Genomic DNA, 72,089 nt, shown 5'->3' with positions numbered 1-72,089 from the left:
ACGTCTGGGTTAAGAGTCCCTTCCACTGGCCATGGTTGTTCAATGTCAGGCCAACGTTTATTCAATTTTCCAGATAATCTTGCAAAACCATTAACTAGAGGATTACTATTTTGTACTACATCAACAGGAGTAATTACTTTTGTAGTTTTGATGTCCTTTTTCCCCATTGTAACGACTCTTTTATATGTTTCCCTCTTTTTTTTGTGTGTGATTCAAAATAAATAAATAATTAATTAATTGATTAACCAATCAATTAATCAATTAATTAATTAATTAATCAATCAATATCCATTTATTTTATTTATTTTATTTTACCAAATTATTGATTAGTGGCAATCTTACCACCTCCGATCAGGAAAAGTAAAGGAATGTAGTCAACTTCAGAGCAATCCAAAAAAGAAAGACATGTAATCCAGCAACACTACAGCACTCACAAACCAATTGCTTAATAATCACCCAATTACCTTAATTTTACAGAATAATGTCAGTGCTGGATTTCCAACACAACTCTAATCAAAACAACTCATTCACAAAAAAAAAATAATGTGGAATTATCAATTACATCAATTCATCAGTCTGCTGCCAAGTTCCTGTGAAATGGTCACAACATGAAATATTCTATGCATACACAATTTATCAATTATATCCTGTAAGGGAGAGTGGGTTTTGTGGATAGAACAGTACTGGCCTTAATTGGACTTGATCCGTTGCAGCACACCCTGTCGCGTGACGCACTTGTCAGCACCTCCTCTCTCTCTCTCTCCTCCTTCTCGTCTCTCACATGACAGAAGAACAAAGAAACAGACAAGAATTTAGTATTTTATGCATACCTATGTTCACATTCGCGCTAAGAAATAAGCAAACAGCTTAACTCAGGAATATTATAAATAGCTCAATAACATTTAATTTAATTTATTTCTTTAATTATTTTTAATCCGTCAACATATCTCTCATTTATCAATTCAATCAAATAGTTTCATAGTTAAACAACAGCCACTTATCAAACAGAATACTTTAATCGTATGTAAGTATCCATCTCCCTCTCTACTCTGTCTGCATGTCACAGCAGCTCAGTGCAGGCAGGGGAGTGGAATATTTGCTCTACGTAAATCTGAACACATAAAATCCCACGCGTGCGTAGTTCATTCACTAGTGCGATTTCAGAGTGGATGGAGCTCTCAGGCAGCTCTCTCCAAGTCTAAACAACAGAGTAGACAGACCCGCTGTCGCTCCGTTCTCTCCACCTCCAACACAGACAAACAGTAACACTTAACAAAACTCACAAACCAACACAGAACACAAATCCTACTTTGAAGTTTCTTATGTTTAATTATTCTAATCTGCAGATTTATAGTTATTTTCTAATCCATTACAAATAATCGTCCTCCCAGGGGCTCATCGTTTTTTAACAAGTATTAAAAGTTCTCTCTAATGGAGACTCATAAGGTTTTAACCATAACTAACATATTTCCTTACAAAAAACTAAAACCCCTGTTGTCATAGCCTTAGTCGACACACAGCTGGAACACAGCAGAGACCTCTCCATGTACACACACACGCATAGGCTCTCACACACACAATTCAAACAAGAATGCATCCGTTCATACAATACATTAAGCATGCTACCGTCGCTCCTTGTTTCCTTTATATTCCTTCCTAAATTTCTGCTACCTCCAGTTGCAGATTATTCAATGAGAGGTTACTTCGGACATATATTTCGTCAACTATATTCCGAGAGGTAACGTGCAATTGAATGTATCTTCCACAACTTACAGTTCCTAAATTCACCTAATGCGCTTTTAGGATTTTCGGCCCATCCTAATGATCGCCTCGTTTGAGGGCTTCCTTAATCAGCGACGTCCTAAAAGTATACTTTTTCCTTATTTCCTGGCCTTATTCCTTCATGCTTTTCCTGGACACTCCTTTAAATATACATATATATATTTTATTTTTTTCAAGCCAAAGTATGTGTGCCCAGTGTTAATAATTCCTATATACATTCCCCCCTGTTTGCGTTGTTCCCAACGAAAACAAATGTAGAATTTTAGAACGGATATCCATCACACAGCAAATAACAGCAAAGCGCACACACAAGTCCTTTGACGGTACATCTGAACGCACACACAGACACAAGCACACGAACCAACCAGCGCCCCAAAACTGTGAGAAATCTCACCTTATCTGCCGGCGTCTTGAGCGGGAGTCACTTCGCAGCCCATGAATGGAATGCAGAGAAAAGACGTAACAGGACCCAAAACCTCGTCGCCATTTATGTGGTGTCAGAGACAACGATGCTGATCTATGCTGTGATGATAAGAAGTCCGCTTACACTGTACTTTGATTATAAAGGTTTATTATTTCAAAGTATTCCAGCGTCAATTTACAGACATCTGCAGATATCTGGAGAACAACGGCCCAATCTGTCAATATGTTGTCTCTCTCCGTCCTTTGTTCAAAACATGGTATTTATATCCTATGTAACATAAGATGGGTGGTTTTTGACAGACCAATCCCCGGCCTCCCCACATATCTCCAAATGTCCTCTATTCCAAGAAACCTATGTAGTAATGCTTTCCAGATGTTTCAGCAAAGCAGAGTAGAGTTAAATAATAATAATTCATCCATTACACCATTTGCAAATGTCAGCAAAATCATAGACCCTCAGACACTACAGTATCCAGCCCAGTCATATGCAAGGTTAGAACTACCTTTCTAGGGGTTCTGATGCTTCTAGATTTTATTTACATTTTGATAGCATCTCTACAGTATTTCACTTTTTAATGTGTATAGTATTGCTTACTAGATGTTGTCCAATGAATTCTGTAACCACTCCCTCTTCAAACCAGGGTTGATTGGAAAAAGCTTTTAAAAAGAGGACATTGTATTATCATGTCTTTGTACTCCCTGACAAAGGCCATGCAGCCGAAACACATCAGAGTTTTTCATCTTTGTTTCCATTGAACATGCCATACAAATAAAGGTATTTTCATTAATTATAAGAAGAGTGCCTTGGTCCTCCTTTCTTTTTGATTACCAATTTACCCCTTTTACCAAAGAGCACCTTCTTTCTACCAAAACCTACTATTGTGTACCTTGGCAGCGCTTCCCTTCCTTCTTTTTTTCTACAAGTTAATCACAGCACTTGGGTAGTGCTTAGAGGAAGCATCTCCACAATAATATTTTCTGTGTTTTTGGGACATTTTAAAACTCATTCTATGGATTTTACCCGAGAGGCTACAAGATTTTCCTATTCCCATGAAGAGGGTCAAAGGATTATTACCACTACCTCATTGCTAGATGAGATGACAGCCACAGAGACTACTGGAACGGACTTGAACAAGACTTGATCAATATTTCAAAACCCATTTGCAAGCATCTTGTGTCCCCCCGCGACCAGTTTTGTAACATGATTCCCTATGAAACACTGCCAGATAGATACACACTCTTGTAATAGATAGTGAGAAGTTGTAAAAAAAACTAAAACGGCACCGAAGCACACACGTCCCCACTCGCTAGTGACTTGATAAGCTGATTGTGGTCTGGCTGCTCAATGTGCCTTCTAGCTACTACTTGCTATCTTTATTGACAAACACAGAGTTGGAACTTAGCTAGCCAGCAAGTGACTTTGGGCACTGTTATACAGTGTGTAGCTTGTGCTTTATTTAAGATAGTTTGACAGCTTGCAGATGATGAAGTTATGGACATGTTATTGTTCTCAGAAATCAGTCCTGAGTGCGCAGCCACACTTTCCCGACTTGATAGACTGTATGCAGGGCACTGACTAGTTTTTCATGCACATTGTTTTACTTGAGAAATACTGCACTAAACACCTTAGCTAGATGTAAAATTGTGCAACTAAGACCTCTGCAAAAATGTCTAAATTAATTACAGATTTCTTGATTTATCTTAGATTAATTCAGACTATTCTAAGGAAGTGAATATTTTGAGGAAGTGGTTATGTTGTTGTTACGGTGACTCAGGAGGGACAAAGAACAGTACCTACCACACCCCCAAGACAACTCTTGTTTGGCTTCAGTCATGGCCGCTAGCATTTCTTAGTGAGCAATCTTTCAAACGAGGCCAAATTAGGAAGTACAGTTGCCCTTTAATACCTATAAGTACACCATCATGGATTTGAGGTGTCATTGGATTTTTTCATTGATTTTGGAGGTCTTGCTATTCTGCTATTTAATGTGAAAAAAAAATTCAGCCTCAGTTAAACACAACCTTTCTTCAATTTGATCGCACGTAAAATTGCAGTCGTGTTCCCCAATGTCCCCATCAAAACTGGCATTACATTAACTATTAGACCATAAACATCAAACTAGTTCCCTATTACGACATCTATCAAACCCGATCACGACCACACCAGGGAAGAGAAATCAACTTTATATCCAGAAACAGTTTCTCGCTGGCGTAATAACTGTCTGTTTGATTTTAAACAACAACGGTGGTGATAGTGATCAAGGTCTTCGCTTGAGGGAATCTTCATGGTACAGGAGACTCGGTGCTTAGCAGTATGTCTGCTAATTCAGGGGGATTGTAGGATTGATAAGCCACTGCAGAGCGGATGAGAAAGGTAAGCTGCTTTGTCTACCCCTCAGTAGGCACAGATCACATTCAGAATCTCACAGCGATAATGTCCTTTCCTTTTCATGGTATTGTCCTTTCAAAAGCATGTCTCTGTGAGGCTTATCGAAGCTTATTGAAGTTTTTGTGTGTTGAGAATTTACTTACTTTGAGAAACTCATACAAATAAGAACAATTCAAAGTGCTGTGGTTATCTTTTCAGGCACGCTTGGAAGGTATGACAATGTATTTTCTCTCTCATATTTCATGTGTTAATGTGTTTTGTGGAGAGGATTTGTGCCAAAAGCCTAGAAGATGAATGAATGTATCTTCTAGATATTATCAGGCTATGCCCTTTTGTCAACACTGTGTGGCACACTGCTAAAGGACAGAGCCAGGTGGGAATGGAACATTGTATGGTTTTGTACCTTTTTCTGCACGGGAGGTGGGCCATCATTGATGCTAGCGGAGCAGATAGACAGGAGAATTGTAAGCAGTGATATAGTGCTGTGAGTGAGAGAGGCCCAGCTCCTCCATTACAAATCCATCATTAGTGATATACAGGAGATAATGTAGCAGGCAGCAAGAAGCTGTAACAGCACTAGGAGGCTGAGGCTGACAGACCACACTGATGAAAGTGAAGACTGCCTCCGGACCACTCATATAGTACAGTTGGAGCTTGTGTCTTAGCGGCGTCGCACACAAAGTCAATTGTTGGAATTGTGAGAGTTTCCACAACCTAACAAATATATGTTGTTGTAGTCTATTCCCACAAGGTAGACTAATGTTATTGTGAAGTGCAACAAAGGAAAATGCTTCACACTTCAATAAGATAGCTTTAACGCTCTTTGGACACTCTTTGTATCTGAAGGACATGTTCCATACAAACAGAAAGCACTTGTGACTGATCAGGGTTCAATTCTGGGTCGTCTGCACACCTAAAGACTGTGTTAGCTCAAGGCTAGCTGGGAGGTAAAAGTTCAACTGAGAGCTAGTCTTCAGGTCTCAGTAAGGTTACATCATATGAGTATATTACACTGATCCACCTCCCCTACACGTTGGTTTGAAGAAGCAGACAAGAAGGGGACAAGCTTTGAGTCATGGAGGGACCATATCTTTGACGGACACATAATTCACCAACAGTAAGCTCTGTCTTGAAGAAGTAAGAGAAGGGGACATGTGAAGGCATGTGAAGTGATCTGGCCCACATTATCCCTGTCACTTAGTTTTTTTCACAGTCAGGCCTGTGACAGTTCCATGTGCCGCCAGCTGACAGGGATAATTCAGGCAGGCGAGAAAGAATGCTCTGTGACAGGGTTGGAAGGAGCATACTGGAGATAAAACAGCATGACTCAGCAAAAGACATTGCCCCCTTAATTTCAGACACATCTTTAGCTCAGTAAGCTGTGACTGTTGGATTCAGTGATTGGTCATATAGAGGACATAACAAATGTACACAGCTTCTCTGCACCGTCAATCAATTTATTAGACCTACCACTACTTAAGCTGTCTCAGCAATGGTGGGTTTGGTGCTGGGTCTTCCACAACTAATTTTTCTAAGGACAAAGAAGTTGAAGTTGGATGAAGAAGTGTAGGCTACGTAACAGTCTGCCTTGGTTGACAAAGTGACTACAATCTTTAATATATAGACTAGCTATCTTGGGGTGTTAACTTTCCACTTGAGTGCAATGCCTTCTACTGCCTTCCCTATCAACTATTGTAATGGAAAGATAGTAGTTTAAAGATTTTGCATTGAAATGGAAATGATTAAAAACAAGATGGTTCTGATAAACTGCTAAAAAGCATGTGGCTGGGTTATCTGAAAATTATGACCCTTGAAGGTCTTAGTAGTTAGGCTAAAAAGGGAGAACAGAAACGGGTACCACTGTCCTATACACTAATGCACACTTACAGTGGGGAAAAAAAAGTATTTAGTCAGCCACCAATTGTGCAAGTTCTCCCACTTAAAAAGATGAGAGAGGCCTGTAATTTTCATCATAGGTACACGTCAACTATGACAGACAAAATGAGATTTTTTTTCTCCAGAGAATCACATTGTAGGATTTTTAATGAATTTCTTTGCAAATTATGGTGGAAAATAAGTATTTGGTCAATAACAAAAGTTTCTCAATACTTTGTTATATACCCTTTGTTGGCAATGACACAGGTCAAACGTTTTCTGTAAGTCTTCACAAGGTTTTCACACACTGTTGCTGGTATTGTGGCCCATTCCTCCATGCAGATCTCCTCTAGAGCAGTGATGTTTTGGGGCTGTCGCTGGGCAACACGGACTTTCAACTCCCTCCAAAGATTTTCTATGGGGTTGAGATCTGGAGACTGGCTAGGCCACTCCAGGACCTTGAAATGCTTCTTACGAAGCCACTCCTTCGTTGCCCGGGCGGTGTGTTTGGGATCACTGTCATGCTGAAAGACCCAGCCACGTTTCATCTTCAATGCCCTTGCTGATGGAAGGATGTTTTCACTCAAAATCTCACGATACATGGCCCCATTCATTCTTTCCTTTACACGGATCAGTCGTCCTGGTCCCTTTGCAGAAAAACCCAAAATGCTTCACAGTAGGTATGGTGTTCTTTGGATGCAACTCAGCATTATTTGTCCTCCAAACATTTTTTTTTTTATTATTTTTTTATTTCACCTTTATTTAACCAGGTAAGCCAGTTGAGAACAGGTTCTCATTTACAACTGCGACCTGGCCAAGATAAAGCAAAGTAGTGCAATAAAAACAACACAGAGTTACATATGGGGTAAAAAACATAAAGTCAGAAATACAACAGAAAATATATATACAGTGTGTGCAAATGTAGCAAGTTATGGAGGTAAGGCAATAAATAGGCTATAGTGCAGAATAATTACAATAGTATTAACACTGGAATGCTAGATGTGCAAGAGATTATGTGCAAATAGAGATACTGGGGTGCAAAAGAGCAAAATAAATAACAATATAGGGATGAGGTAGTTGGGTGGGCTAATTTCAGATGGGCTGTGTACAGGTGCAGTGATCGGTAAGGTGCTCTGACAACTGATGCTTAAAGTTATTGAGGGAGATAAGAGTCTCCAGCTTCAGAGATTTTTGCAATTCGTTCCAGTCATTGGCAGCAGAGAACTGGAAGGAATGGCGGCCAAAGGACGAGTTTTTACCAAAAAGTTCTATTTTGGTTTCATCTGACCATATGACATTCTCCCAATCCTCTTCTGGATCATCCAAATGCACTCTAGCAAACTTCAGACGGGCCTGGACATGTACTGGCTTAAGCAGGGGGACACGTCTGGCACTGCAGGATTTGAGTCCCTGGCGGCGTAGTGTGTTACTGATGGTAGGCTTTGTTACTTTGGTCCCAGCTCTCTGCAGGTCATTCACTAGGTCCCCCCGTGTGGTTCTGGGATTTTTGCTCACCGTTCTTGTGATAATTTTGACCCCACGGGGTGAGATCTTGCGTGGAGCCCCAGATCGAGGGAGATTATCAGTGGGCTTGTATGTCTTCCATTTCCTAATAATTGCTCCCACAGTTGATTTCTTCAAACCAAGCTGCTTACCTATTGCAGATTCAGTCTTCCCAGCCTGGTGCATGTCTACAATTTTGTTTCTGGTGTCCTTTGACAGCTCTTTGATCTTGGCCATAGTGGAGTTTGGAGTGTGACTGTTTGAGGTTGTGGACAGGTGTCTTTTATACTGATAACAAGTTCAAACAGGTGCCATTAATACAGGTAACGAGTGGAGGACAGAGGAGCCTCTTAAAGAAGAAGTTACAGGTCTGTGAGAGCCAGAAATCTTGCTTGTTTGTAGGTGACCAAATACTCATTTTCCACCATAATTTGCAAATAAATTCATTACAAATCCTACAATGTGATTTTCTGGATTTTTTTTCCTCAATTTGTCTGTCATAGCTGATGTGTACCTATGATGAAAATTACAGGCCTCTCTCATCTTTTTAAGTGGGAGAACTTGCACAATTGGTGGCTGACTAAATACCTTTCCCCACTGTATGTCTGATTACTGGAATTGTTTTGTCCTCTGTTACATTGGCCAACAATTTCTCCTTTGTTGTTTCACTACTGTGCTTTCAATCCGTGAATAACAGACATGCCCCATTCAGAGATTTGAATAAAAATCAGTTATCAGTGTGAATAGGACATAAATAATTAAACTCTAATTGCAATCACACTCCTTGGTATTTTCATCCTCTATTGCCTCTTGAGTTAAACTAACAACTTGCAATTTGGCTGTGCAAGCTTATTCAAAGGAAGGCATGCTTATTTTGTCAATGCTTATTTTGTGAATATGAAAAGTACTTGTATTACTGGTAGCCTGAAATGCTAATCTTTGAATAACATGCTGCCCACCTCTCCCAGTTTTATCACCAAATCATCAGAACTTGGAGCTTGTATGAGTTGGACACCTGTTTTCTTAAAGCTTGAGAGATTAGGCGAAAGCACTGCACCAGAGGTACTCTCGACCCCTGGCATTGTTGTTTTCTCCCTGTTAGAGGCGAGGTATTCAGGAGGCCTTTTGAAACTCTGATTGACAGCCATACTAAATTACAGAGAAGTTCCAGAAGAGGCTGGTTCTCCTGAGATTCCACAGGCTCTAAATCTTCCTGAATCAGACACGAGCGTTCCCATGTTCCTCAGCCCTGATTTAACAGTTCTAAAACACCCCTGTGAGCTCAGCGCTGAACAAAACCCAAACGCTGCTAATGCCAAGTTAATTAACACAGACCCAGATGCTCAGCCCTCAGAAAGCCATGGAGCGCCAGAGAGGGAATATTGCCCTCTAGTTCTGTTTATTTTCATGCTAATGCCTTGGTGTCAGTGGGGTGGACATTTGCTAGGCCCTCTCAGCTCAGCTGCTTGGTTAATTTTGTTTACGCAGCCTTCTCTTTCCAAAAACTGTGTGATTAATTTGGGCATCATGGCTTTTGACACTGCCACCGTTTGCTGTTGGCTCTCTATGAAAGTCTGTGGCGGCTAGCAGGTGGGTGGTTTTCAGAAGCATAACGAGCAAATAAGACCTTTGTCTGGCAAAATCGAATTAGTTAGCTTTAAGTATAAGCAAAGCTGTACTTTTGCTCATAAAATGTCCAACCAAATGTTGACTTAGTTAATTTATTAAATGTATTATGATGGGTTCCTCCATTGTTGGTATGAAAAAAATCTAGTCATTTTTCAAAACCTTTTGTGAGACATTGAAAACCAGCTACATTTTACTTTGGAGACTCTCCAATTGATTGCTCTGAAAACATCAAATGTTATCCGTTCTTGGACAAAATTATTCATTGGACTGTGATATTGAAAGGTAAAAGGACTGCTATCATTAAAGTAACCTCAGGCTAGCTCTCTCCGGATATTATGAGTTTCCCCCTTGAGCCTATTCTACTATCCATTCTACCCTTTCTTTCTCATCACATGGAAATGTACAGACTACAGAACCACTGTGATATTCAGTCCCTGGGTTAGAAATTGGTAAAATAACCACAATGGCAAATGGCAGGGAGCTGGAAGGGTAAGATCCGACAAATTATTTATTTCAGGAGGCATTAATCACCATCAGTTAGCATGATGAGAACCTGCATCATGCAGCTTTTTGTCAACGGAATCCCTTTAATCAAACACATATCCTTGAACCAAACAGTGAGTTGCCAACCTTTTCTTTCTCCAGAGAAACCAAAGCCTTCCCTTTCCTTCATCAAATGATGTGGATAATTGAAAGGAAAGATAGCAGAGTGTTATATATTTTTTTATCTCTGCAACTTTTGAAGTAAATATAATTAAAAGGTCAAATGAGTGACCAAGGTAGTGGGCCGGTTGTGAAGTTTTTGGCTGGCAGATAACCCACCCTGTTACCCAATCATTTAATTGACTTTGCTTTGCATGCCATATCTCACCAATTACAGAGGAAAGAGAGATCTACTCTGGCAGGGACCAGGGTGGGCAGGCAAGGACATCAATCATTCAACCAGACCTGTAAACACTAATTGTCTGCAAATGATTCAAACGATAGTGAAAATCTTACAGCCAGCCACAGATAACAAATCTCCTTCAACCTCTATTAAAACAGAGGGACATGCAGTGGCTCCCTTATCCCATATCTATCTGATGGATTCTGTGTGGCAGGCAATTTGTACCACCTTTCCATAACTCTTCAATACTTTATATTCGTCCAAGTACTGTATTTTGAGCACTTTGACTGCTTGATTTTTCATATGACTCTCTTAATCTGAAGAGGCAGTGCAGATTGAGAAGCATCACCCTGTATGTCTTGTTGGACGTCAGAGACTGTGGGCAGTTCACCTCCACCATACCAACACCCTTGATCCACTACAATTTGCATACCACCCCAACAAATCCCTGTGGTCCTCTGTAGCTCAGCTGGTAGAGCACGGCGCTTGTAACGCCAAGGTAGTGGGTTCGATCCCTGGGACCACCCATACACAAAAAAAATGTATGCACGCATAAGTCGCTTTGGATAAAAGCGTCTGCTAAATGGCATATTATTATTATTATAAATCCACGGACGACGCAATTGCCATTGCACTTCACACCGCCCTATCCCACCTGGACAAGATGAACACCTATGTGAGAATGCTGTTCATCGACTACAGTTTAGCTTTTAACACCATAGTGCCCTCCAAACTCATCAATAAGCTCAGTGCCTTGCTTTACCAAATCATATTTTGAATGTGGAAGCAAAATACTTTAAGCATATTTTCCCTTTTCAGTCTCCTACATTTCCACTAACTGAAGTTAATTGTAAGAATTGTTTTCCTAATAATAGTGAACAATTAACAGCTGTACAGAAATACTTGTGTGAGGGCCAAATTGCAGAGGAGGAACTTATTAAAGCAATTAGGCCAGGGGAAACTCCAGGGCTGGATGGCATAGCAGTTGAGGTATATCATTTTTTTTTTATGTACTCAAAGATCCCCTATTAGCAGGTTTCAAACACTCATGTAAAAAAATAATAAAAAAACTTTTAAACTATCAGGTACTCAGCAAGAAGGTCTGATTTCACTATTACTGAAACAGGACCCAGGTGGTAAGTATAAAGATCCAGTCCACCTAAAAAAACGGAGGCCCCTTAAACTTCAGTGTTGTGATCAAAAATCTTAGCAAAATGCATTGTGCATAGAATTAAAAAGGTGTTGTCGGATATTATTCATCCTGATCATGGAAGATACATTGGATATAATATAAGACAAGTACTTGAAACAATAGAACACTATGAAAAATCTAGGAAACCAGATATGGTATTCATAGCAGATTTTGAAAAGGCTTTTGATCAAGTATGACTAGAATTTATATTGAAATGCCTGCAGTATTTGAATTTAGGAGAATCTCTTATAAAATCGGTTAAAGTTATGTATGGTAATCTCAGGTCTAAAATAATAAATAATGGCTACTTCGCAGAACATATTAAACTATCAAGAGGAGTAAAACAAGGTTGTCCATTGTCGGCGTATCTATTCATTATGGCCATCGAAATGTTAGCTATTAAAATCAGATCCAACAATAATATAGAAGGGCTAGAAATCCAGGGCTACGCATCACCAGGGCCACGCTGCCTGCCCTCCAGGACATCTACAACACCCGATGTCAAAGGACGACCAAGAAGATCATCAAGGACATCAGTCACCCAAGCCACGGACTGTTCACTCGGCTACCGTCCAACAGACAGAGACAGTACAGGTGCATCATAAACACACACTCACACACTCACAGCCAACGCTGCTGTCCCATGTTATAGAGACATTGAACCACTGGTCACTGTGTATTTAAATACTGTATCCCCGACATAGCTTATTCTATATTATATCTACTGCTGTACAATCTTAGTTTATATTTTGTAAATTCCCCCAGTGTACATATGTATAGATTGCATTTTGATACTGCTACAGTGCTATTTGGGTTGCTAATTAGATTCTTCACACCATTCTTGATTTCTTGTCTTTTCTTTTGTATTTTTCTTACCATTTTACAGTGGGGAAAAAAAGTATTTAGTCAGCCACCAATTGTGCAAGTTCTCCCACTTAAAAAGATGAGAGAGGCCTGTAATTTTCATCATAGGTACACGTCAACTATGACAGACAAATTGAGATTTTTTTTCTCCAGAAAATCACATTGTAGGATTTTTAATGAATTTATTTGCAAATTATGGTGGAAAATAAGTATTTGGTCACCTAGAAACAAGCAAGATTTCTGGCTCTCACAGACCTGTAACTTCTTCTTTAAGAGGCTCCTCTGTCCTCCACTCGTTACCTTTATTAATGGCACCTGTTTGAACTTGTTATCAGTATAAAAGACACCTGTCCACAACCTCAAACAGTCACACTCCAAACTCCACTATGGCCAAGACCAAAGAGCTGTCAAAGGACACCAGAAACAAAATTGTAGACCTGCACCAGGCTGGGAAGACTGAATCTGCAATAGGTAAGCAGCTTGGTTTTAAGAAATCAAATGTGGGAGCAATTATTAGGAAATGGAAGACATACAAGACCACTGATAATCTCCCTCGATCTGGGGCTCCACGCAAGATCTCACCCCGTGGGGTTAAAATGATCACAAGAACGGTGAGCAAAAATCCCAGAACCACACGGGGGGACCTAGTGAATGACCTGCAGAGAGCTGGGACCAAAGTAACAAAGCCTACCATCAGTAACACACTACACCGCCAGGAACTCAAATCCTGCAGTGCCAGACGTGTCCCCCTGCTTAAGCCAGTACATGTCCAGGCCCGTCTGAAGTTTGCTAGAGTGCATTTGGATGATCCAGAAGAGGATTGGGAGAATGTCATATGGTCAGATGAAACCAAAATATAACTTTTTGGTAAAAACTCAACTCGTCGTGTTTGGAGGACAAAGAATGCTGAGTTGCATCCAAAGAACACCATACCTACTGTTAAGCATGGGGGTGGAAACATCATGCTTTGGGGCTGTTTTTCTGCAAAGGGACCAGGACGACTGATCCGTGTAAAGGAAAGAATGAATGGGGCCATGTATCGTGAGATTTTGAGTGAAATCCTCCTTCCATCAGCAAGGGCATTGAAGATTAAACGTGGCTGGGTCTTTCAGCATGACAATGATCCCAAACACACCGCCCGGGCAACGAAGGAGTGGCTTCGTAAGAAGCATTTCAAGGTCCTAGAGTGGCCTAGCCAGTCTCCAGATCTCAACCCAATAGAACATCTTTGGAGGGAGTTGAAAGTCCGTGTTGCCCAGCGACAGCCCCAAAACATCACTGCTCTAGAGGAGCAGGGGTGAGAGGGGAAGAGCAGAGGAGGAAGGGACAGAAATCTATGGTCTTTTCTCTCTCCCTTTCTATCTTTCATCTTCTCGCTCGTCCCCCCTACCCCAATTTCAATTCAATTTTAAATGTTTTATTGATATGATATATTTGTCTGTTTCTCTCTCTTTGTTGCTCTCTCTCTGTTTCCTTCTCTCTCTGTTTCTCTCTCTCTCCTCTCCTCTCTCCAGTCTCTGGTTAGTGTGAGGTGTGAGTCTGCAGGCACCAGGCACGTCCAGGCTGGCAGTGGTATATAATGTTGTTAACCCCCTAGAGTCAATGTCCGCGCCCCGTGGAAATCTAATTAGCGTTTAAAAAACATCCCCATCAAAATCAGTCTGTTTAAGATAGAGATCTCTGTTTTTTTTAATGAGCTCCGTCACAATCCAAGCTACAGCGTTGTTTTTTAAATTTATTTGTAATTGTTTTATCCTCTTCGGAGGACACATCTTGTTTTGTTTTTTGCAGCTTTTCTGCTACATATACAGTTGAAGTTGGAAGTTTACATACACCTTAGCCAAATATATTTAAACTCAGTGTAAAAATTCCCTGTCTTAGGTCAGTTAGGATCACCACTTTATTTTAAAAATGTGAAATGTCAGAATAATAGTAGAGAGAATGATTTATTTCAGCTTTTATTTCTTTCATCACATTCACAGTGGGTCAGAAGTTTACATACACTCAATTAGTATTTGGTAGCATTGCATTTAAATTGTTTAACTTGGGTCAAACATTTCGGGTAGACTTCCACAAGCTTCCCACAATAAGTTGGGTGAATTTTGGCCACCCCTGTGCTTCACAGTTGGGATGGTGTTCTTTGGCTTGCAAGCAACCTCCTTTTTCCTCCAAACATAACAATGGTCATTATGGCCAAACAGTTTGTTTCATCAGACCAGAAGACATTTCTCCAAAAAGTACGAACTTTGTCCCCCTGTGCATTTGCAAACCGTAGTCTCGCTTTTCTATGGCGGTTTTGGAGCAGTGGCTTCTTCCTTGCTGAGCAGCCTTTCAGGTTATGTCGATATAGGACTTATTTTACTGTGGATATAGATACATTTGTACCTGTTTCCTCCAGCATCTTCACAAGGTCCTGCTGTTGTTCTGGGATTGATTTGCAATTTCCACACCAAACTACGTTAATCTCTAGGAGACAGAACGCGTCTCCTTCCTGAGCGGTATGACGGCTGCGTGGTCCCATGGTATTTATACTTGCGTGCTATTGTTTGTACAGATGAATGTGGTAGCTTCAGGCATTTAGAAATTGCTCCCAAGGATGAACCAGACTTGTGGTCTACAATTATCTTTCTGAGGTCTTGGCTGATTTCTTTCTGATTTTCCCATGATGTCAAGCAAAGAGGCACTGAGTTTGAAGGTAGGCCTTGAAATACATCCACAGGTACACCTCCAATTGACTCAAATTATGTCAATTAACCTATCGGAAGCTTCTAAAGCCATGACGTCATTTTCTGGAACTTTCAAAGCTGTTTAAAGGCACAGTCAACTTAGTGTATGTAAACTTCTGACCCACTGGAATTGTGAATTATAAGTGAAATAATCTGTCTGTAAACAATTGTTGGAAAAATTACTTGTGTCATGTACAAAGTAGATGTCCTAACCGACTTGCCAAAACTATAGTTTGTTAACAAGAAATTTGTGGAGTGGTTGAAAAACAAGTTTTCATGACTCCAACTTAAGTGTATGTAAACCTTCGACTTCAACTGTACATACTGTCATGACTTCCTCCGAAGCTGCCTCCTCTCCTTGTTCGGGCAGGCTTCACGCTTGTCGTCACCGGCCTTCTAGCCACTGCCGCTCCTCATCTCATCATTCCATTTGTTTTGTCTTGTTTTTACACACACCTGGTTCATATCCTCTCATCTGTACCTGTATAAGTATTCCCTCTGCCCCCCATGTCTTTGTGTGTGATTGTTTTCATGTAGAGGTGACGATAGCTCGGTGGAGCTTTATTGTATTGTATCACCGAGATATTCACCCGTGTGTGTTGTTTTCTCCAGTGCGCCGTTATACCACACTGTAGTGTTTTACACAATGCTGCGTACCGCTGTATCTGCTGAATAAACCATTTATTCTCTGATTTACCATCCTGCGCCTGACTCCGTCCAAATCACCCGCTACAGAAACAGACACCCAACAGCATGGAGTCAGCAGGAGCGGACTATATGCCTGGAGTTGTTGATCGGGTCCGGGAGAATGCCAACATATTAGCCAGCTTGAGCGAAGCGATGGATCAGGTTCTCCAGGTCGTCCAACTCCTGGAGAGGAGAGGACCCGACCCTGCGGAACCAGCTGAGCTGCCGGATCCAGCCACCCACACCCCAGCGCCCAGAGGAATTCACCTGTCTCGACCGAGGGAATACGACAGGACAGCGGCCCGCTGCCAGGGTGTCCTCCTGCAGCTGGATCTCTATTTTTTCCACCATCAGCCCGGCTCCATTGGATCGGGAGAAGGTGTCCGCCCTCGTCTCCTGCCTCTCGGGGGAAAGCCCAGGAGTGGGCCAATTTGGAGAGAAGGAGGAGACGCATTGGACAACTATGGGGAGTTTGTTCGCCTCTTCCAGGCAGTCTTCATTCATACCCCCGAAGGAAGAGAGGCGGGCGAGTGTCTGGTCCATCTGAGGCAGGGGACGAGGAATGCGCAAGACTTTGCTCTGGAGTTTAGAACTCTAGTGGCAGGGTCCAGGTGGAACGAGCGGGCCCTCATCGACCACTTCCGATGCAGCCTGCGTGAGGACGTCCAAAGGTAGCTAGCCTGCCGGGATGCCACGTTGACCTTCAACCAACTGGTGGACATGGTCATCCGGTTGAACAACCTGCTGACTTCGAGAGGACGTCCTGGAAGGGGCCTGCCCATTTCATCCCACTTCAACCTGGATCACGTTCCGTTGGAGCTGGGTGGTGCAGCGATCCGGGAGAATGGAGGACAACAGATCCAGTGTCACTCTTGTGGCAAGAGAGGACATTCTGCTGCACACTGTCGTCAGCGTTTTTCCTGGGTCTGGAGGCGGCAGGCAGGGCAATTTCACCCCAAGTAACGCAAACCCACACTCGTTCAGAGGCCTTTGCTGCACACTTTACCATCCACGTCCACTTCCCTGAGCACATGGTAGTTCCCCAGTGTAAGGCGCTGGTCGATTCAGGCGCAGCTGGGAACATTATGGACAGGTCTTTAGCTAATAGTCTAGGTTTTACTTTGGTTCCCCTACCCATTACATTGCCCATCAAAGCATTTGACAGTCGACAATTAGGGTCAGGTTTTGTTAGGGAGGTTACAGCACCAGTCACGAGGATTACGCAAGAGACCCATAGGGAGCAAATCACCTTTTATATTATTGAGTCCCCTGATTTCCCTGTTGTTTTGGGCCTTCCCTGGCTCGCACTACACGATCCCACCTTGTCATGGCCGCAGAGGGTTCTCACATGGTGGTCGCGAGTGTGTCAGGGTAGGTGTCTAGCTGTTTCCGTTGGTGCAACCACGGTGGAAAGTCCAGACACTACCTCTACCGTGCGCATACTTCTCAGAGTCCCTGCGCCAGGGGTTTATACGTCCCTCCACTTCGCCTGCCTCCTCAAGTTTCTTTTTCGTGAAGAAGAAAGACGGAGGTCTGCGCCCTTGCATTGATTACCGGGCACTTAATCAAATTACCTTTCGCTATAGTTACTCTCTACCCCTCATCTCCTCTGTTATCGAATCAATGCATGGGGCGCCCTTCTTCACGAAATTAGATCTCCGGAGTGCATACAACCTGGTGCGTGTCCGGGAAGGGGATGAGTGGAAGACAGCATTCAGCACAACCACGGGACATTACGAATACCTGGTGATGCTATACGGGTTGATGAATGCTCCATCAGTCTTCCAGTCCTTTGTGAACGAGGTGTTTCGGGACATGCTTGGTCGCGGTGTGGTGGTCTACATCGATGACATTCTGGTGTATTCCACTACGCGCGCCGAGTATGTGTCCCTGGTTTGCAGAGTGCTGGGCCGACTTTTGGAGCATGACCTATATACCAAGGCAGAAAAGTGTCTGTTCTTCCAACAGTCCGTCTCCTTCCTCAGATACCACATCACCACCTCAGTTGTGGAGATGGAGGGAGACTGTGCGTAATTGGCCGACTCCAACCACAGTAAAGGAGGTGCAGCGCTTCATTGGCTTTGCCAATTCCTATCAGAGGTTTATCTGGGGCTTTGGCAAGGTCGCAGCTCCCATCACCTCTCTGTTGAAGGGTGGGCCATATCCGGATCCGCTGGTCTGCTGAGGCTGACAGGGCTTTCAGTAACCTGAGGGCTATGTTCACCTCAGCCATGGTACTGGTCCATCCTTATCCATCATTGCCGTTCGTAGTGCAGGTGGACGCTTCCGAGGTAGGGGTAGGCGCTGTCCTATCCCAACGCTCGGGCACGCCACCCAAGCTCCGCCCCTGTGCCTTCTTCTCTAAGAAGCTCAGCCTAGCGCTGTTGGCTGTTGTCAGAACCCTGACCGCGTGGAGGCACTGGCTTGAGGAGGCAAACCACCCTTTCCTCGTCTGGACTGACCACCGTAACCTGAGTACATCCGGGCAGCGAGGAGGCTGAATCCTCGCCAGGCCAGGTGGGCCTTGTTCTACACCCGGTTTGATTTCACGCTGTCCTACATCCCAGGCACAAAGAACGTGAAGGCAGATGCACTGTCACAGCTGTACGACACAGAGGAGAGGCCCATTGACAACACCCCCAGTAGTGTGGGCGTTGGACGCGGATATATAGCGGGCGTTACGCACAGAGCCATCTCCACCTCAGTGCCCAGCTGGGCTGTGGTACGTGCCGTCTATTGTCCGTGATCGTCTTATCTATTGGGCACACACTTCCTCCTCCTCTGGTCACCCAAGCATCGGCCGTACAGTGCGCTGCCTGACTGGGAAGTACTGTTGGCCTACCTTGGCTAAGGACATGAGCGTGTATGTCTCCTCCTGCTCGGTGTGCGCCCAGAGTAAGGCACCTAGGCACCTTCCAGTGGGTAAGTTACATCCCTTGCCAGTTCCACAACGTCCATGGTCCCACTTATCAATGTACTTCCTAACTGATCTTCCCCTCTCTCAGGGTAACACCACCGTCCTGGTCGTTGGGGACCACTTTTCTAAAGCCTGCTGATTCCTTCCTCTGCCCGGTCTCCCCATGGCCCTTCAAACTGCGGAACCCTGTTTACTCACGTCTTCCGGCACTACGGGGTGTCAGAGGACATAGTGTCTGACCAGGGTCTGGAAGGCGTTCATGGAACGTCTGGGGATCTCGGTAAGCCTGACTTCTGGATTTCACCCCGAATCTAATGGGCAGGTGGAAAGGGTGAATCAGGATGTGGGTAGGTTCCTGCGGTCCTACTGCCAGGACCGGCCGGGGGAGTGGTCAGTGTTCTTGCCGTGGGCCAAATATGCCCAGAACTCTCTCCGCCACTCCTCCACTAACCTATATCCATTTCAATGTGTTTTAGGTTATCAGCCGGTCCTGGCACCGTGGCATCAGAGCCAGACCGAAGGTCTGGAGGTGGAACGTTGCCCACCTCCAGCGTGCCGTGCGTCGCCAGAAGGCCAACGCTGACCACCACCGCAGTGAGGCCCCGGTCTTTGTAACGGGTGATCTGGTCTGGCTCTCGACCCGGAACCTGCCCCTCCGCCTGCCCTGCCGGAAGCTGAGCCCGTGGTTTGTGGGGCCGTTCAAAGTCCTGAGGACAGTAAACGAGGTTACATATAGGTTACTACTCCCTCCTGATTACCATATTAACCCCTCGTTTCACATGTCTCTCCTCAGGCTGGTGGTGGCTGGTCCGCTCCAGGAGTCTGAGGTGCAGGAGGTCCCTCCACCTCCTCTGGACATCGAGGGGGGCCCGGCGTACTCCGTCCGTTCCATCATAGATTCGAGGCGTCGGGTGGGGTCCTTCAGTTCCTCGTGGAGTGGGAGGGGTACGGTCCGGAGGAACGCTGCTGGGTCCAAGTGAGGGATGTCCTCAATCCCTCCCTGTTGCAGGATTTCCACTGTCGCCATCGGGCTCACCCTGATCCGCGTCCTATCACCATAGACCACCCTCGTTTGGTTTCCATGTGCATATATTTTTCCATTGTGCTGTGATGTTTTACATACATTTTGAACCTTTCTAATCGTATAGTATCCACAGATTGTGAGCTAAAGTTGAAAACCTTTCCTACGAGTAATATTATATTATTTATTGACTGACTATGGCTTTCCGAATCGCCCAACACTGCTATTTGTAAGGTTATTTTTAAATGAATGTTGTGATTTGTTTTACCTTTTCGGAACCTGTGACCAGAAACAAGCTACATAATAATATAATATAATATGCCATTTAGCAGACGCTTTTATCCAAAGCGACTTACAGCCATGTGTGCCTACATTTTTACGCATGGGTGGTCCCGGGGATCGAACCCACTACTCTGGCATTACAAGCGCCATGCTCTACCAATTGAGCTACAGAGGACCACATAGGGGCAATACCAGAAAAAATGATCTAGTGATTCTGTCTCTTCGCAGCAAATTCTACAGAGCTGAGATTGTTGTATGCCCCATATATACAGTGGGGGGAACAAGTATTTGATACACTGCCAATTTTGCAGGTTTTCCTACTTACAAAGCATGTAGAGGTCTGTAATTTTTATCATAGGTACACTTCAACTGTGAGAGACGGAATCTAAAACAAAAATCCGGAAAATCAGATTGTATGATTTTATTGCATGACATAAGTATTTGATACATCAGAAAAGCAGAACATAATATTTGGTACAGAAACCTTTGTTTGCAATTACAGAGATCATACGTTTCCTGCAGGTCTTGACCAGGTTTGCACACACTGCAGCAGGGATTTTGGCCCACTCCTCCATACAGACCTTCTCCAGATCCTTCAGGTTTCGGGGCTGTCGCTGGGCAATACGGACATTCAGCTTCCTCCAAAGATTTTCTATTGGGTTCAGGTCTAGAGACTGGCTAGGCCACTCCAGGACCTTGAGATGCTTCTTACGGAGCCACTCCTTAGTTGCCCTGGCTGTGTGTTTCGGGTCGTTGTCATGCTGGAAGACCCAGCCACGACCCATCTTCAATGCTCTTACTGAGGGAAGGAGGTTGTTGGCCAAGATCTCGCGATACATGGCCCCATCCATCCTCCCCTCAATATGGTGCAGTCGTCCTGTCCCCTTTGCAGAAAAGCATCCCCAAAGAATGATGTTCCCACCTCCATGCTTCACGGTTGGGATGGTGTTCTTGGGGTTGTACTAATTCTTCTTCTTCCTCCAAACACGGCGAGTGGAGTTTAGACCAAAAAGCTCTATTTTTGTCTCATCAGACCACATGACCTTCTCCCATTCCTCCTCTGGGTCATCCAGATGGTCATTGGAAAACTTCAGATGGGCCTGGACATGCACTGGCTTGAGCAGGGGGACCTTGCGTGCGCTGCAGGATTTTAATCCATAACGGCGTAGTGTGTTACTAATGGTTTTCTTTGAGACTGTGGCCCAGCTCTCTTCAGGTCATTGACCAGGTCCTGCCGTATAGTTCTGGGCTGATCCCTCACCTTCCTCATGATCATTGATGCCCCACGAGGTGAGATCTTGCATGGAGCCCCAGACCGAGTGTGATTGACCGTCATCTTGAACTTCTTCCATTTTCAAATAATTGCGCCAACAGTTGTTGCCTTCTCACCAAGCAGCTTGCCTATTGTCCTGTAGCCCATCACAGCATTGTGCAGGTCTACAATTTTATCCCTGATGTCCTTACACAGCTCTCTGGTATTGGCCATTGTGGAGAGGTTGGAGTCTGTTTGATTGAGTGTGTGGACAGGTGTCTTTTATACAGGTACCGAGTTCAAACAGGTGCAGTTAATACAGGTAATGAGTGGAGAACAGGAGGGCTTCTTGAAGAAAAACTAACAGGTCTGTGAGAGCCGGAATTCTTACTGGTTGGTAGGTGATCAAATACTTATGTCTTGCAATAAAATAAAAATTAATTACTTAAAAATCATACAATGTGAATTTCTAGATTTTTGTTTTAGATTCCGTCTCTCACAGTTGAAGTGTACCTATGATAAAAATTACAGACCTCTACATGCTTTGTAAGTAGGAAAACCTGCAAAATCGGCAGTGTATCAAATACTTGTTCTCCCCGCTGTATATAGCATTCTGTTGGTGGCAAGAATTTTGTATAATATACATTGAAAAACTTGAAGTGTTGAATAAAGTGTTGTTGTCAGTTCATAAACCATGTGCCATGGAATCGGCTGTCAACATTTTTGTCCTCAAATGAAACTGGTATATTTTTCTATTTATGCCAATTATTTTCAGCCAATTTGTATCTTTAATATATGGCAGACAAACAAGTTCCCTACCTTTTCCCTCTTCCAGTTGCCTCCTCCATTTTTGTGGTAATGCTGCCATCAGTTGGTTATAAGTTTGGATTGAGCAGACATTCCCATATATTTCCGATAGCTGCATATGTGACATGACTCCACAATTCTATTCATCCTATCATTAATAAATATAATACAATTTTTTAACATTTCTTCAGTATGTTTGAGTTTAACCATAATATTTGTTGTAATATTTGTTCTATCTTTTCTGGAGGATAAAACTGAAATTGTAACCAGCTTTGTATGGCTTGTTTAAGAAAGGGCGATACTTAAAACAAAATTTCATTTTCAATTATTTGGAAATGAGATGTTGTAATCTGTATGAAGGCAAAAAGGCAGTTTCTGAATAAAGGATGAGCCTTTCTTAATAATCTACTGGAGAACCATTTTGGGTTTAAGTATAACTTATGTATGAGTGAATCTTTTAGTGAGAGGTTTAAAGCTTTAATATTTAATAATTTTAGCCCCCAAACTCGTATTCATTATATAAATCGGCATGTTTAATTGTTTTATCTTGCTTAGCATTCCAAATAAAATGATTTATTTTTTGCTCAAATTATTTAAACAACGAGTTGTCTGGAGTAGGCAGCGCCATTAGTAAGTAAGTAAACTGTGAAGGACCAAAGAGTTAATCAATGTGATTTTTCCATAAATAGACAAGTATTTAAACTCTCCATGGTTGCAGAAACATACAGTGAGCGAAAAAAGTATTTGATCCCCTGCTGATTTTGTACGTTTGCCCACTGACAAAGAAATTATCAGTCTATATTTTTAATGGTAGGTTTATTTGAACAGTGAGAGACAGAATAACAACAAAGAAAATCCAGATAAACGCATATAAAAAAATGTTTTAATTGATTTGCATTTTAATGAGGGAAATAAGTATTTGACCCCCTCTCAATCAGAAATATTTCTGGCTCCCAGGTGTCTTTTATACAGGTAACGAGATGAGATTAGGAGCACACTCTTAAAGGGAGTGCTCCTAATCTCAGTTTGTTACCTGTATAAAAGACACCTGTCCACAGAAGCAATCAATCAATCAGATTCCAAACTCTCCACCATGGCCAAGACCAAAGAGATCTCCAAGGATGTCAGGGACAAGATTGTAAACCTACACAAGGCTGGAATGGGCTACAAGACCATCGCCAAGCAGCTTGGTGAGAAGGTGACAACAGTTGGTGCGATTATTCGCAAATGGAAGAAACACAAAATAACTGTCAATCTCCCTTGGCCTGGGGCTCCATGCAAGATCTCACCTCGTGTAGTTGCAATGATCATGAGAATGGTGAGGAATCAGCACAGAACTATATGGGAGGATCTTGTCAATGATCTCAAGGCAGCTGGGACCATAGTCACCAAGAAAACAATTGGTAACACACTACGCCGTGAAGGACTGAAATCCTGCAGCGCCCGCAAGGTCCCCCTGCTCAAGAAAGCACATATACAGGCCCGTCTGAAGTTTGCCATTGAACATCTGAATGATTCAGAGGAGAACTGGGTGAAAGTGTTGTGGTCAGATGAGACCAAAATCGTGCTCTTTGGCATCAACTCAACTCGCCGTGTTTGGAGGAGGAGGAATGCTGCATATGACCCCAAGAACACCATCCCCACCGTCAAACATGGAGGTGGAAACATTGTGCTTTCGGGGTGTTTTTCTGCTAAGGGGACAGGACAACTTCACCGCATCAAAGGGACGATGGACGGGGCCATGTACCGTCAAATCTTGGGTGAGAACCTCCTTCCCTCAGCCAGGGCATTGAAAATGGGTCGTGGATGGGCATTCCAGCATGACAATGACAAAAAGCACACGGCCGAGGCAACAAAGGAATGGCTCAAGAAGAAGCACATTAAGGTCCTGGAGTGGCCTAGCCAGTCTCCAGACATTAATCCCATAGAAAATCTGTGGAGGGAGCTGAAGGTTCGAATTGCCAAACATCAGCCTCGATACCTTAATGACTTGGAGAAGATCTGCAAAGAGGAGTGAGACAAAATCCCTCCTGAGATGTGTGCAAACCTGGTGGCCAACTACAAGAAACGTCTGACCTCTGTGATTGCCAACAAGGGTTTTGCCACCAAGTACTAAGTCATGTTTTGCAGAGGGGTCAAATACTTATTTCCCTTACTAAAATGCAAATCAATTTATAATATTTTGAACATGAGTTTTTCTGGATTTTGTTGTTGTTATTCTGTCTCTCACTGTTCAAATAAACCTACCATTAAAATTATAGACTGATCATTTCTTTGTCAGTGGGCAAACTTACAAAATCAGCAGGGGATCAAATACTTTTTTTCCCTCACTGTATCTATTTTTGCAACTTTTGCAAGCGTTGTTTGTCAACTTCTGTCTGTAGCGTCCAAACATTTTGGGCTACACACAAATCTGTTTTTCCATATATGACTCTGTTATTCGATGCGTTTCTGTGGGCTAATAGCAGTAAGGCCAAATTCAATGTTTCATCAAATAATTAAAAATAATGATACCTAAAGGGCTCCTAAAATTCAAAACCAAATAGCTAAATAATCCTTGGTATGACCATCTTAAAACAATTCCATATGTTAGCTGAGTATAAATAACATCTGCTAAATACAGTGAGCTCCAAAAGTATAGGGACAGTGACACATTTTTTGTATCATTGATTACGAAACGACCATGATTATGAATAATCCTGAATGAATCGTGAATAATAATGAGTGAGAAAGTTACAGAGGCATAAATATCATACCCCACCCACAAAAATATGCTAACTTCCCCTGTTATTGTAATGGTGAGATGTTAGCATGTCTTGGGATATGATATTTGTGCGTCTGTAACTTTCTCACTCATCATTATTCACGATTCATTCAGGATTATCCGTAATCATGGTAGCATTCACGTTAATGTAGCAGTGTTTAGAAACATATTCTATTCTTATTTACAATAAAAGTGACTCCAAAATGACACAACACATTATTTACCATTCATTTCTATTGGGCACAAAATTATCTGGAACACAACCAAAGCAAACAGTAAATGCATCCAACAAGGTTGTATAGTCACAAGCTTAATGTAGGCAACTTTTTAAAACTTTAACACACATATAAGTGAATTTGTCCCAATACTTTTGGTGCCCTAAAATGGGAGGACTATGTACAAAAACGGTTAACCCGATATGGATGAAAATACCCTCAAATTAAAGCTGATGGTCTGCACTTTAACCTCATAGTCATTGTATCATTTCAAATCTGCTGGAGTACAGAACCAAAACAACAAAAAATGTGTCACTGTCCCAATACTTTTGGAGCTCACTGTATGTGCACATGACCAGTAAAAATAGATTTAGTCACTAGCAAACACCAGTTAGCTAATCAGGCAAACACACTGTGTCCTCGAACACATGCTAATGAAATTTTATGTGCTATAAATACTACCCTGTAAATGTAGGGGTCACCATGGTTGTGAGTGACTCGTTGTAGTTTTCCATATAAACATTTATGGCATCCTTGAAAATATTGTATATAGTTGGCTATCATTGCTTTGAACAACTGTTCATGAAAGGCTACAGAATCATCTGTTTGCACTCAATCCACTTGGCAGGTGTCATAACAGAGCTGTGTACAAAATCCAACAGGGGTTACTTTATGCCAAACCTACAAGCACTTAGTGTGTTGTGAGTGCGTACTGTACATCATTGCAATAGGGATGGCCTATGTCCACTAGTTGAAACAATGTACATGAATCCACAGAAGCAAGATCCTTTCAAGCGCAGGAAATTCTAACTCTGAAAGGCAAGAGGATACCCAATGGGCATAAACTGGTTGCATCAATGTTGTTTCCAAGTAATTTATCAATGTATGGTGACATTGAATATACATGGAACATGCATTGGATTTGAAAAAAGTCATCAACATAAACTGTTGTTTTGAGGGTGAAATTTCAACCACAGGATTATGTCCCCATGGTAACCAAAGACAAACCTTGTATAAAATATGTTGAATTTGTACCTTTAAAACAACGTCAGATCTTCAACATTATATCCACTATCAGAAGGAAAAAAACAATAGGCTGGGCAGTACTTCCTACTGGAGAATTGATCTATCTACAGCTGCACTTTGGTACCACATTAAGGGTTTTAACCAAGCCCAGCCCTGCACAGCTATGATATTTGTCACTGACTATTACCAATGTGCTATTGTGAGAATGCTTGTTGAGAGATCTCCACTTAAAAACGAAATAGATTCACTGTTGCTATCAGTTCATTCCAAAGGGTAGGTTTAACAGAGCAAATTAAATGTGACCATACTTTATCACTTATATATAATCAATTATGCTATTTAGGCCTATATACACTTAACAAAAATATAAACGCAACATGTAAAGTGTTGTTCCCATGGTTCATGAGCTGGAAAAAAAAATCCCAGAAATGTTCCATAAGCACAAAAACGTATTTCTCTCAAATGTTGTGCGCAAATTTGTTTACATCCCTATTAGTGAGCATTTATCCTTTGCCAATATGATCCATCCACCTGACAGGTGTGGCATATAAATAAGCTGATTAAACAGCATGATCATTACACAGGTGCACCTTGTGCTGGGGACAATAAAAGGCCACTATAAAATGTGCAGTTTTGCCACACAACACAATGCCACAGATGTCTCAAGTTTTGAGGGAGTGTGCAATTGGCATGCTGACTGCAGGAATGTCCACCAGAGCTGTTTCCAGAGAATTTAATGTTCATTTCTCTACCATAAGCTGCCTCCAACGTCATTTAGAGAAGTTGTCAGTATATCCAACTGGCCTCACATCCGCAGATCACGTGCAACCACGCCAGCCCAGGACCTCCACATCAGGCTTCTTCACCTGCGAAATCGTCTGAGGGGGGGTGCTGAGGAGCATTTCTGTCTGTAATAAAGCCCTTTTGTGCATAAAAACTAATTCTGATTGGCTGGGCCTGGCTCCCGAGTGGGTGGGCCTTGCTCCCAAGTGGTTGGGCCTATGCCCTCCCAGGCCCACCTATGGTTCCACCCCTGCCAAGTCATGTGAAATCCATAGATTAGGGCATAATGAAATTATTTCAATTTACTGATTTCCTTATATGAACTGTAACTCAGTAAAGTTTTTAAAATTGTTGCATTTTGCATTTACAATTTTGTTCAGTATAGCATTTGCAAAATCATCAACAGCTATCGTTTCAATTCAACCTCTGGTTGATTTCAAATGTAATGATATTTAGTGATATTGAATTGAGTTTGGTTGTCATCTCAAACAAATATCAACACTTGAAGGAGATGTATCTTCTGCTTGGATAGTTCCATCTGTGCCACTGACTTAATTCCAGGTTGTCTACAAGTTAATAATTGATATATTGGATTCACGTCTCCATCTCAACCAAAAATCTAAGTTAAAGAATAGGACTAAATCAAATCAAAATTTATTTAAAGTGCATTCAAAGTTTGATTTGATTTGATCTATTCTTTAACTTTGATTTTTGGTTGAGATGAAGGTGTGAATCCAACATATCAATTATTAATTTGTAGACCAACTGGAATTAAAGCCAAACTAAGTCAGTGGCATTGATGTGTTGACAACCAAACACAATTCAATATTACTTTTGTAATACAATAAATAGTTAACAAGTTAACAAATTATATGTTGGATTCAAATCTCCAACTCAACCAAAAATCTAAGTTAAAGAATTAGATTAAGCCAGTGGCTCAGTTGGAACTATCCAAGCAGTAGATACAGTGCCTTCAGAAAGTAGTCACACCCCTTGACCTTTTCCATATTTTGTGTTAGAGCTTGAATTTAAAATTGATTCAATTGAGATTTTGTGTCACTGATCTACACATAATTATGTTTTTTAAAATGTCAGTAAGTATTCACCAAGGCCAAATAGATTAGATTAGATATGATTAGATTAGATTAGTTTATTATAACTTCAGGAGTAAAAATGTGCTTAACAAGTCAGATAATAAATTGGATAGACTAACTGTGTGCAATAATGGTGTTTTAACCCCTAGAGTCGATTTCCACAGCCCCGCTTATACCTAATTAGCATTTTAAGAAAATCCCCATACAAAATCCCATAAGTTTTATTTTATTGCATGGGTCTCAATCCACCACATCCACTGGTGTCGCACTTCCGTATATGCGGTTAAAGGTGACAGAGCTAGAGTAGTGTTTGTCAGACCATGAGACATCCGAAAATCGATCTTCTCACAAAATTGTCTGTTGTGTCCGAACGGTTTGGCCTAGAAACTGTACCCATCTATGGAAATATGAAACTCTCACGAACACGATGGTGTTCTCCATTTTCTTATACGACCCCAACAGGCGTCTTGGGACTCGCCTGAATTCAGTACAGCTGATCTGCCAACTTCTGTCTGTAGTTTGGGCTACTGTCACGCCCTGACCTGGAGAGACTGTTATTCGCTAGGTAGTTTGGTCAGGGTGTGAAACTCTGTTTTGTATTTCTATGTTTGGCCGGGTGTGGTTCCCAATCAGAGGCAGCTGTCGCTCGTTGTCTCTGATTGGGGATCATACTTAGGCAGTCAGTTTTCCTGCCTGGGTTGTGGGATCTTGTTTGTGTTTCGGTGTGTTTGGCTTGTTAGTATATAGCCTTCCGACGTCACGTTTTCGATGCCTTTTGTTGTTTTGTCAGTGTTTATCCAGTTTAATAAACATGTTTGCATACCACGCTGCACCTTGGTCTGACCCGTCTCTCAACGATTGTGACAGCTACACACTAATATGACTCTCACGAACACGTACAGTACCAGTCAAAAGTTTGGACACCCCTACTAATTTCAGGGTATTTCTTTATTTGTACTATTTTCTACATTGTAGAATAATAGTGAAGACATCAAAACTATTAAATAACACACATGGAATCATGTAGTAACCAAAAAATGTGTTAAACAAATCAAAAAATATTTTAGATTTTAGATTCTTCAAAGTACCCACCCTTTGCCTTGATGACAGCTTTGCACACTCTTGGCATTCTCTCAACTAGCTTCATGAGGTAGTCACCTGGAATGCATTTCAATTAAAAGGTGTGCCTTGTTAAAAGTTAATTTGTGTTTGAGCCAATCAGTTGTGTTGTGACAAGGTAGGGGTGGTATACAGAAGATAAACCTATTTGGGAAAAGACCAAGTCCATATTATATTATGGCAAGAACAGCTCAAATAAACAAAGAGAAACGACAGTACATCATTACTCTGAGACAGGAAGGTCAGTCAATCCAGAACATTTCAAGATCTTTGAAAGTTTCTTCAAGTGCATTTGCAAAAACCATCAAGCACTATGATGAAACTGGTTCACATGAGGACCGCCACAGGAAAGGAAGACCCAGAGTTACCTCTGCTGCAGAGAAATCTGTCCTTTGGTCTGATGAGTCCAAATTAGAGATTTTTGGTCCAACCGCCGTGTCTTTGTGAGACGCAGAGTAGGTGAACGGATGATCTCCGCATGTGTAGTTCCCACCGTGAAGCATGGAGGAGGAGGCGTGATGGTGTGGGTGTGCTTTGCTAGTGACACTGTCAGTGATTTATTTAGAATTCAAGGCACACTTAACCAGCATGGCTACCACAGCGTTCTGCAGCAATACGCCATCCCATCTGGTTTGCGCTTAGTGGGACTATCATTTGTTTTTCAACAGGACAATGACCCAACACACCTCCAGGCTGTGTAAGGGCTATTTGACCAAGAAGGAGAGTGATGGAGTGCCGCATCAGATGGCCTGGCCTCCACAATCACTCGACCTCAACCCAATTGAGATGGTTTGGGATGTGTTGGACAGCATAGTGAAGGAAAAGCAGCCAACAAGTGCTCAGCATATGTGGGAACTCCTTCAAGACTGTTGGAAAAGCATTCCAGGTGAAGCCGGTTGAGAGAATGCCAAGAGTGTGCAAAGCTGTCATCAAGGTAAAGGGTGGCTACTTTGAAGAATCTAAAATCTAAAATATGTTCTGATTTGTTTAACACTTTTTTGTTTACTACATGATTACATATGTGTTATTTTATAGTTTTGATGTCTTCACTATTATTTTACAATGTAGAAAATAGTAAAAAATAAAGAAAAACCCTTGAATGAGTAGGTTTGTCCAAACTTTTGACTGGTACTGTACATGTTGGTTGTTTTGCTCTAGGACGCCCACAGGCCTCACAAGGCTAGTCTGAAGGTCCCCCAGTGTGTAAAAAACCATTATGAACATTATGCTCTTTCCATGACATAGGCTGACCCGGTGAATCCAGGTAAAAGCTATAATCCCTTATTGATGTCACTTGTTAAATTCACTTCAATCAGTGTAGATGAAGGGAAAGAGACAGGTTAAAGAAGGATTTCTAAGCCTTGAGACAATTGAGAAATGGATTGTGTGTGTGCCATTCAGAGGGTGAATGGGCAAGACAAAATAATTAAGTTCCTTTGAACAGGGTATGGTAGTAGGTGCCAGGCGCACTGGTTTGTGTCAAGAACTGCAACGTTGCTGGGTTTTTCACGCTCAACAGTTTCCCGTGTGTATCAAGAATGGTCCACCACCCAAAGGACATCCAGCCAACTTGACACAACTGTGGGAAGCATTGGAGTCAACATGGGCCAGCATCCCTGTGGAATGCTTTCAACACCTTGTAGTGTCCATAACCTGACGAATTGAGGATGTTCAGAGGGTGGGGTGTGTACAACTCAATATTAGGAAGATGTCCTTTATGTTTTGTACAATCAGTGTATATGGAGATTGTTTAGTGCCAAAAATAAAGGGTTAAATAAAGGTTCAACACATCCATGGCCACATTGAGGTCACTGTAACTATGAATGTTTTCTTATGTAATCATATAGGGGGGAATTCCGACCTTAGTTAAGCACACGTAAATTCCGACCTGAGTGAAGCACACGTAAATGAAACGTAATTCCCTTTTTATGCCCTTTTCTCTCTGTGCGTATTCTGACCTTGAACTTAAGCATGAGAATACCATGCTATTCACCCACTATTTGTTTGGTGTGGAAATCAAAGAAATAAAGGAAGGTATGGCGGAGTTGTATCTACAGATATGACGTATTCTGACTTAACGCCTTCATAATTCCACCACCTTGACACGCGAGGAAACCATGAATAAGGTAAAGTGAACCTGCGTGTTCCAAGTGGAAAAAGCATCTACTTTATTTTTTCCAATAGAATCTCCATGCACTGTAATTAATAAATTGATAAGAGCTACAGTGGGGGAAAAAAAGTATTTAGTCAGCCACCAATTGTGCAAGTTCTCCCACTTAAAAAGATGAGAGAGGCCTGTAATTTTCATCATAGGTACATGTCAACTATGACAGACAAATTGAGAATTTTTTTCCAGAAAATCACATTGTAGGATTTTTACTGAATTTATTTGCAAATTACGGTGGAAAATAAGTATTTGGTCACCTACAAACAAGCAAGATTTCAGGCTCTCACAGACCTGTAACTTCTTCTTTAAGAGGCTCCTCTGTCCTCCACTTGTTACCTGTATTAATGGCACCTGTTTGAACTTGTTATCAGTATAAAAGACACCTGTCCACAACCTCAAACAGTCACACTCCAAACTCCACTATGGCCAAGACCAAAGAGCTGTCAAAGGACACCAGAAACAAAATTGTAGACCTGCACCAGGCTGGGAAGACTGAATCTGCAATAGGTAAGCAGCTTGGTTTGAAGAAATCAACTGTGGGAGCAATTATTAGGAAATGGAAGACATACAAGACCACTGATAATCTCCCTCGATCTGGGGCTCCACGCAAGATCTCACCCCGTGGGGTCAAAATGATCACAAGAACGGTGAGCAAAAATCCCAGAACCACACGGGGGGACCTAGTGAATGACCTGCAAAGAGCTGGGACCAAAATAACAAAGCCTACCATCAGTAACACACTACGCCGCCAGGGACTCAAATCCTGCAGTGCAAGACGTGTCCCCCTGCTTAAGCCAGTACATGTCCAGGCCCGTCTGAAGTTTGCTAGAGTGCATTTGGATGATCCAGAAGAGGATTGGGAGAATGTCATATGGTCAGATGAAACCAAAATAGAACTTTTTGGTAAAAACTCAACTCGTCGTGTTTGGAGGACAAAGAATGCTGAGTTGCATCCAAAGAACACCATACCTACTGTTAAGCATGGGGGTGGAAACATCATGCTTTGGGGCTGTTTTTCTGCAAAGGGACCAGGACGACTGATCCGTGTAAAGGAAATTATGAATGGGGCCATGTATCGTGAGATTTTGATTGAAAACATCCTTCCATCAGCAAGGGCATTGAAGATGAAACGTGGCTGGGTCTTTCAGCATGACAATGATCCCAAACACACCGCCCGGGCAACGAAGGAGTGGCTTCGTAAGAAGCATTTCAAGGTCCTGGAGTGGCCTAGCCAGTCTCCAGATCTCAACCCCATAGAACATCTTTGGAGGGAGTTGAAAGTCCGTGTTGCCCAGCGACAGCCTCAAAACATCACTGCTCTAGAGGAGATCTGCATGGAGGAATGAGCCAAAATACCAGCAACAGTGTGTGAAAACCTTGTGAAGACTTACAGAAAACGTTTGACCAGGGGCGGTGTGTTCAATAGGGCGATATGGGCGACGCACTGCCAAACGGGAAAAGGAAGGGATTTTTTTTCTAATCAATTATATCACGGCAACAGTAGTTATCAGTGTTGTAATGTCCAATCAGGCTAAAGTCGTGCTTCAAATGGCTCCCCCCCCTTTTGGGGCGATTTCAGTCAGGTTGAAAATCGCCCAGAAGTCTGTCATAGACTCCCATGTAAAATCTATTTTTTTCAAATTTCAGAGCTTTCAATACAATCTCTATGGGTGTCTGAGGGCTTGCACTTACGCGCTTTCGTCATACGTAACGTAACCATGAACGTAACTAAGAAAAGAGCGGATTGTGTCTTTGAAAGAAGTTCCTTTTTGTCGGCGAACAAATGAAGATAAATTGGCAACGAAACAATTAGGACCTCCCAGACCAAATTTAATAATTCAACAGGTTTCTACTAAAGGCGGAAAGTCCTACACCCGAGGATTTTCCAAAAATTGGTACGAAACGAAAAAATAACATTGCCACTCAACTGGATGAGGGATACAGGCTAGCTGTCCGCCGCCACAACGATGAGGTTAGTGTTGATAATCACAAGTTTACTGGAGAACTGAGACCAAGTAGAGACTTTGGACAGGGGTGGATATGGTATAATAAAGGCAGTTTATTCAGAGGTAAAGATATCTGGAATCGCGTGCACGGACCCGTTCGTCAAACTCTTAGGGAGCTATACATTAAGCCCCATTACTTACCATATCAGATAAGAGAAATTGCTGCAGCTACATATATTTTACATCCTGGCCCTACATAGTTCACTATTTGCATCACTTACCAAAATATTACATGTGGTCATATATGCTTGGAAAGTGGAGATGCCATAGAACGTCAAAAAAGTAAACATTGCTGGAGACACATTGCCGTTTTGGAGAAGACATCGCGTTTGCTAGCGAAGAGATTTGTTGTGGCAAATGAACTTGGGCTGGGAATTGCCAGGAACCTCACGATAAGATATATGCATTGCGAGTCTCATGATTCTATACGTATTGCGATTCGATACTGTGATTTTATTGCGCACCATATGTCTGTTGCAGAGGGATCCGAAAGCCATGAGATCGAGTTTTGATCAGTCATGGAAATAAAAGTGCTGAAAACAAATTGGCTCCCAATGTGAAAAGATTGAGAACAAGCTATGAAGGAACAATAATGGTGTTTTGGTGCAGGTACAGCCAACTAGCGCTAAAATATTGCGATATTGTCAATACAGTATATCGTAAAGTATCACTATGTAACTCGATTTCTTTCACCCCAATCCCTCAAATTAACGGTAAATAACTGAATTGTTTGCCCCACATTTAGCTAAGATGATTAGCTAGCCAGCTAAAATGTTTTATTTAGTTAGCAGTCGCATCTACAATAGTTTACTGTCAATAACATGTCTCCAAAAATGACGTGGTGTCTCCAATTGTGTTGACATTTTACAATTGCGATGCGCATCCATGAGTATCCACTTTCTGTAGCTCAGCTGGTAGAGCACGGCGCTTGTAACGCCAAGGTAGTGGGTTCGATCCCGGGACCACCCATACACAAAAATTTATGCACGCATGACTGTAAGTCGCTTTGGATAAAAGCGTCTGCTAAATGGCATATTATTATTATTATTATTATTATCTGAAGAGAGCCCCGAAACATTGTGTGCAGACATTTTATGCAATAAATGAAGTAGGTTGAATCTAGTAGTTCTGATCTTCTGATTGGTCCTGATGAGTTGGGCGAGGTCCCCTCCAGGCTACTGTCACTGTTGCATTGGCTCTGAGTCGGGTTCTCTGTCTTCAAATGTTCAGCCTAAGAGAGGGGATTTGTGTGTGTGTGTGTGTGTGTGTGTGTGTTTAACAGTGATGATGTGTGTGTGTGTGTGTGTGTGTGTGTGTGTGTGTGTTTAACAGTAATGATGTGTGTGTGTGTGTGTGTTTGTGTGTGTGTGTGTGTGTGTCCTCAGAGCAAGAACTCGTGAGTTGGAAGAACTGAGAGGCCTATGGCGTGGGTGTTGTCCTTGGCCACCTGCTGACAAGGCTGACAAGATAGGACCCTTTTGTCCGTTGTTATTGGATAGGAACAGAACTTATAACCAGCTCCTGACCTAAATAGATCTTAGCACAACATTTTACTCAACATATCATATTCCATATTCACTATAACAAATATATTTACTACGACATTAGCAAGAACCGCCACATCCTCAGCCGGCTAATCCAGTGTGTGAAGTTTTGCGGAGTGTTTGAGTTAGCTTTGCGAGGCAAAGATGAAACTGAGGGCTCCACCAACCCTGGTAAGCCAACACTTTTGAGATCAGTCAATAAATGCTTCTGGTATTGACTTATATGCTGCCCCTGTCTTCATGTTGTTGCTGGACATATCTTTTTTAAAATGTGTGTAGGTCACCTAAATCATCAGAAAAATTGCCCCCCCTGAGAATTTTTTCAGGAGCCGCCACTGCGTTTGACCTGTGTCATTGCCAAAAAAGGGTATATAACAAAGTATTGAGAAACTTTTGTTATTGACCAAATACTTATTTTTCACCATAATTTGCAAATAAATTCATAAAAAATCCTACAATGTGATTTTCTGGAATTTTTTTCTCATTTTGTCTGTCATAGTTGACGTGTACATGTTATGAAAATTACAGGCCTCTCTCATCTTTTTAAGTGGGAGAACTTGCACAATTGGTGGCTGACTAAATACTTTTTTCCCCCACTGTATTGATAAGAACTTTGTAAATATCTAATCTGTTTGGAGAAGGGGATTGTAAATACACATAGCAGTTGTTTTAGTTTATTTTTCCTTATGATCCCCTTGTGAAATGTGAAACCAGTCATATGGAAGCAAACTGAAAATCATATCAACAAGACATGTATAGCAGCACCTTTATAAATAGCTGTGCCGTTATTCAGAATTGTAATTGTATGCCCTCATAATTTGCAAGGATGTAATTTGTAGACCCTTTTCTCAGTTTATTTTAAAGATTGTATCATGATAAATATTAACCACCTTCAGTAATACCCACATACATTTATAACTCTAACTTTAGTGTTAGTTTCCTTCAATTTGTAGCCTACATTTTGCATCATTTAATTCCATTAAATTACGTTTAACTTTCTTTCCTCTGACACCATGTGTCCATGTAGTTGTTCCTGAGGGTTGATAGTAATAGTGGATCATATTAGGCTAATGTTGTGCAATAATTTGGGACATGTAGCCTATTTGAATCATTATGGAACTCAGATCACATGTAGCGGTTCACATTGGCATACAGTTCCATGATTAGTGAGGATTAGGATAGATTCATAGGACTATTGTTCAACCCTTATTGTACACTTATTTCCACATTCCAATATTTAATGCATTGAACTTTCAGGATGAGTCAAACCACTGTATTTTTTATTCATCAATATATTTCATGCGTAAAGGCCCCCCAACCCTGTTTTTTATGATTCATACATACTTTCCTAACCCTAAAATGTTCCTAAATAATCTACAAGATCAGAGTATTTTTAAATCTACCAGTTGGTGCTGAAACGGAGACAAATATGCATATATTTAGATGGCATTCTTTTATTGATCCCTATATTTTGAACCCGTTCTCTCTATGAATTCTAGTCAGCCTGTTGAGAATGTTTTTATTAAAGGTACACCGTATTTAAAGGGATGGCTTAAGATAAATGTCCTGAAAATCCTATTGAATGCAAACTCCACAAGAAATATTTTGGCCAGCAAGTGGGAAACTTTTCAGAGGTTAAATTAAAATTATTTTGCGTGCGCAAGGGAACCACACCTACAAAGCCCGTTACTCACCTGCATAAGGTAAATCTGAATACCAACTACTGAGAAGTGCGTAGGAAAGGCATACATTTCCTACGTCTGAATCGGGCCCATAAAGCGCGCATGTTCAAGATAGCATTCATAAAATCAAATCACATTTTATTTGTCACATGCGCCGAATACAACAGGTGCTTACTTGCAAGCCCTTAACAACAATGCAGTTTTAAGAAAAATAAGGGTTAAGTAAAAAATAGACAAGTAAAAAATAAATAATTAAAGAGCAGCAGTAAAATAACAGTAGCGAGGCTATATACAGGGGGTACCGGTACAGAGTCAATTGGTACAGGTTAGTCGAGGTAATTGAGGTAATATGTTGTGACGTCACGAGAGGCTACACAGCTTTCAGCGGGATTGCTCAAGTAGTGCAAGGAGACAAGGTTCAAACAACACAAGGATTTTATTATAGGTCTTGGGAAATTAACGAAAATATAACAAAATTCTGTTCTCTTGTGGCTCTTTAAGGGTTAACAGTTCAGGGATGTCTCTTCCACATCCAAAATCATAATTCTCACTCGCTCAGATAACTTTTCCCCGGCCTTACTGTAGTCCACGTTGCAGCTAGTGGCCAACCCAGCAAAAAGTCCTTCCAAATGTCTCTCACGTATTTCCACAGGTGCATATATCCAAAGGGGAGTATTTCCCAAAGGTAAGTATCTCCAAATCCTTATATTCCTCATGGAAGTGGACGTGCAGCACTCTTGTCCTCCAGAGAGCCCAGGTTGGAGATTGTGTCTCTTCACCCCCCACACACACTCTCCGTGTGTCTCTTCCCTTCCCAAACCTTCAGCTCATCAGCTCCTCATTTGTTTCAGCTGCGTGGGAAGATTGGCCATAGAGGGGTGGAGTTCCCGACCATACCAGCAGATGGAGCCATAGCTGTCTGGGTTTGCAGCCACCTCAGGGGGATGTAACGTCCCTCCAGGACACAGCCTCTCGTGACATCACACATCCCCCTCCTCGGGACCGACGTCCTCGTCGGGGTAAAGGCAGCGAAGAAGGCATCACGCCGGGAGAGGGCGTCCGCATTGCCGTGGTGCTTGCCAGACTGCTCTCTCTTCAACTCCTCCAACTCTAGGACCAGGGACTCAGCCTCCTGTTGTCTCTCCTTGAGTTTCTTACTGAACGCATCAGCCTTGGTTTTAGCAGAGTTTAGCTTCTGTTGAGCAGCTTTCAGTTCCTTCTCTCTCTCTGCCTCCGCATTCTTCATCTTGTTCTCCAACACCTTGTACTTCTCCTCTGCCTTCTTCTGGACCTCCTTACTACTGCGCAGGGTCTCCTCACACTCCTCGATGGTCCTGCGCAGCCTCTCCAGCTCCCCCCTGTTGCTTATGGAAGGAGCTCTGTTGGAGTTTAGCCTGGAGGATATCTAACTCTTCTGTCTTCATGTCTAACTGTTGCTTTAACAAACGATACCTCTCAGCGGTCCCCTTCAGACCAGACAGTTCTTTGTCCAGATTCTGTAGCTCCGTCTCTGTGTCGGTCTGGGCACCTGCCATCCCTATCAGAGCCCGGGCGGGAGTGAGTAACTCGGAGGATTGCACCGGAGCCTTCCCAGGATGAGTCTTGCCTCTCCGTTTCCGAGGTACTCGGGTTATCCTCTCCCTAGACTCTCTCCAGAGTGGGTAAAAGGCTGGGCAGTCTCGTCCAATTAGGACAGGGACGGGGAGGGAATCAACCACCCCCGCCGTCGTGTGTATGGTTCCCCGTGTGCTGGTCATTGTAAGTTCAGTAATGGGGTATTCTCTGGTGTCCCCATGGACACAGGAAACTGGGAGGACTTTCCCCGGGGTCAGACACGTTGGGCCCACCAAATCCTTACGCACCAGGGTGGCCCGGCTACCAGAATCCAGTAAGGCCTCCACATCATGGTGATTCACAGTTACCGGGCAGGTGGGGGGTCGATCTGGGCCGCCATCTACGACTCCCAAGAGCGAGGCAAAACGGTGTGTGGGTGCTGAGCTGGAGGACTCCGCAGTGGGCATAGGTTCATCGGCTGGTTTCCCACACTGCCAGGAGATATGTCCCATCTCCCCACACCGGTAACACTGTCGAGTTTCCCCCCTCCTGGTGTACTCTTCTTGGACCCGCCTGGTTTCTGGCTCCCCCTGGAGCCGGGATAAGTCCTGACGTGGCTGGGTTCGAGACCTTGGGGTCCTTTGGACGGGTTCTTCCCATTTGTGGTGGGGCCGCACTCCTGGGGTCTTTTCGGGAAGCATTCAGCATCTCCGCTGTGGCCTGGTACTTTTCCACAGCTTCCACGGTCAGATCAGCCGTGGTCAAGGCCTGTTGACTGATGAACCGTTTTTGCCTCATAAGGCAGGGCGCGTGGTAACGATCCACCACAACGGCCTCCACCACCGCCGCTGCTGTATTCCTCTGCGGATCCAGCCATTTCCTTGCGATTCGGACAAGTTCATGCATCTGCGCCCGAGGAGGTTGGTCTGGTTGGAAGGTCCAGCTGTGAAAGCGCTGGGCCATACCAAACTTTGTGAGTCCATATCTGCTGAGGATCTCAGACTTCAGGGCATCATAGTCAGTAACCTGGTCAGGGCCCAGGTCCCGGACAGCATTCAGCGATTCCCCGGTTAGAAAGGGGGGCTAACAGACCAACCCACTGTTGCTTGGGCCAGGCTTCCCTAGTGGCCGTGGCCTCAAATGCATGCAGGTATGCCTCAATGTCATCGGTAGCTCCCATCTTAGATATAAAGTCACTTGCCTTTATTGGGCGGGTATTTTGGACCACCCTCTGTCTCTGCAACTGCAATTCCTCTGCCTTCAGAAGGTTGGCTTTCTTTTGCTCCTCCAAGAGAGCCACGTTTGCTTGCATCTGGGCTTGCTGGCCAGCAACAAGGGCTTTCAATATGTCCTCCATTTCAGTCGGCGGGGAGCCTACGGCCAACTTGGAAAACTGGGTGATCAAACCTTCGGTATCCTCCTCTGACATGCACTATTAACGCTTGAGCGTGCCCGCATTCTCCACCATCTGTGACGTCACGAGAGGCTACACAGCTTTCAGCGGGATTGCTCAAGTAGTGCAAGGAGACAAGGTTCAAACAACACAAGGATTTTATTATAGGTCTTGGGAAATTAACGAAAATATAACAAAATTCTGTTCTCTTGTGGCTCTTTAAGGGTTAACAGTTCAGGGATGTCTCTTCCACATCCAAAATCATAATTCTCACTCGCTCAGATAACTTTTCCCCGGCCTTACTGTAGTCCACGTTGCAGCTAGTGGCCAACCCAGCAAAAAAGTCCTTCCAAATGTCTCTCACGTATTTCCACAGGTGCATATATCCAAAGGGGAGTATTTCCCAAAGGTAAGTATCTCCAAATCCTTATATTCCTCATGGAAGTGGACGTGCAGCACTCTTGTCCTCCAGAGAGCCCAGGTTGGAGATTGTGTCTCTTCACCCCCCACACACACTCTCCGTGTGTCTCTTCCCTTCCCAAACCTTCAGCTCATCAGCTCCTCATTTGTTTCAGCTGCGTGGGAAGATTGGCCATAGAGGGGTGGAGTTCCCGACCATACCAGCAGATGGAGCCATAGCTGTCTGGGTTTGCAGCCACCTCAGGGGGATGTAACGTCCCTCCAGGACACAGCCTCTCGTGACATCACAATGTATATGTAGGTAGAGTTAAAGTGACTATGCATAGATAATAAACAGAGAGTATAGAGGTCTGTGGAGATCTTCACAATTGCTGTAATAATCTTGAACAGCATTCATCACTTGTACTTTTAATGTAATCTTAACTGAAATCCAGGTCATTTGGTTCTGCTATTAGATGAAGCACAGTGATAACACAATAATCTGACATTGTATTCCCATTCTTTGCTGGTCTTTTAAATTGTTGAAAGCTCAGTAATACACATTTGGGTGACAACTAAACCAAAACTCTGACCATGTTTTTCCATTGGAATTTGGTTGTGCTTTTAGATGGTTGAAAGTATAGTGATAACTCATTGGAAATTCAACTAACTACTGGCTGTCTTTTGAGTGGGTGAATATAGGTTGTAATCTCATTGATCAAAATCTCAACCAAATATTACACAATTATCCACGTTGAAATGACGTGGTGAAATGACGTGGTGTGCCCATTTGGTAGATACCAAGACACACATCTAAAATCATTTTAAAGGTAACCCAAAGGGGCTGCGATTCTTATTCTTACGGAAAGTCTTAAGTAAATCAATCAATCAATCATATGTATTTATAAAGCCCTTTTCACATAAGCAGATGTCACAAAGTGCTGTACAGAAACCCAGCCTAAAACCTCAAACAGCAAGCAATGCAGATGTAGAAGCACGGTGGCCAGGAAAAACTCCCTAGAAAGGCAGAAACCTAGGAAGAAACCTAGAGAGGAACCAGGCTCTGAGGAGTGGCCAGTCCTCTTCTGGCTGTGCTGGGTGGAGATTATAACAGTACATGGCCATTAAGGCCAGATTTTTCTCCAAGATGTTCAAACGTTCATAGATGTTGTAGCTCAGTTGGTAGAGCATGGCGTTTGCAACGCCAGGGTTGTGGGTTCGTTTCCCACGGGGGGCCAGTATGAAAATGTATGCACTCACTAACTGTAAGTTGCTCTGGATAAGAGCGTCTGCTAAATGACTAAAATATAAAATGTAGATGACCAGCAGGGTCAAATAATAATCACAGTGGTTGTGAGGTTGCAACAGGTCAGTACATCAGGAGTAAATGTCACTTGGCTTTTCATAGCCGGGCATTTAGAGGTTGAAATAGCAGGTGCGGTAGAGAGAGAGAGTTGAAAACAGCAGGTCTGGGACAAAGTAGCACGTATGGTGAACAGGTCAGGGTTCCATAGCCGCAGGCAGAAGAGTTGAAACTGGAGCAGCAACACGACCAGGAGGACTGGGGACAGCAAGGAGTCATCAGGCCAGGTAGTCTTGAGGCATGGTCCTAGGGCTCAGGCTCTGGGAGAAGAGGGAGAGAGGGAGAGAACCTCGCTGCCTGTAATAATATCAGTGCTGCATCCCCCCCTAGATTTGAGATATTCATAAGGGATGTTTTGAACTGCATCTGAAGTCAGACAATGGTAAGTGAGTCAGAGAGGAGAGGGGATGGACAGTGTCAGTGTTTGCTGTGCCTCGTAATCGGGTTTAATAAATAATAACAACAGTAGGGTCCCGACCCCACTCTCGTCATGCTCCAGTTGAAATGAAAGGGAAACATTTTGTACATCGGCCATTAAACACAGGACCGTTGGCATCATCTACCCAGACACTTCTCAGGTCAAATTGTCACCCCATAGAGCCTTCACAGGCTTTTAAAAAGTGAATTGTTTGGTCCCATCTCCCTGTGTCAGAAACAAGACGTAACCTTTCAGTACCAAGTGTGAATTTTTTAATTGGTGACCGTTTTTCAGTCCAGTTGTTTCTCTAATGGGTGTCATTACAGTGTAACAGTGTTTAGTGACATGTAAATGTGACATTTGTATGACTCAGTGGACATTTTATGTCATTTATTTCAACTAAATTGTTTCCTTGAAAATTACAAATGTTTTCTTTTCACTCGAGTTTTAACATACCAACGAAATTGTCTATAATTGAAAATAATGGAAATGTTCTATTTGCTGATATTTTTGGTGTGGTTGGTTGATTAATTTTTCAACTTTGTTATTTATATTTAGTAGGGCCTTTTGTTCAAACAAAACAGCATTTGTTATTCTGGACTTAAAGAGCGACTGCCTTTAAAAAGCAACTAATCCCTTTGAATACGGCCTATGTGGCATCGATTTGAGTCAGAAACAGTTATTCTAGTGTCAAAATTGTCTACAAAGTGTAAATAGGATAATTTTGGTCATTAAGACAGTCTTGTCTAAAACAGAATTTGGAACATCCAGTAGTCATAACAGGTAAATTAAGGTTGGGTTTTCAATTGCCCACTAACATGGGGTGAACAGCTGAGGTGATTGCTCTCTTTCCAATAGCATTGACAGTGTGACAGACATAATAATAATAATAATATGCCATTTAGCAGACGCTTTTATCCAAAGCGACTTACAGTCATGCGTGCATACATTTTTTTTTTGTGTATGGGTGGTCCCGGGGATCGAACCCACTACCTTGGCGTTACAAGCGCCGTGCTCTACCAGCTGAGCTACAGAGGACCTGCTCAGCAGCTCCGTTGTGCATTTTTTTACATTAGAAATACTGCACTAAACACCTTAGTTAGATGTAAAATTGCACAATTAAAACATCCTCGGCAAAAACGTAAAAATTAATTACAGATTAATTTAGGTATCTTAGATTAATAATGTGGATTCTGAGGAAGTGAAATAGGCTTCCGCATCTACAGTGTCTCATGGAGGACAAACATAATTAACCAAATGCGGAATCGGTCAGGAAACACACCTCCAAGACTGAAATCTTGTTTTTCGAATGAGCAACAGAAAAACACACGTGCCAATCGGTGTGTTGTGGCTCTTTAATGGTGTAACTGGCTAGGGAGTGCCAGATAAAAGGGTAGTAATCAGGGTAGTGCCTCATGATGGGGTGCAGGTGTGCGTAATGAGGGTTACCAGGTGTGCCTAATGATGGGGCCTACAAAAGGAAATTTGCATCACTGAATTTGGGTTTTAAAAAGTACATGTCCTATTTTGGCTTCCTTGTTGTGTTTTATTTCCCCTTAAGAAAATATTTCACTCAAAGGTATAGCATATTTTGTGCTACCCTGATGGCTCTCACTGGATGACCAGTTAGAATTCTGTACTTATACAACATTGACAAGGTGACGGTCTCACTCTGACCTCAAATTCCTTTCTTCCTATTTTTCCCTCTACAGGGGGAGACATCACTCCATCCAATCATATGACAGGTGACTCTCCCTTAGTGCAGATGAAAGCTTGTCTTACAACAGCCTAGCAGGGGGTGGTGTGAAGTCACAACCTGATGGAGTGCACCACAGAATCACAATCACTTCAGTAGTTCCTCAGTCAAAGCACCACAGATTTATGGGTGCAATGCCATATACGGTTGAACCAATGGAAATCACCATTATTGATGTACAAAACACAGAAAAAAGCATTGTAGAACTCTAACTCTAGTTTGATAAGAGCCAAGTTTGATAAGTGTGATCTTGACTCAGAAAAGGTTGGTGACCACTGCCGTAGAGTGTGTCGACCCCTTTAAGCTGCAGATCACATACTATCTCACTGGATCGGACAAGAACTCAGTAACTATTCACTTTTAATGAGGACAATAAAGAACATTAAACGTTCCAAATGGTACTCCAACTATGGCCGCCGGTGCACCCACCACGATATACTGCTTTCAAAAGGAATGTAATTTGAAGTTCTACTATTTCTAATTGTAAGTTGTACAATACAAGAGGGGTGTTGGATTTTCTGGGGGTTTTCTCAGTGTCTTTGGGGAGTATCATAACCATCGTACCCTGCACCACACCTGCAGCCTTCACTGTCCACAACCTGCCAATGAAGTCAGAGGAAATAAGCCAACGTCAATCAGTGTCTTCCATTGGTGACAGCAGGAGGTAGAGAGGAGGGGTTTTTCCTCCTTCGATGTCAGATTCTGAATTTAAATTTGTCCTTTCACTTTCATCCTCCGCAGAGGATTGAGTCTTCGCCCAGGGCACCTCTCCCACCAGGGATCCTTCTCTCTCTCCCTCACGCTCTGTCTCCCTCTCACCACTTCCTTTCCAAAAAATAGGCAGGTATTCTAAATCATTGGGTTGTGTCAATTAGTTGGCAACATGGTATGACAATCAGTGGTGCCTTGGCCTGCAATATTTCAACCAAAATCAATCCACCCTTCAACCCCCTCTGGAACAGAATTTGAAACACAGACAGCGAAGAGGTCAGGATGATCTGAAAAACACCCTTGCAGGATGCTTGAGAATATAAACAAGTTAAGGAGATGTTGCTATGGGAATGGCCCCATCGAGAAACAGTATATCAGAACCTGGTATTGTTTTAAAAAGGCCTCCAGCAATCCATTTGATAGCTGAATACCGGCCAAAACAATTGATGAGAGGTGGCTTCGCCAGGCTAATGGTCTAATCTTAAACAATGACAGTCAGGGTTTGATTAAGCTTCTGCCTATGAGGGCCTGTGATTTGATAGCACGGAAGTGGAGTGATAAGTTACATTGATTATGTCACAGTCCTGTTACACAGACCAAATCCCAGGGAATTAACTTCAGTTCCGGAACCCTCATCTTTTTTAACCATCCTGCAGAAATGAAGGCGAGAGTGGTCGATATGCCTTCGACTTATTTTACGTTGTGGCCACTGCACTCCTTATCACACTCCCCAAAGGCATTGACAGAGGAATTTATCTGCCCAGCCACTATCTGCCCAGCCAAGAATAGGATCATTTGAGTTTCCCTTGCCTCACTTGGCTCTGGCAGTATTGATGAATTTATCATACTGTGTTCAGTCAAAAGAACCAATCCCTCCTTCTTCACATCTTTTTAATCACAGATTGGATCGTGCATCGATCAAACTCCTTTGCTGCACATACACCCCTGATGTGGTGAGTGAAGGAATGTCTATTCATAGGCTGATATTTTTTCTCTCCGTTTAAACAAATGAATGTGTCCTCATTAAAAGTGAATAGTTACTGAGTTCTTGTCTGATCCACTCTACGGCAGTGGTCACCAACCTTTTCTGAGACAAGATCACTTTCGCAATCAAAAAATGCAAGCCGAGAAGAGTAGCCCACAGCTAAAGCTTGATTAATAAAAATAAAATAAAAATGTCAGTAGGCCTACTCTGTCTGGGATGGAAAGGTAGGCCTAACTTTTGAAAGTAGCCTACCATGCTTAGATTCATAATGACGTCTCAGATAGAATTTCGTTGCAAACAAGACACACTGATTTGGCATTGGAAAACATAAGATGAAAGCATAGGCTTATCTCTGTCCATTCTTAGCCTGTAATTTCGGTAATTTGTCTGGAACTAAAAAAGATTCTGCTAAGGTCTCCGGTCATGTAAAATGACATGGAATTGCACCACATCTGCCGCATAGCTATATCAGCTATGTTTTTTTAAAAGGCAGTAAATGAGGCTGAATGAACTCTTTCACTGCCAGACAAGGCTCCGCTGATAGCCAGGTGTAGCAGTGGTAAGGATTCAGAGCCTCAGAGCAGTCCTCGGCTGGAGCCGCGGGTCGGGGGGGGGGGGCTGTACTGTCATGTCTACTCCTGCTCGACGTCGCCAGTCTACTAACCACCGGTCCTGGCAACCCATCATTAGGCACACCTGGTAACCCTCATTACGCACACCTGCACCCCATCATGAGGCACTACCCTGATTACTACCCTTTTATCTGGCACTCCCTAGCATCACTCTTCAGGCAGTATTGGTTATGTTCCTTGTCAGACTTTTCTCTTGTTTTGTATCGTGCATTATTATTAAACTCACTAACTGCACCTGCTTCCTGACTCCCTGTGTCAATGTTACATTTAGTGTTGTGTTGTATAGTGGCTTTGCTGGCATGCATCAAAACATTTTTTTGAGTTTGCCCCACCAAGATCTACATGCAAAAATCGCCACTGCATACACATGATAAGACAAACACGTACACATGGATTTTGTATTGTACATATGTGATAGTAGAGTACTGGCCTGAGGGAACACAATGTGTTCTGAAATGTCATGTAATATTTTTAATTGTATATAACTGCCTTAATGTTGCTGGACCCAAGGAAGAGTAGATGCTTCCTTGGCAGCAGCTAATGGGGATCCTTAGTAAATACAAATGTTACAGTCCTTGATGTCTCTCTGGAAAGAGCTCCTCGCCCTGAGCTCGTCTACTTTATTGTCCAGGGACTGAACGTTAGCGAGTAATATACTTGGAAGCGGTGGATGGTATGCAGCCCGCCTGAGTCTGACTAGGGGCCCCACTCCTGTACCCCTTCTCCAGCATCTCCATTTTGGTGCAGCCCCCGGTATAAATAGAGCTGACTCAAAGTTCAAACAAATCCAGGTCAGGGAAGTCAAATTTCTGCTTGAATTTCTGGTGAGTGACCGCAGAACTAATATCCAAAAGTTATTTCCATCTGTACGTAATAATACAAGAAACGTTCTGATCAAAAATGTAACAAATAACACAATACGGAGCTAGAAACAGAGTGACCGTGTCTGTGCTGTGTGTAGTAGGCCTACAGTTGAAGTCGGAAGTTTACATACACCTTAGGAAAATACATTTAAACACAGTTTTTCACAATTCCTGACATTTAATCCTAGTAAATATTCCCCTGTTTTAGGTCAGTTAGGATAACCACTTTATTTTAATAATGTGAAATGTCAGAATAATAGTAGAGAGAATGATTTATTTCAGCTTTTATTTCTTTCATCACATTCCCAGTGGGTCAGAAGTTTACATACAATCAATTACTATTTGGTAGCATTGCCTTTCAATGTTTTAACTTGGGTCAAACGTTTCAGGTAGCCTTCCACAAGCTTCCAACAATAAGTTGGGGGAATTTTGGCCTATTCCTCCTGACAGAGCTGGTGTAACTGAATCAGGTTTGTAGGCCTCCTTGCTCGCCCACACTTTTTCAGTTCTGCCCACACATTTTCTATAGGATTGAGGTCAGGGCTTTGTGATGGCCACTCCAATTCCTTGACTATGTTGTCCTTAAGCCATTTTGCCACAACTTTGGAAGTATGCTTGGGGTCATTGTCCATTTGGAAGACCCATTTGTGACCAAGCTTTAACTTCCTGACTAATGTCTTGAAATGTTGCTTCAATAAATCCACAATTTTTTTCCTCATGATGCCATCTATTTTGTGAAGTGCACCAGTCCCTCCTGCAATAAAGCACCCCCATGGCATGATGCTGCCACCCCCGTGCTTCACGGTTGGGATGGTTTTCTTCAGCTTGCAAGATATCCCCTTTTTCCTCCAAACACAATGATGGTCATTATGGCCAAACAGTTCAATTTCTGTTTCATTAGACCAGAGGACATTTCTCCAAAAAGTATGAACTTTGTCCCCATGTGTAGTTGCAAACCGTAGTCTGGCTTTTTTTATGGTGGTTTTGGAGCAGTTGCTTCTTCCTTGCTGAGAGGCCTTTCAGATTATGTCGATATAGGACTCATTTTACTGTGGATATAGATACTTTTGTACCTGTTTCCTCTAGCATCTTCACAAGGTCCTTTGCTGTTGTTCTGGGATTGATTTGCACTTTTCACACCAAAGTATGTTCATCTCTAGGAGACAGAACGCGTCTCCTTCCTGAGCGGTATGACGGCTGCGTGGTCCCACGGTGTTTATACTTGCGTACTATTGTTTGTACAGATGAACGTGGTACCTTCAGGCATTTGGAAATTGCTCCCAAGGATGAGCCAGACTTGTGGAGGTCTACCATTTTTTTCTGAGGTCTTGGCTGATTTCTTTTCATTTTCCCATGATGTCAAGCAAAGAGGCACTGAGTTTGAAGGTAGGCCTTGAAATACATCCACAGGTACACCTCCAATTGACTCAAATTGTCAATAGACTATCAGAAGCTTCTAAAGCCATGACATTTTCTGGAATTTTCCAAGCTGTTTAAAGGCACAGTCAATTTAGTTTATGTAAACTTCTGACCCACTGGAATTGTGATACAGTGAATTCTAAGCTAAATAATCTGTCTGTAAACAATTGTTGGAAACATTACTTGTGTCATGCACAAAGATGTCCTAACTGACTTGCCAAAACTATAGTTTGTTAACAAGACATTTGTGGAGTGGTTGAAAAACAAGTTTTAATGACTCCAACCTAAGTGTATGTAAACTTCCGACTTCAACTGTTTACCATAACAATTAATATTTTAATATTGAATTGAATAATGTTATCACAGATAATATACGGAAAACCAAATTACATTTGTTATTGTAAGGGTTGGTGTGAGGTGTGACCCAGGTGCGGTGCAGGATAGACAGTAGGCAGTCGGCAAAGATGGTGAAACAAGGATCTTTACTGGTGGTCCCAAAGCTAGGATACAAAATAACGGACTTATCACGAAAAATAAAGGAGGAGCAAATTGGTCTCCATAAAACAGGCTGACAGCAAAAATACGAAATACTAACAATGACTGAAAACTACAATGAAACAGGGAGAACACTTCTCAAGTACCTGTACTTCCGTCTCGTGATCAGACACTGATTCGTACTGCTTGACATCAAGAAATTAGCAGAGAATACTGAGCAAGGGAACACAGGGAAGTGAGGGCATAAATACACAGGTGAACAGATAGACACAGGTAACACCAATAGGATGATGGTTAGTCCCGACTGTGCGTGAGGAGGTGCCTAAGGTTGTCGGAGGATGACACCTAGTGGGTTGCTCCGGAACTGCGACCCCCTCATGTAACACATTCGTAGCCCATAGAAAAATCCAGTCATAAAAATGAAGAGAATAAATAAAAGGCAAGAAACACTAACACTCTCACAATAACAAAGGCTTCATGTGTGCTATTTCCCAGAGCGGCTGTCACCTCACAGTGAAGAGTGAAAGTGACAGGGAAAACAGTTAGTTCAACAGAAATAGGCAAGGAGTGTGATTGATGGTTTAGCTTCTGTTTGCTCTTGATAGGACACGAACGTCCAAGTCATCTTGTTAGTAGGCCTACTACACAGGGCTGTCTCTGCTGCACAGTTTATTCATGGCTTTCATGACGATAAAAAGGGTTTCCTTTGAATTCATTACCCTAAAGCACATCTTCAAACAGCTGAGCCTAACACAGACTCCTTTTAAGGGAGCTGTTGGCAGACGAAACACTATGTATTGCTTTCTGATCTGGCCTTCAAATCAGTCGTAAGACTTTCCAAACTGGTTACTCTATATTCATCTCATAGCCCCTACCTCCTCACGCTTTGTTGTCTGCATGTATGCTGATTGATTTTCTGTTTCGTGTGCGTTAAATCTTTATTTTATTTATATATTTTTTTGCATCTTGACCTCTGTGATGGCACTTACCGAGGTGGTGACACTTTTCTCCTGACAACATTTGTTTTGCTGCAGGATTGATTGAGGGGGGTGCCTGGGTTAACTAGATTCCGCTGATGGAATAATGAAGGATGCATATTAATATCTCAGCATGTGCAGGCCCAGGGAAAAGGGTGCTCTTTGTTTTTCACAAGCGGGCTGCCATCCAGAGAGTCAGCTCAGAGAGGGGGGAGCAGAGCTACCACTTTGAAGCTGCATTCACCATTTCTCATCCCTCTGGCACGGCTGCATGGTGTTTCATTATTTATTTAAACCCCTTTCCCTCTGTCTCCAGCTCCAGAGCCAGCGATACGGCACTATTAGACGGCACTATTAGAGTAGCCAAGCCTCTTGACAGGAAACACTGTTTGTGATTGGATCGTGTGGCTCAGAACAGAGGAGGTGACATTAACATAGTGAGTGTTAGTGCAGCTTTGACGTTTTATAAAGGATTTTGCTCAGTATATTTGTTATTCCACTGGTGTGTGGGTGGTGGTGGAGCTGTAGTGGTGTCAGCTGGATTCTAGTGAATAAAATCACTATTCTCTGATCTGAGAGATGCCAGACAGGCTTGATTTATTTCAGGAAGTGAGGACCATCATTCCTAAATCATCAAAGGAAAACAAAATTCCTCCATTCTCAGAGTTCAGACCCAAGCCACTACTGTATGGAAGTATGCAGCAGCCATATTCCAACACCTCTGTGTTGGTTCAGCAATAGTAATAATTAGGCTATACGCTATTTCTAGTCTTCAGGCAGTGTCTCAATTTCCCTAAGACTACTTTCCCAATGTTACTCACACTTCTAACAATGATTTGTTTTTGACAATTTAATTAGTGACGCTGTCATAGGTTTCTCCACTGTAGATTAGGTTGCAATTTTGTTAATTGGCCATCTAAATGACATTTTACGTAATTATATTCTATATCCTGGGAGATGTAATTAAAATAACGAGGAATGCGGCCAGTGGACAATAACGGACTGAACAACCAAGCAGGAATGGAATACAATGCAATGCTCAGCTCTTGATATTGATGGCTGAATTATAAATGTTGAACTGGCAAGCGAGTAAGAGACTAAGAGAATTAAGGAGCGAAAGAGAGAGCGTGAGAGAGGGGGGAATTGGAAGAGAGAGAAAGAGAGCAGGAGAGAGAGGAAGTGAGAGAGAGGGGAAAAGGAAGCGAGTGAGAGAAATAATCATTTGGAGAGGAATGTGTTAGTTATCCATGGGGTCTACTGCTAATTGCCTTGCTTATGAGTTTGTGAGATGTGAGCCTGCTCCTGGATCTGTTTCCAGCTCTGCTGCCGCTGCTGCTGCATCCAGGGTGTTAGCTTTACATCTCGGCTCAGTACACGACAGCTAGCTCTGTCCCACCGACCGTCGTGGACGTTTTTCCTTTTCCCAGCCAGCCACTGCAGCCCCAGCCTGTACCGTATGCCTCCCCAGAGGTTTCCCGCATAGCGAGTGGCCCGGTGGTGATGGATTGGCATCCTGTATGTGTCAAACTGCTTTATGGCTCTTTAATGAGCAGCCCAAGCAGAGAGAGGGAGAGAGAGAAGGAGAAGGCAGAGACAGAGAGAGAGAGATAAGAGAGGGATAGAGAGCTTCTACCGCCACGGCCGCCACTACTGTCGTTGGTGTTTTAAACAGGAAATCAGATCGGGTGAAGTTTTCATTAAAGGGAGAGTTCACTAATGCTGTGATTTCTGTCTTCACTTGCCAAACGTCAGTTTAATTACTTTGTAGTGTACTAGAGTATTCTGGAGACATCAGAGTGACATTAAGCACATTGAGTCAAGGTTACTGTATCCTAGATTACTGATTTGGGTAAATAATTCACAAAAACATGTAACTGTTCCATTTTATGGGGAGATTTCTTAACAAATATGCATTTTTCATTATAAATTGTTCTTATACTGTTGTATGATTTGAATAGAAGAACACACATCAAGTATGCAGCTGTAGTGTCAGAATACATATTAATTGTATTTCTATCTTAGTGAACTCAATGGCCTGAAGTCAAGTGTGTCTTTAACCCATACATTTTGTATTAACATTTAAGGGGACAAGTCTACTCAGCATGCAGTGTCTCCAGTAATAGTGACACAGTCACTGGATCCTCTGGGTCACTCCAACATGCTAGAGTAATACATTAATGCCTTGATTTTCTTATTGGCTAATATAAATACATTATAGCACAGTATATCTGTACAGTAAAGAGAATAGAAAACAACATTTAATTAATCCCAGGGTCACTTTTACACATCAAACTCAGACTGCGTGTTGCATTTATAAAGCAAATGAGATCAAAGACATCAACATTTTGCCATATAAGGTTTATCAGTCTAGCTTTCAGTGGAAATCCTAATTGGACTCAATGTATTTAAATAATATATCATGGAGTCTGGGGAAGATAATGGGAAAGCAGAAATTCTCAGAATTATTTCCAATTTAGCTTCATCATGCTGTCTTGTTAAAGTATATCTTGACTTACATCACTGTTAACATATCACTGTGACACACACACACACAAACACACACAAATAACCCACATGAGAGCAAAGTAAACCCTGTTGTCAAATATATACCCATTAGCCATAGAAAGTAGCGAGCAATTATTCCATCCCTGCCATCTGTCATATCAGTAATCAGCCTGTGCATACTGTATGTGCTGCTATTTAATAAGTCATGGAGGAAATGCCACACTGCTGAAAGGTACTCTGGTAGAGAGAGTGATGAAAACAAACACTAATCCGCTATATCCATCAAACTGTTGCTATAAGCCAACGTTAATTTTTAATGGGTTCTTCCAACTAACATTTTTGCAGAAAATAGTTCATATATCAGTGCTTTTGTTTAGATAAGGCTGAAATGAAATTACTTTTTGTACATATAATGGACACACGTCATACACATTAACTATCTCTGTATTTCTGCATTATAGATAGCCCAGTTGAAATGTCTTCTTCATATGGATGATTCTTCTGCTGCAAATCCAATTTCACCCTATGGGGACAGTCAAGTTTTCTATAACATAAAAGGCTCCCTCTTTACATTACCTTATTTCTAAAGAAGCTGTGGGTAAGAGGTGATTTCTCGTTGTCATGGCAGTAGCGGTGAAGTGAACTCTATAAATCCCCCCCGGTTTTATAGTCTCCATAACCTTCTGGATTATCTAACTGAAAAGATTCCATGCTCTCCCATTCTGTGGAATCATATGGGCAATGACATGGGAATTGACTGGAGAAATGTGTGTCCCAGGAATCATTCCCAAACAGATGGAATTACATGCCGCTTAAACACTAAGGAAATCATTTTAATTCAAGAGCACAAAGCCACTCGCTCTCAGACTGCCTCTCTCTCAGCTGAACAACGCCATCATCAACACAAATTACATCTCAAATGATAGAAAATATTAACATGAAATGGGACTTGATTCATTGAGCTAAACATGGTTGTGATGTAACGCTCAGATGCAGAAACATCCTCTGTACTGAGATAGTTGATCACATGGTGTTGTTTATCAAGTGTGCCTGGGCACATGGCAGAATAGCTATTATGGTTTCCATGGTATGAGTTTTTCAATCCTCAGTCCTAACCTTCTTCAGAAACCCATTTTTGTCCCCTTCAGTGGGAGCAACAGGATGGGGGTCTATTCCGATTCAATTTAGTAAATTCAGGAAGTGACTTTTCTTTTCAAAACCACTGTCAGAATATGAAAGAAAGACCAAGAGGTTTGTGCAGCTGTTACAGACAATTCTGTGTAAAAGCCCTGTATTATGAAAACAACGGGTAACACTTTGTATTAAGGTCCCTTAATGAACCATTTATAAATAGTTTGTAAAGAGTTTACTCAGCATTTATTAATCATTATTCCTACATTTGTAAATTTCAATAAGCAATCTCTAAATAGTCATTTATGCATTTCAAAACACTATTTTAACTTAAACTGAACAAAAATGTAAATGCAACACGTTTCATGAGCTGAAATAAAAAATCCCACAAATTTTACATACGCACAAAAACCTTATTTCTCTCAAATGTTGTGTACAAATTTGTTTACATCGCTGTTAGTGAGCATTTCTCCTTTGCCAATATAATTCATCCACCTGACTCTTACAGAGTCACATGCAGATAAGACATTTTGATTTCTATATAGTATCAGAAAGAGCCGATTCTGAGGTTTCCAAAACACTTACCATTGCCAAACAACTATAGAAATTGAAGAGATTAGCTTTATTTCAAAAATATCCAAGAATAACCACTGTTTCATGCACTCCACACAGCGATAACCTACAGGAGGGTAGCTCTCCAGGAACAGGGCTGGATAACCCTGTTGTAGGCTTTCACTCCAACCCCAGTTGTAACTAACCGGATTCAGTTTATCAACTAGCTATTATTATTAGAATCAGGTGTGTTAGATTAGGGTTGGAGCAAAAACCTACATAATGGTAGCTCTTCGGGAACAGGGTTGGAGAGCCTTGGCCTACAGTAACATGAACTAAAGAGGCCAGGCTTTTCTAGTGTTAAACCAAGTATTCTTCTGCATACCTAAGCATAACTCTTGAGCTGTCTGTATCTTCCTGACTGGTGGTTCTTTTTTGAAAGAAACTAAATATGTTTATCTTAATTTCTGCTCAAATCTGGGTCAAAGATTCTTATTCAGTACATTAAGAAATTGCTTGCTTTTCTAAAGTCCAGCAACCTTTCCAGAAGGCATGCCAGCTATGCTAGTTAGACAAGCTACTCTAACTTATTAATTGATAGCCTGAAATGGCTTGGTAGTTAGGTTCCCAACCTCATAACTATCTAGCTAAAGCCAACTTCATAAATTTGCTAGGTGGCTAGTATTAGAGAAACAAAACATTTGTGTTTTATTCATCAAGAAGAAATCAATAAGCTAAAATCAAATGCTATGTGTCACTCTACACCCTCTGTCCTCCTCCACTAACGATACTGTCTGCATGCACTAGAGTATCTAGCGTCCTGCCTAGCATATCTTTGCTCCGTGGAGCACCTTGGAAGGAACCACTTACTAGTTCAAGTTCAATTTGTCACCTGCACAAGTACAGTGAAATTCTTAACTTGCAAGCCTTACCCAATGATGCAGTATTCAATATCAAAAAAGTAAAACTAATAAGAACAAAGAGAAATAAGAGAGGAAGCTATATACACATGGTCAGTGCCAGTACCACATTTACAATGTGCAGGGTACACTGGAGTATTGAGGTAGATACAGAATGTACATGTAGGCAAGGAGAAAGTGATTGGTAGCAGGATAAATAATAATAATAAACAGGGGGGTACGAGGTGAGGAGGGGGATTCTTTAAGATACTCCTTGAAGAGGTAGGGTTTTAGGTGCTTTCGGAAGATGGGAAAGAACTCTGCTGTCCTAGCTTCAGGGGTAAGCTGGTTCCACCATTGGGGTGCCAGGACAGAGAAGAAACTGGGCTGAGCGCGTGCTGCCCTCACGCAGGGGTGGGAGGGCCAAGAGATGAGAGGTGGCATAAATGAATGCTCGGGTTGAGGTGTAGGGTTTGAAAATAGCCTGAAAGTAGGGAGGGGCAGTTCCTCTTGCTTCTCCGTAGGTAAGCACCATAGTCTTGTAGAGTACGCAAGCTTCGACTGGAAGCCAGTGGAGTGTGCAGAGGAGCGGGGTGACATGAGAGAACTTGGGAAGGTTGAAATCCAGAATGCTGCAGCCCACCTGGTTAAGTTGCAATGGTTTGATGGCACAAGCGGTGAGCCCAGCCAACAGCGAGTTGCAGTAGTCCAGATGGGAGAGGACAAGTGCCTGGATTAGGACCTGCACCGCTTCCTGTGTGGGGTAGGGTTTTAGTCTACGTATGTTGTAGAGCATGAACCTGAAGGAGTGAGTCACTGATTTGTTGTTTTCAGAAAACGACAGAGTGTTGTCCAGGGTCACGCCAAGATTCTTTGCACTCCGGGAGGGCAACACTGGAGTTGTCAACTGTGATGGAGAGGTATATGAGTGGGCAGGCCTTCCCAGGCAGGAAGAGCAGTTCCATCTTGTCGAGCTGAGATATCTGCCAGGCACGCAGAGATGCATGTCACCACCTAGGTATCAGAAAGGGGGAAGGAGAAAAATAGTTGAATGTCATCCGAATAGCAATGATAGGAGAGACCATGTGAGGATATGATAGAGCCGAGTGACTTAGTGTATAAAGAGAGGAGAGGACCAAGAACCAAGCCCTGAAGGACACCAGTAGTGAGAGTATGTGGTGCAGACAGAGATAATCTCCTCATCATCTGGTAGGAGCGGCCTGCCAGGTAGGATGCAATCCAAGAGCCTGCAGAGCCTGAGAGGGTGGAGAGGAGGATCTGATTGTTCATGGTGTCGAAGGCAGCGGATAGATCTAGGAGGATGAGGCTGTGTGGAGAACCTCCGTGACACAGAGAAGAGCAGTCTCGGTTGAGTGACCCGTCTTGAAGCCTGACTGGTTAGGGTCAAGAAGATTGTTCTGAGAGAGATATCGAGAGAGTTGATGAGAGACAGCACACCCAAGTGTTTTGGAAAGAAAATAACGTATACAGGTCTATCGTTTCTGACGTCAGATGAGTCAAGTGTTGGTTTCTTGAGGAGGGGAGCGACTCGGGCCATTTTGAAGTCAGAGGGGACGCAGCCAGTGGACAGTTTTGAGTTGATGAGGGAAGTGAGGAATGGGATAAAGTCTCCAGAGATGGTCTGGAGAAGAGAGGAGGGGATGGGGTCGAGCGGGCAGGTTGACAGGCAGCCAGACCTCACTTAGTCGCAGGATTATCTCTGGCGAGAGAGGGGAGAAATGGGTCAAGGTGTAGGGTAGAGACCTGCGGACTCAATATGCTGAGTGAAAGAGGAGCGGATGTCATCAACCTTCTTTTCAAAGTGGTTGGGAAGTTGTCTGCAGAGATGGGAGGGGGAGGAGTATTAAGGAGGAAGGAGAAGGTGGTAAAGAGTTTCCTAGGGTTAGAGGCAGAAGCTTGAATTTTAGAATGATAGAAAGTGGCTTTAGCAGCAGATACAGGAGAAGAGAATGTAGAGAGAGAGTGAAAGGATGATAGGTCCTCCGGAAGTTTAGTTTTCCTCCATTTTCGCTCAGCTGCCCGCAGCCTTGTTCTGTAAGCTCGCCATTAGTCACTCAGTCACGGAGCAGGAGCGGAGGGCCGAGCCGGCTGGGAGGAAAGGGGGCAGTGTGAGTCATAGGATGCGGAACGAGACGAAAGTAGGGTCGAAGAGGCAGAATCAGGAGGGAGAAGGATTTAGCAGAAGGGAGAGATGATAGGATAGAAGAGGAGAGAGTAGTGGGAGAGAGAGTGCGCAAAGATTGTGAAAGCGCATGACCATCTGGGTAGGGGCTGGGTGGTAGTGATCCGAGACCTGGAGGGGGTTACAGCGAGCAGCCTCTAGTAAAGGTGAGGTCAAGCGTATTGCCTGCCTTGTGAGTTGGAGGGGATTGGGAAAGTGTGAGGTCAAAAGACCCAAGGATGAGAAAGAGAGAGTTGGACAGAAATTAATCGTCAGGAGGTTGAAGTCGCCAAGTAAGAAGCCATCGTCAAGAAATTAGCTTATCAAGGGTGTCAAGCTCATTGAGGAACTCTCCACGGGCACCTGGTGGGCGATAGATGACAATGAGAAGATGGACAGGTGAGAGAGGGAGAAAAGAGAATCTCCAGTTAGCAGAAATTAGTAGCCCTGAGCCACCATCGTGACGACCAGATGCTCTTGGACTATGAGAGAAAACGTAGTCAGATGAAGAGAGAGCGGCTGGAACAGCAGTGTTCTCTGGGGTGACCCATGTCTCCATCAGGGCCAAATAGTCAAGGGACTGAAGGGCAGCATAGGCTGAGATGAACTCCGTGTTGTTGACCGCAGATCGGCAGTTCCATGCGCTGCCAGAGACCCGGAATTCCACATGGGTATACTATATTAGAAGGGTTGCAGCCAAGTGGTCGGGAGCGTCTGTAAAGCCTACAGGGAGAGGAGCGAACAGGTATAGAAAACACACACATAATTGCCAATACTACAAAAGAGCAAATGAGATCATCAGAAAACAACTAGGTAAGATCCTCATGTGAGAGAGTGGTGTGGAGCCTTCCGCTCTTTCTTTCCTCTAACAACTCGGCAGAACCATCTTTGTTTCGGCGACGAGACCGCCACTGACACGACCGCGGCTTACACGGCTGCCGCTGAGAAACTAGGGGAGGCTGAAGTACCAACAATAATTGCTAATTGCCTAGCAGAGGTGAAGAACACACCTCCCTGTACTAATTGCTGATTGCCTAGGAGAGGAGAAACCACTCTCCCTCTGATACAGCCACTGATTACTGACACAAATCACAAATTGCCCTGCCCCTTAATCCTGGTTGATATGTCAACAATCATCTGCAAGGTATGAGCAGTCAACAGTTCACACACCAAGTAGGCTACTGGGAAGAGAGATAGCACTTAAAGTAGATGGCTCTAGGTAGCAAAAGACAGTATTATGCAACACATAAAGACTAAATGTATACTTATCACTCCTGGAGATATCAGGAATCCTCTAGCTATAGAATAAAGCACACTGAGATGGTGCCTGAGAAGTTGGTTATTTACACTCAGAAAATAAGTGAAACCACTCCCCCTCTAACTCAGGCACTGATTATCAAAACAAGTCACAGATTGCCCTTCCCTTTAATCCTGGTTGATGTGTCAACAATCATCTGCAAGTTATGAGCAGTCAGCAGTTCACACACCAAGTAGGCTACTGGGAAGACAGGCAAGTTGATGGCCCAAGCTCCTGGCGATATCAGGAGTCCTATATACTCTTTGTCTAGTCCAGTCAGTGTGCCCCTCCAAAATACAGCTGACAGATCTTTTTTATAAATAATTATAATAAAACGTGGGTTTAAAAATTAAGTTTAGTAATTAATTTACAGTGGGGAGAACAAGTATTTGATACACTGCCAATTTTGCAGGTTTTCCTACTTACAAAGCATGTAGAGGTCTGCAATTTTCATCATAGGTACACTTCAACTGTGAGAGACAGAATCTAAAACAAAATCCAGAAAATCACATTGTATGATTTTTAAGTAATTCATTGCATTTTATTGCATGACATAAGTATTTGATACATCAGAAAAGCAGAACTTAATATTTGGTACAGAAACCTTTTGTTTGCAATTACAGAGATCATACATTTCCTGTAGGTCTTGACCAGGTTTGCACACACTGCAGCAGGGATTTTGGCCCACTCCACCATACAGACCTTCAGGTTTCGGGGCTGTCGCTGGGCTATACGGACTTTCAGCTCCCTCCATAGATTTTCTATTGGGTTCAGATCTGGAGACTGGCTAGGCCACTCCAGGACCTTGAGATGCTATTTACGGAGCCACTCCTTAGTTGCCCTGGCTGTGTGTTTCGGGTCGTTGTCATGCTGGAAGACCCAGCCACGACCCATCTTCAATGCTCTTACTGAAGGAAGGAGGTTGTTGGCCAAGATCTCGCGATACATGGCCCCATCCATCCTCCCCTCAATACGGTGCAGTCGTCCTGTCCCCTTTGCAGAAAAGCATCCCCAAAGAATGATGTTTCCACCTCCATGCTTCACGGTTGGGATGGTGTTCTTGGGGTTGTACTCATCCTTCTTCTTCCTCCAAACGTGGCGAGTGGAGTTTAGACCAAAAAGCTCTATTTTTGTCTCATCAGACCACATGACCTTCTCTCATTCCTCCTCTGGATCATCCAAATGGTCATTGGCAAACTTCAGATGGGCCTGGACATGCGCTGGCAGAGCAGGGGGACCTTGCTTGCGCTGCAGGATTTTAATCCATGACGGCGTAGTGTGTTACTAATGGTTTTCTTTAAGACTGTGGTCCCAGCTCTCTTCAGGTCATTGACCATGTCCTGCCGTGTAGTTCTGGGCTGATCCCTCACCTTCCTCATGATCATTGATGCCCCACGAGGTGAGATCTTGCATGGAGCCTCAGACCGAGAGTGATTGACCGTCATCTTGAACTTCTTCCATTTTCTAATAATTGCGCCAACAGTTCTCACCAAGCTGCTTACCTGTTGTCCTGTAGCCCATCCCAGCATTGTGCAGGTCTACAATTTTATCCCTGATGTCCTTACACAGCTCTCTGGTCTTGGCCATTGTGGAGAGGTTGGAGTCTGTTTGATTGAGTGTGTGGACAGGTGTCTTTTATACAGGTAACGAGTTCAAACAGGTGCAGTTAATACATGTAATGAGTGGAGAACAGGAGGGCTTCTTAAAGAAAAACTAACCGGTCTGTGAGAGCCGGAATTCTTACTGGTTGGTAGGTGATCAAATACTTATGTCATGCAATTAAATGCAAATTAATTACTTAAAAATCATACAATGTGATTTTCTGGATTTTTGATTTAGATTCTGTCTCTCACAGTTGAAGTGTATCTATGATAAAAATTACAGACCTCTACATGCTTTGTAAGTAGGAAAACCTGCAAAATCGGCAGTGTATCAAACACTTGTTCTCCCCACTGTAGTAGCTGGAAAATGTAATAACAGACAACTTTGAGTGGGCACGTGCCCTTTTGCCCCCTATGGGCATGACACCTCTGAGTGTGGAAGAGGACAGCACTGTTGTGTGGGTATGAGAAGCAAACTCATCATGTTTTTTCAAAGAATCATTGATGGATGTCAGGGGCTGATGTGGATGCGGTGTTGGAGTCAGGCGCAGGACACAGAAGCTTAGTTGATCCGACTTTAATAGTCACAGGAGCAAAATTCAAATCCAACGGGCCTCAACAAACAGGAGGCGAGCGAATATGCAAAACAGTGCGTTAAGTGCGAAAAGCACTAACAACAAGAAAACAAATAACCTACACCATTGGACAGGCGAACAACAACACACAACTACAAACAAAACCAAAGGAAACTTATAGGTGACATAATCAATACGAGATATGGAACAGGTGCACTAATCAGACAAGACCAAACAAACATAGATAACATCAAACGGTAGCAGCTAGTACTCCGGGGACGACGAACGCCGAAGCCTGCCCGAACAAGGAGGAGGAGCAGTCTCGAGCGGAATTCGTGACAATGGAAAACTGTAAAGACTTTTGTGGTGTATGTGGGGGAGCATTTACTGTATGTCCAACGTTAAGTGAAAGGTTGTCTAACTTATTGTAAAATAGTTCTGATTGTACCTACTTAGTGTGGAATTCTGTGTTGTTGTTTTTTTGAAGGACAGAGGGATATCTAGGCCTGGGGTATAGGTTTTCTATGCAAATATGACTTAGAATTGGACAATCTGTTATATAATATAATTTATGTATCAACACAGGCTAAAGTGGCTCCTTGGATGGTACTTTGTGCGTGTTGAACTCAAGTGTTGGACATGGGTTTGTAGAGCACTGTAATTACCGTGATGAGCTCTCCTCACTCTCACATTCACTCTGTCCTAACGTCGGTCATGATTAATCACCTCATCCAGCCAGCATCCACCATTTCAGTCCTCAGCCAACACACGCACACACATACATACACACACATTTTTCCTGATATGATCTTGAAGTCTAAATGAAATTAACAAAAGTCATGATCTCTTTCAGCATAATTGGCATTTCAGTCATTTGAGTGAAAGTAGTTCCATGTCCCAATAAATGTTTATCGCTTCTTAATAAAAATACAAATTGAAAATCAAATGTTATCTCTGAGCAGTTTATGACTGCTTTGATAATATTTAATTGATTGATGATGTCTTGACATTTTAGATGCAAAAGCAATTGAAATCAAGTCAATATATTTTACAGTTACAGTGAGGGAAAAAAGTATTTGATCCCCTGCTGATTTTGTACGTTTGCCCACTGACAAAGAAATGATCAGTCTATAATTTTAATGGTAGGTTTATTTGAACAGTGAGAGACAGAATAACAACAACAAAAATCCAGAAAAACGCATGTCAAAAATGTTATAAATTGATTTGCATTTTAATGAGGGAAATAAGTATTTGACCCCCTCTTAATCAGATAGATTTATGGCTCCCAGGTGTCATTTATACAGGTAACAAGCTGAGATTAGGAGCACACTCTTAAAGGGAGTGCTCCTGATCTCAGCGTGTTACCTGTATAAAAGACACCTGTACACAGAAGCAATCAATTAATCAGATTCCAAACTCTCCACCATGGCCAAGACCAAAGAGCTCTCCAAGGATGTCAGGAACAAGATTGTAGACCTACACAAGGCTGGAATGGGCTATAAGACCATCGCCAAGCAGCTTGGTGAGAAGGTGACAACAGTTGGTGTGATTATTCGCAAATGGAAGAAACACAAAAGACTGTCAATCTCCCTCAGCCTGGGGCTCCATGCAAGATCTCACCTCGTGGAGTTGCAATGATCATGAGAACGGTGAGGAATCAGCCCAGAACTACACGGGAGGATCTTGTCAATGATCTCAAGGCAGCTGGGACCATAGTCACCAAGAAAACAATTGGTAACACACTACGCCGTGAAGGACTGAAGTCCTGTAGAGCCCGCAATGTCCCCCTGCTCAAGAAAGCACATATACAGGCCCGTCTGAAGTTTGCCAATTAACATCTGAATGATTTAGAGGAGAACTGGGTGAAAGTGTTGTGGTCAGATGAGACCAAAATCTAGCTCTTTGGCATCAACTCAACTCGCTATGTTTGGAGGAGGAGGAATGCTGCCTTTGACCCCAAGAACACCATCCCCACCGGTCAAACATGGAGGTGGAAACATTATGCTTTGGGGTGTTTTTCTGCTAAAGGGACAGGACAACTTCACCGCATCAAAGGGACGATGGACGGGGCATGTACCGTCAAATCTTGGGTGAGAACCTCCTTCCCTCAGCCAGGGCATTGAAAATGGGTCGTGGATGGGTATTCCAGCATGACAATGACCCAAAACACACGGCCAAGGCAACAAAGGAGTGGCTCAAGAAGAAGCACATTAAGGTCCTGGAGTGGCCTAGCCAGTCTCCAGACCTTAATCCCATAGAAAACTGTTGAGGGAGCTGAAGGTTCGAGTTGCCAAACGTCAGGCTTGAAACCTTAATGACTTGGAGAAGATCTGCAAAGAGGAGTGGGACAAAATCTCTCCTGAAATGTGTGCAAACTTGGTGGCCAACCAACTACAAGAAACGTCTGACCTCTGTGATATCCAACAAGGGTTTTGCCACCAAATACTAAGTCTTGTTTTGCAGAGGGGTCAAATACTTATTTCACTTATTAAAATGCAAATCTATTTATACAATTTTTGACATGCGTTTTTCTGGTGTCTCTCACTGTTCAAATAAATCTATCATTAAAATTATAGACTGATCATGTCTTTGTCAGTGGGCAAACGTACAAAATCAGCAGGGGATCAAATACTTTCTTCCCCTCACTGTATGTAAATTGTATGCAATATCCCATAGACTATATGTAATATGCCTGATAAACAACATAACTGAATTAAACTTAAGGTACAAGATTCATTCAATTTATTACTAATTTGTTTATCATTAATGAGTTTGATGCATTTAAATTTGAGTTGTTATATGATTTATTTGATAAACTATAGAATATTTAGTCTATTTTATTAACACATTTAGGGCCATCTATATGTGGTAAGTTTAGATCACAATACTTAAGGTGAAACATAAACTTGACTTCCTTTTTTGGAACTAGTGGGTTATTCAGAACCACATCATGGAGACTGATAGCTGCAACTATGAATGTCTGGAAAACTTTGACATTTACAGCAGGTATCTGCCTGGATTAATACGGACATGCGAAATGTCATACAAGCACATTGGATATGTAATAATAATAATAATAATAATAATAATAATAATAATAATGTGACTATGTCTGTTTGAAAAACCTGCTTTCTTCCCAGTTTGGCATACTTTTTCACAGTACAGGTTTCCAATTTGTCTTCCACTAGGCTGCCTGCTGTTAAAGCTAGTAATTAATTTGCTCTAAAGAGGGTAGTCTAATTAGAAACAATGTCATTTGGATTCCGATGGTTTTGCTCAAAGGTGATGGGATGAGTGACACCCATACAGATTGTGTGTGGGATTTGTTGTGGTTGTGTTGGGTAGGTCCATGGCATTCAGGTGGTGACATTGAATGGAAATTGTTTGCCTCCAGAAATCCCCAGGCTAAGCATTCAGATCATTCCCCTTTCTAATTAACAGTAAATAGTACACCTTCTGTTAATGTTTCTTCTTCACTCTTTCTCTCAGGAGGAGTATAGGATGTTTCAGGCCGTGGAGATAGAGTAAGGGCTGAATACTAACTTGTGGAACTCAGTTTTGTTGTGTAAATCTCCTGTTCAACAGATAATTTATGCAAAGATTTGATTGTTTATCACAAGGTAGGATTTGCGCCATGGTGAACTAATTTGTCTCCAGTATGACTAAAAAAAGCTCCATCCTGCTTTGAAATACACACACATTGGTACCTTTACCTTTATCTCTCATGATGAAATACCATAGATAGACAGACAGTCACTTTGGGTTTGTGGGACACGTTTTTACTGCAAATTCGAATGGCCACCAAGTATCCCACACCAGTACTCTATACCTCTGCCTGGGGGTGTAAGGTGTGCTGTGCAATAAATCTATCACATTAGAATTGTATTTTCATACTCTTCTTGCACACCACATTTCCATGAAACTACTCAATAACTCATTCAGTTTATATGGTTATAGTTTTTGATATTCAGAGCTCTGTGTACTGTATAACAGTAGATCAGTATTCATATACAGTACAGTAATGCATTTCATGTTATATTTATTGCCCCATTGAGAGAAAAATCACCTCCCTCTCCCTCCCTACCCTTCATCCCCCTGTATCCAGTGTGGAGAGTATTACCACTGATATTTCCGTTCCCCTCTCAAAGCCTTTCCACTGATCTGAAAAATAAGGTTAGGAGTTAATGGAATGGGATGGTAAAGAGCTTTCAAAATAATAATTTCTGTTGCTAATAGAAAAGTTTGTGGCACACTGTGCTGATAACTCGGCTGTCAAAAGGGTATGCCAAGGACACAAATTGAAAAATGAAATGGAAAAATGCTTTTTTGTCCTCTCTGCACTTGAACAAATAAATACTTCACAGAAGAAGGGTAAATGGTCATGTTCACCACGCAAAACGTGTTTAAGTGAGTCTGGTGTCTGCCGTGTGTCAAGATATGCACTTCTGGCCTGCAGAGGCATATCAATCGTTAGCTCTTGGACCCTTTTGATAAGTTCTAAATACCTCAAGAAATACTCTGAGTTTTCTCACTCCGTAACCTAGCAGATTCATTGATGCAGATATTATTAACTAGTCACACCAAGGACTCCAAACAAATCATCACATACAGTATGTTATCTCCGTGCAGTAGCAGAGCCTAAACCTGTCACAGTCTACTCTCCACTGAATATCTCAAAATATCCCTGGAACATTTTAGAAGGCCACATGAATCAAGGGGCTCAGAAACACTGTACCTACATGTTTGATACATCCCTCTCAAATAGAGCTTGCTCCTCAGTTCCAGTCCTGGAGCAAGTTAATGTTTTAAGCATCTCCTTCCTAGATATCTGTGGCACTCATCGCTCATGAGCTGGGCTTGTAGCTAAACTTTACAATTAGGCACTAATTAAGCCGCCTCTAAAGAGGCCCCCGCTCAAATCAAATTTGATTGGTCACATACATGTGTTTAGCAGATATTATTGTGGGTGTAGCGAAATGCTTGTGTTTATAGCTCCAACAGTGCAGTAATATCTAACAAGTTATATCTAACAATTTCACAGCATATACCCAATACACAAAAATATAAGTAAAGCAATGGAATTAAGAATACATAAATAAATATATGGATGAGCAATGTCAGAGCAGACTTATATACATATGAGATGAGTAATGCAAGATATGTAAACATTATTAAAGTGACTAGTGTTCCATTTATTCAAGTGGCCAGTGATTTCTAATCTATGTATATAGGCAGCAGCCTCTAATGTGCTAGTGAAGGCTATTTAACAGTCTGATGGCCTTGAGATAGAAGCAGTTTTTCAGTCTCTCGGTCCCAGCTTTGATGCACCTGTACTGACCTGGCCTTCTGGATGATAGCGGCGTGAACAGGCTGTGGCTCCGGTGGTTGTTGCCCTTGATGATCTTTTTGGCCTTCCTGTGACATCGGGTGCTGTAGGTGTCCTGGAGGGCTGGTAGTTTGCTCCCGGTGATGCGTTGGGCAGACCGCACCACCCTCTGGAGAGCCCTGCGGTTGAGGGAGGTGCAGTTGCCATACCAGGCGGTGATACAGCCCAACAGGATGCTCTCAATTGTGCATCTGTAAAAGTTTGTTAGGGTTTTAGGTGCCAAGCCAAATTTCTTCAGCCTCCTGAGGTTGAAGAGGCGCTGTTGCGCCTTCTTCACCACACTGTCTATGTGGGTGGACCATTTCAGTTTGTCAGTGATGTGTACGCCGAGGAACTTGAAGCTTTCCACCTTCTCCACTACACTCCCGTCGATGTGGATAAGGGGGTGCTCCCTCTGCTGTTTCCTGAAGTCCACGATCAGCTTATTTGTTTTGTTGAAGTAGAGTGAGAGGTTATTTTCCTGGCACCACACTCCCAGAGCCCTCACCTCCTCCCTGTAGGCTGTCTCGTCATTGTTGGTAATCAAGCCTACTACTGTTGTGTCGTCTGCAAACTTGATGATTGAGTTGGAGGTGTGCTTGGCCACGCAGTAGTGGGTGAACAGGGAGTACAGGAGGGGGCTGAGCATGCACCCTTGTGGGGCCCCAGTGTTGAAAATCAGCGAAGTGGAGGTGTTGTTTCCTACCTTCACCACCTGGGGGCAGCCCATCAGGAAGTCCAGGACCCAGGTGCACAGGGCGGGGTTCAGACCCAGGGCCTCGAGCTTAATGATGAGCTTGGAGGGTACTATGGTGTTGAATGCTGAGCTATAGTCAATGAACAGCATTCTTACATAGGTATTCCTCTTGTCCAGATGGGATAGGGCAGTTTGCAGTGTGATGGCGATCTAGGGTGGCAGGTAAGGTAGAGGTGATATGATCTTTGACTAGTCTCTCAAAGCACTTCATAATGACAGAAGTGAGTGCTACGGGGCGATACTCATTTAGTTCAGTTACCTTTGCTTTCTTGGGTACAGGGACAATGGTGGCCATCTTGAAGCACGTGGAGACAGCAGACTGGGATAGGGAGAGATTGAATATGTCCGCAAACACACCAGCCAGCTGGTCTGTGCATAATCTGAGGACGCGGCTAGGAATGCCATCTGGGCCGGCAGCCTTGCCGGCCACGGAGAAGGAGAGCCCTCAGTCCTTGGTAGTGGGCCGCGTCGGTGGCACTGTATTATCCTCAAAGCGGGGAAGAAGGTGTTTAGCTTGTCCTGCCACAGACGTCTCGTGTCTGAGCTGTTGAATTGCGACTCCACTTTGTCTCTATACTGACATTTTGCCTGTTAGATTGCCTTGCGGAGGGAATAACTACACTGTTTGTATTCTGCCATATTCTCAGTCACCTTGACATGGTTAAACACGGTGGTTCGCACTTTCAGTTTTGCGCAAATGCTGCCATCTATCCAAGGTTTCTGGTTAGGGTAGTTTTTAATAGTCACAGTGGGTACAACATCTCCTATACACTTCCTGATAACCTCAGTCACCATATCAGTATATACGTCAATATTATTCTATGAAGCCACCCGGAACATATCCCAGTCCGAGTGATCAAAACAATCTTGAAGCATGGATTCCGATTGGTCAGACCAGCGTTGAATAGTCCTTAGCACGGATACTTCCTGTTTGAGTTTCTGCCTATAGGAATGGAGGAGCAAAATGGAGTCATGTTCAGATTTGCCGAAAGGAGGATGGGGTAGGGCCTTGTATACATTCTGGAAGTTGGAGTAGCAGTGGTCGAGTGTTTTAGGAGTGCGAGTACTACAGTCGATGTGTTGATAGAACTTCGGCAGCCTTTTCCTCAAATTTGCTTTGTTAAAAATCCCCAGCTACAATAAATGTAGCCTCAGGATATGTGGTTTCCAGTTTGCATAATGTCCAGTGAATTTCTTTGAGGGCCGTCGTGGTATCGGCTTGAGGTGGGATATACACGGCCGTGACTATAACCTAAGAAAATTATATTGGGAGATAATATGGTCGGCATTTGATTGTGAGGTATTCTAGGTCGGGTGAAGAAAAGCACTTGAGTTCCTGTATGTTATCACAATTACACCATGAGTCGTTAATCATAAAACATACACCTCCGCCTTCCGAGATATATTCATTCCTGTCTGCGCAATGAACTGAGAACCCAACTGGCTGGACTGTCACGGACAGTATATCCCAGAGAACCACGTTTCCGTGAAACAGAGTATGTTACAATCCCTGATGTCTCTCTGGAAAGGAAACCTCGCACTGAGCTCGTCAACATTATTACCCAGAGACTGAACATTAGCGAGTAATGTACTCGGAAGCGGTGGGAGGTGTGCACGCCTCCTAGGTCGGACTAGAAGACCGCTCCGAGTACCTCTCCTCCGGCGTTTTGGGACGGCCTCTGGAATCAGTTCAATTGCCCTTGGGGGTGTGAACAAAGGATCCGCTTCGGGAAAGTCATATTCCTGGTCGTAATGCTGGTAGTGCTGGTGAGTTACCACCGCTCTGATATCCAATAGTTCTTCCCGGCTGTATGTAATAACACAAACCATTTTCTGGGCTAATAATGTAAGAAAGTATACATAAAAAATAAAAGACTGCAAAGTTTCCTAAGAGCTAGAAGCAAGGCTGTCATGAGCCCTCTCACTCCACCGGGTTACCACCTTAATGTGTTTCCACTATCTTCCACTCTGCTCATCTCTCTCTCTCTCTACTCAGCCTAACTAGCTCCACCTGCCCCTGCTCTGCTCGGCTCTAATTACTCTGCCAGCTGCGCTGCATTACCCACTAACCTCTCCCAGTATTTAAAGTCCTGTCTTTCAGCTCTCCTTTGTCAGATCGTCTGCAAAGCTCACACCCGAACCTGTGTGCTCGTGCTTCTGGCTCACCCTTGTTTTGTGACCCCGGACCTGACTGATTCTCGGATACTCTCTTCTGCCCCAGAAAAACCAGACCTGCTTTCTGCCATTACGACTCCTGACTACTCTTGACCCCGGTAACTCTGACCAGCCTTCTGCCTTGCTACAACGTATTGGGATTTCCTTGAACTGTACTTCTGCCTTGTTTCATCCGCCCCCGTGTCTGTGTTTCCTCCCCCAGGACTTCTGGACCACCAACCACCGGGCGTCATCGACGCATCGCTGCTACTGGGGGGCACAGACCCAGCACATTGGACGGGATAACCCCTGGAGCCTTCACTCACTCCCTACTTCCCTTTTCCCTTAAGTTTTAATAAACTTTCTGGTGTGACGCAAATTGTGGTCCTCTTGTCGTCTGTCTGAACCGCGGACAGTACGATCTGACCATCATGGACTCAGCGCACACTTCCCCCGACATGGAAACCGAAGAACCTGAGCAACCCACCGCCATGCTACGCCTGGAACACACTGAGAGAGCTGAGCCGCATGAGCGGCGACATCACCTCTCTGCTTCAGGTCGGCCACCAACAGCATCAGCAGTTCCAGCAGCACCAGCAGCAGTCCCAGCAGCAGCAACAAACAACTCGCCAGGATCATCCAACTCCCTCACCAACCTTACCCCAGCCAGTCTGCCCACCAGCCCTGCCTCCAGAGTTACCTGCCCGGTCATTGCAGCCGCTGCCCCGGAACCCAAGATTGGAAACCCCGAGCGGTTCAACGGCGATTCTACCCAGGTCCGGCCATTCCTGACTAGCTGTCGACTTCAGTTCTCCTTGCAGCCAAGGACCTTCGCCACGGAGGGGGGCTAGGGGTCGGGTATGCCATCACTCACCTGACGGGCCGAGCTCGACTCTGGGGAACAGCAGAGTTCGAACGTCAAACCCCGCATGTGCAACCTTCGACCTGTTTGCTGAGGAGATGCTGAAGGTGTTTGACCTGGATTCACCAACCGCAGAGGCGTCCGTGAACTGTTCAGTATTCGACAAGGCAGACGTACAGTCGGCAGACCATTCCATCGACTTCCGAACCCTGGCAAGACGAAGTTCTTGGAACACACCATCGTTGGTGGACGCGTTCTTCCATAGCTTGGCTGACTATATCAAGGACGAGTTGGTCTCCCATGAACTGCCTTCCACTCTTGATGAAGCCATCGCACTGACTGTCCGGATCGACAGAAGGATACAGACCCGTCGCCGTGAGAGGGGGCGCCAAGGTCCACCAACTACCGGCATTCGGAGAGATCCGACTGGGCTCCTGTCAGCTACTGCCACTCACCCAAGTCAGCTTGATCAGTCTGAGCCTATGGAGATTGGGCGAGCCTCTCTCACTCCTGCAGAGCGCCAGCGCCGCTTCACCTCAAACCTCTGCCTCTATTGTGGAGGTGATGGACATCGTGTGGTAACCTGCCCTTTAAAAGCCGAAGCTCACCGGGCATAGGGGGGAGTCCGGTTGAGCTCAATGACCATCCAGTCCTCCGACCGCAAAACCCTTGCTGCAAGTTCACCTCCGCCTCTCTGACTCAACTCACACCCTGGCTGCTCTGGTGGATTCGGGCGCCAAGCCAACATAATGGACATCAAGCTGGCACGCCAACTGGGACTGGAGAACCTCCGTTTTGACACCTCCTATTCCTGCCCGGGCATTGGACGGACACTTACTCGGATCGGTCACTCATGTCACGGCCCCGGTCTTGATGGGTCTGTCCGAAACCATCAAGAAACTATCCAGTTTCACCTGCTCCCCTCTCCAGGCCAACCCCTCATCCGGGTTACCCAGTGGCTCCGCCCGCACAACCCTCAGCTCGACTGGGTGACCGGGGTGATCAGGGAGTGGGGGAGAGGACTGCCACCGAACCTGCCTGCTTGCTGCCGCACCTACCCCCTCGGCCAGTACCTACTAACTCCGCTCCCTGACCTCTCCCATGTCCCAGAATGCTACCATGGTCTCAGAGAAGTGTTTAAAAAGCAAGAGCCACATCTCTGCCCCCTCACCGACCGTCACGACTGTGCCACTCGACCTCCTCCCTGGAACAGCCCCTCCAAGGGGCCGTCTTTATTCGTTGTCTGCTCCTGAAAGAAGGTCCATGGAGGACTACATCAATGACTCTCTGTCCACAGGATTGATCCGTTCATCTTCATCTCCGGCTGGTGCTGGCTTCTTCTTTGTGGGAAGAGGGACGGATCTCTTCGCCCCTGCATCGACTACAGGGGACTCAACGACATCACAGTGAAAAACCGTTACCCTCTCCCTCTGCTCACCTCTGCTTTTGAGTTGCTCCAGGGAGCCACTGTTTTTACCAAGTTGGATCTCAGAAACGCTTACCACCTAGTGCGGATCCGGGGAGGGAGATGAATGGAAGACCGCATTCAATACACCAACAGGCCACTACGAGTATCTGGTTGATGCCTTTTGGCCTCACCAATGCTCCTGCTGTGTTCAGGCTCTAGTGAATGATGTACTGCGGGACATGGTAAACAAGTTTCGTCTTCGATACCTGGATGACATCTTAATCTACTCCAGAAACCTGTCTGAACACACCCGCCATGTCCAGCAAGTCCTTCATCGTCTTCTGGAGAATTCCTCTACGCCAAGGCAGAGAAATGTGAGTTTCACGTCAAGACAGTGGCCTTCCTGGGGTACATAGTGGCAGAGGGAAGTATCCAAATGGATCCTGCCAAAGTATCAGCAGTCACTTCATGGCCAGTTCGGAGAACAGAAAGAAGCTGCAACAGTTTCTGGGGTTTGCTAACTTCTATAGAAAGTTTATCCGGAACTACAGTACCGTTGCTGCCCCTCTCACTGCTCTAACCAGCACCAAGCAACCCTTCACCTGGACCCCAGCAGCCGACAAGGCCTTCAGTAACCTCAAGGTAAGGTTCACCTCCGCTCCCATCCTCCAGATGCCTGACGTGGACCGGCAATTCATTGTGGAGGTGGACGCCTGGATGTGGGAGTTGGTGCTGTGATTTCTCAGTGGGCTGCGGAGGATAGGAAGCTCCATCCCTGTGCCTTTTTCTCACGTCGGTTGTCCCCCCTCTGAGTGCAATTACGACATAGGGAACCGAGAGCTGCTGGCTGTGAAGCTTGCCTTGGAGGAGTGGCGTCACTGGCTGGAGGGGTCCACCATTCCATTTTCGTTTGGACCGATCATAAGAACTTGGAGTACATCCGTACGGGCCAAACGGTTGAACTCCAGGCAGTCCCGCTGGGCCCTGTTCTTCACCAGGTTTTAATTTCACTCTGTCATACCGGCCTGGATCACGCAACACCAAGCCAGACGCCCTCTCCCGTCAATTCCAGAAGGATGACAACCCCTCCAAGGATCCTGTGTCGATTCTGCCAAGTCCCTGCATCGTAGCAGCTCTGACCTGGGCTGTTGAGGAACAGGTGCTGGAAGCTCTCCGTAACCAGCCCGGTCCCAGCACTTGC

Source organism: Coregonus clupeaformis, chromosome 26 (genome assembly GCF_020615455.1).
Source record: "Coregonus clupeaformis isolate EN_2021a chromosome 26, ASM2061545v1, whole genome shotgun sequence".
NCBI classification, from domain to species: domain Eukaryota; kingdom Metazoa; phylum Chordata; class Actinopteri; order Salmoniformes; family Salmonidae; genus Coregonus; species Coregonus clupeaformis.
The sequence above is the reverse complement of the archived record's forward strand: the minus strand, read 5'-3'. Positions refer to the sequence as shown.